The 70566-nt window shown below is 38.9% G+C and overlaps 11 protein-coding genes and 1 pseudogene across 11 annotated transcripts; all 12 read left to right on the top strand.

The window, feature by feature from the left end:
• The first annotated feature begins 3600 nt into the window (after positions 1-3600).
• On the top strand, positions 3601-4682 carry LOC131460521 (odorant receptor 131-2-like). The gene is made up of 2 exons (XM_058631111.1): positions 3601-4357; positions 4624-4682. Exons 1-2 carry the CDS (start codon positions 3610-3612, stop codon positions 4680-4682), a joined length of 807 nt encoding a protein of 268 aa, XP_058487094.1. The 5' UTR covers positions 3601-3609.
• An 81-nt stretch (positions 4683-4763) lies between these two features.
• On the top strand, positions 4764-6801 carry LOC131460520 (putative gustatory receptor clone PTE38; annotated as a pseudogene).
• A 6007-nt stretch (positions 6802-12808) lies between these two features.
• Positions 12809-13716, top strand: LOC131461222 (odorant receptor 131-2-like). The gene has a single exon (XM_058632302.1). It carries the CDS (start codon positions 12818-12820, stop codon positions 13619-13621), a length of 804 nt encoding a protein of 267 aa, XP_058488285.1. The 5' UTR covers positions 12809-12817; the 3' UTR covers positions 13622-13716.
• Positions 13717-18387: 4671 nt separating this feature from the next.
• On the top strand, positions 18388-20876 carry LOC131461201 (odorant receptor 131-2-like). Its single transcript, XM_058632269.1, has 2 exons — positions 18388-18578; positions 19979-20876. The coding sequence occupies exons 1-2, from the start codon at positions 18426-18428 to the stop codon at positions 20789-20791; spliced, it is 966 nt and encodes a 321-aa protein (XP_058488252.1). The 5' UTR covers positions 18388-18425; the 3' UTR covers positions 20792-20876.
• Positions 20877-26116: 5240 nt separating this feature from the next.
• LOC131460519 (odorant receptor 131-2-like) lies at positions 26117-28364 on the top strand. Its single transcript, XM_058631110.1, has 2 exons — positions 26117-26257; positions 27552-28364. The coding sequence occupies exons 1-2, from the start codon at positions 26117-26119 to the stop codon at positions 28362-28364; spliced, it is 954 nt and encodes a 317-aa protein (XP_058487093.1).
• Positions 28365-31705: 3341 nt separating this feature from the next.
• LOC131460518 (odorant receptor 131-2-like) lies at positions 31706-33243 on the top strand. The gene is made up of 2 exons (XM_058631109.1): positions 31706-31829; positions 32455-33243. The coding sequence occupies exon 2, from the start codon at positions 32464-32466 to the stop codon at positions 33241-33243; it is 780 nt and encodes a 259-aa protein (XP_058487092.1). The 5' UTR covers positions 31706-31829; positions 32455-32463.
• A 3791-nt stretch (positions 33244-37034) lies between these two features.
• Positions 37035-37892, top strand: LOC131461233 (odorant receptor 131-2-like). Its single transcript, XM_058632322.1, has one exon. It carries the CDS (start codon positions 37041-37043, stop codon positions 37818-37820), a length of 780 nt encoding a protein of 259 aa, XP_058488305.1. The 5' UTR covers positions 37035-37040; the 3' UTR covers positions 37821-37892.
• Positions 37893-41454: 3562 nt separating this feature from the next.
• On the top strand, positions 41455-43774 carry LOC131461181 (odorant receptor 131-2-like). The gene is made up of 2 exons (XM_058632238.1): positions 41455-41641; positions 42469-43774. The coding sequence occupies exons 1-2, from the start codon at positions 41489-41491 to the stop codon at positions 43255-43257; spliced, it is 942 nt and encodes a 313-aa protein (XP_058488221.1). The 5' UTR covers positions 41455-41488; the 3' UTR covers positions 43258-43774.
• A 2719-nt stretch (positions 43775-46493) lies between these two features.
• Positions 46494-49439, top strand: LOC131461226 (odorant receptor 131-2-like). Its single transcript, XM_058632311.1, has 2 exons — positions 46494-46651; positions 48389-49439. The coding sequence occupies exons 1-2, from the start codon at positions 46499-46501 to the stop codon at positions 49175-49177; spliced, it is 942 nt and encodes a 313-aa protein (XP_058488294.1). The 5' UTR covers positions 46494-46498; the 3' UTR covers positions 49178-49439.
• Positions 49440-53610: 4171 nt separating this feature from the next.
• On the top strand, positions 53611-55277 carry LOC131461185 (odorant receptor 131-2-like). Its single transcript, XM_058632247.1, has 2 exons — positions 53611-53728; positions 54392-55277. Exon 2 carries the CDS (start codon positions 54431-54433, stop codon positions 55205-55207), a length of 777 nt encoding a protein of 258 aa, XP_058488230.1. The 5' UTR covers positions 53611-53728; positions 54392-54430; the 3' UTR covers positions 55208-55277.
• A 3408-nt stretch (positions 55278-58685) lies between these two features.
• LOC131460517 (odorant receptor 131-2-like) lies at positions 58686-61300 on the top strand. The gene is made up of 3 exons (XM_058631108.1): positions 58686-58817; positions 59486-59911; positions 61001-61300. The coding sequence occupies exons 1-3, from the start codon at positions 58707-58709 to the stop codon at positions 61220-61222; spliced, it is 759 nt and encodes a 252-aa protein (XP_058487091.1). The 5' UTR covers positions 58686-58706; the 3' UTR covers positions 61223-61300.
• A 3785-nt stretch (positions 61301-65085) lies between these two features.
• LOC131460516 (odorant receptor 131-2-like) lies at positions 65086-69206 on the top strand. The gene is made up of 4 exons (XM_058631107.1): positions 65086-65290; positions 65723-65863; positions 67439-67703; positions 68684-69206. The coding sequence occupies exons 1-4, from the start codon at positions 65145-65147 to the stop codon at positions 69065-69067; spliced, it is 936 nt and encodes a 311-aa protein (XP_058487090.1). The 5' UTR covers positions 65086-65144; the 3' UTR covers positions 69068-69206.
• The last annotated feature ends 1360 nt before the right edge of the window (positions 69207-70566 follow it).

Genomic DNA, 70566 nt, shown 5'->3' with positions numbered 1-70566 from the left:
TTTTTAATGATTTATTTCATTGTAATTCACTTTAAATTGGACATTTTGTCATTTTATTAGTGTGGCCATGTTTTAAACGTCTAATAATGTTATTGACACAAGTAGTCTGGAAAATATTAAGCTCTGTAACATGAAAAGAAAAATATTGGCAAGAAAGTTTTGTAGTAGAAGAATATCTGACAAACAATGGTTTGCATTCAATCCAAACTGTTCCTGGTTTGTGTAAAATACAGAAGTTAACTCATTCATTCAGCTTCATCAAGTCAAGGAAGACTCAGACTTGAGTTAACATTTCGTATGTAACAGAATCTTTTGCTTGTGATGAATATAACTTTGTTTTGTCCTGTTTTTTTAAAAATTTCTTTTCATTTGTTACGTTACAAATTAAAAGATTTATAAGCCAGCAAAACAAAATGTTCTCACCCTATTTACAGATTATACATATTATGTTATATTATATTATATTATGTATGTATATATTTATATATATTATGTGTATATCAGAGGTTGCGCTAGACTTTTTCGTTGTCTGTCATTTTGACTGACAGGGTCATAAAAATCCCGTCATAATCAATTTTTACCGGTCACTTTAAATGATAATAATGACATATTCAATTGCATTGTTCATATTGCAGTGGAATATGAACAGTTAACCTGTGGCCTAAACGCACAGTCTCACACCTTCCTCCTGGTCCACATGGACTTAAATCGCGTGCCTGCTTGCGCGTAGTTGCGCGTGGTAGGAAATCCCGCAACATGCGCTCCTTCTGCACCAGTGGATCAGCTGCACCGGTCACAGACGCGCTCCAAAGCCTCCTGTCCATAGCTCTTTAACACGCTGTCAGCACTACACGGATAGCGAGATGCATTGAGTACGGTGTCCAGGTCAGAAATTATGCTCAGATTCTCCAATGGGAATCTTTATTTTGTCGCACAACATTTTTCTATCCGCCCTCCTCAGCCAGGAGAACTCCCGCTCCCACTGAACTAGCCTAACCTCCTTACTGCCGCTTCCTCGCTCCGCTGAGGCCAAGGGCTGAGTTTGTCCTTCATCTGCATCTATCCCTCTTTTTTCACCTCTTTTATCAACATAGTTTTTAGGGGTGTGAATTTTTTTTTAGGGGTGTAAGAATATTGCACAGTTTGGAAGAGTTACTTAGTATTAAGCACTCTTATTGCACTTGGATAAAAGGTGTTCGCAAACATAGAGGTACGGGCTTGGACGGACCTGTACCTCTTTCCTGAGGGCAACAGTGAGAACAGGCTGTGCCCAGGGTGTGAGCTGTCACAGTTGATGCTGGTGGCTCTGCGCAGACACCTGGTGTCGTAGATGTCTGACAGAGAGGACAGCTGCACTCCTATGGTTCCCTGTGCTGACTTTGGGAGCACCAGGCAGCGAGGTTCCGGACCTCCTCCCTGTAGGCTGTCTCGTCACCGTTTTCAATCAGCCCCACCACAGTAGTGTCATCCGCAAATTTCACGAGGACGTTGCTGCTGTGGATTGGTGCGCAGTCATGGGTGTACAGGGTGTACAGCATTGGACTGAGCACACAGCCCTGGGGAGCCCCGGTGCTCACAGACAGGATTGAGGACTGGTGGTCCCCCAGCCTGACTGACTGCAGGCGATCAGTGAGAAAGTCTCTGATCCATCTGCAGGTGTGCTCGCCGATTCCCAGACCGCGCAGTGAGTTGAAAGCAGAACTGAAGTCCACAAACAACATCCTCGCGTAACTGCCAGAGTGTTCAAGGTGTTTACACACTGTGTGGAGGGCTGTGTTGATGGCGCCCCCTGTGGACCTGTTGGCTCTGTACGCGAATTGGTGCTGATCGAGGCCGGGAGGCAACAGGGATTTTATGTGCCTCAGAACCAGTCTCTCAAGGCACTTCATCACAGTTGAAGTGAGAGCCACATATACATATACATATATATATATATATATATATATACATACATACATACATATATACATATACATACATATATATATACATTCAGTCCCTTTACCGAAGTAGTGGTCTGGTTCACGTAGTCGGCAGTAAGGGTTGGGTTCTGTCCATAACTTTTAAGGACAGAGGGTGTTGAGTTTGTTGGTGGCCCTAAATGAATAGAATTAGTAATTTTCAAAATCATTTCTTATGTTTCTGTAATGTTTTTTTGTTTTTTTGTTTTAGTGGTTGAATGTTATGTTTGAACAATTTCTCACAGAAGTCCAGAGAGTCGGCTCAACTGTAGGTGATTTTTTTAAAAATCCGAAGGTACATAATCTATATTTGCAACATTCCATGATGTAACTACAAAAATAAATCTTAATTGTATGCCTCTTTTTTGTATTATTAATTAATTATTATTTGCTTTATTTTGTCATAAAAACCAATTCATCAAATTTGAAATGAGTGAATTTTCAAACATGGATTTGCATTTGTCATAATATCAGTGATATTGCTAGGTTTTCAATGTAACTCGTGTTTGATCTTATATGGTTATGATATGGTTATATAAGTGTAGAAAATGCATCTGAAAGAAATAAACACAATTTCAAATCTGACAACTTTAATTAATAGGTGTTTAAATATAGGTAATGTGATCCCACGTAATCACAATATCAGACACAAGGCTAACAACATCGCTGTAATATATCCTGTCTTACTAATGATGTACACGGCATGTTCTTGTTTCTCCACAGACTGATGAACTTTTCAAACACGGGCAGAAATGTAACGACGCTCGTCGTCCGGGACACTTTACAGACGGCCATCATCAAGAACGTGATCACTGTGGTTTTCTGCATCTCCATCAACTACATCAACAGCACCCTGGTGCACACGTTCACGAAACACCAGGTCTGTCTCGTCTTTGTGTCCATGTCCACGCCAATGCAGTGCAACGTCAAATTCAATTTGTCCGACAGTACAGTTGTAGATGATAATTCATTCCTAAATCGTCATCACACATTTTAAAGTAATGTTGTCCAGCAGAGGGGTTATGAGCGCAGCTTGGCCTGTATCCATGCCCTCTTTGCTTATTCGAAGAAGACAGGGATGTTATGTTGTTTTGGGGAGAAAATAAACAAACGCAACTGTCCTCCAGAGTGATGAATAACATCAACCGACACCAAAAGCATCTGAAAGGTGATGCATAGAAGTGTTTCCGGTTGTACACCATAAACGGCAAAGTAATGAACAAATCTTTTGGTTTAATCGGAGCTACCAAGTCATGTTGACATGATACAGAGTCAAAATTTACACACCGGACACAGGAAATTAAATATATTAAAAGTCCAATCTAAGGATTGTATGAATTAATATGGAATTGTCCAAATAAAAATCGATATGAATTGGAAAATCGATATTATTTAATCAAGCCCTTGTCTGTACATTATCCAGAGAACGACTATACTGTCCTGTGTTTCTCCCGTTAGCCACTCCGTAGCATTCTCTGGAGATCCGCCTCACAAAAATTATAAAATTAACATCTTGATTCTTCAAATTTGACGCCTCAATCTTGTTAAAAGCCTGCAGAAACCCGTCTTGTGTTTTGCATTTCAAAGACTTTACACAGGGGTAATTGCCTGACCACTACGCTTCTGTCCTTCATTACAGGTTTTCAACATGAACCCTCGCTACATCCTGTACATCCATCTGGTGATCAATGACATCATCCTCCTGACCTTGTTCACCCTTGTTCAAGTCCTGAGTTACATCGTGTTCACTCTGAATGTCTCCCTATGTATAGTTCTGTTGCTCATGGCTATGTGTGCAAGCATCAACAATCCTCTGACGCTCGCCGTCATGGCCGTAGAGTGTTATGTCGCCATATGCTTCCCGCTCCGACACTCCCAGATCTGTACAGTCAAGAAAACATACGCTGTGATCGGAGTGATATGGATGCTGAGTTCACTCTCCGTCGTCCCAGATTTATTTGTCTCCTTGGCCACAGAATCTATGGAATTCTTTCATTCCAGAATTTTTTGCCTCCCAACTAACATTTTCAGACATCCTTATCTCAAAGAGAAAAGAGACATAGGCAACCAAGTATTTCTGGTCAGTGTTTGGATCATTCTATTCTACACATACTTCAGGATCCTCACCACTGCAAAAGCAGCCGCTACAGACGCCAAGAAGGCGAGGAACACTGTCCTCCTCCACGGCTTCCAGCTGCTGCTGTGTATGCTCACCTATGTTTATAATTTAATCTTGGACGGCCTGATATCGTTGTTCCCAAAAGGAGTTCTGGCCATTCGCTTTGCCGTCTCAATATTTATTCATGTTCTTCCACGACTCATCAGTCCAGTTGTATACGGGCTGCGAGACAAGACTTTTAGAAAGTACCTGAACAATTATCTGTTCTGTTCATCATGTGCTGACACTAAAAAACACAAAAGACAGAAAATAAATCCTTTGTGAAGTCATGTTTTAGTTGGTCCTGCTATACTAGCACATCTGTATTTTGAAAATGGAACATTGTGACAGTGATTGTAGTGCTTTTGTGTGTTTAGTTTACTGCTTTTTTGTCTTTGAACAAATTAAAGGAAGGAATCAATTTTACAGATTTGTATTCTTGCAAATGTCTCCTAAACCAAGAGCTTCGCCTTTCAGCTTATCTCCCTTTTCATACCGGTTGAGCGGCCCGATCCACCTGTCGATCTCCTTCTCCATCCTTCCCTCACATCGTGAACATATAAGATACTTAAACTCCTCTACTTGAGGCAGGACCTCTCCCCCTACCCGGAGTGGGCAATCCACCCTTTATCCGGCTGAGAACCATGGCCTCGGACTTGGAGGTGCTGATCCTCATCCCAACCGCTTCACACTCGGCTGCTAAACACCTCGGCAGCGGCAGAGCCCTGGAGGTGGACGAGATTCGCCCTGGGTATCATAAGGCTCTAGGCCGTGTACCAGCTCTTCACCCTTGCTAGGGTGCTAGAGGGAACAAGGGAGTTTGCCTAACATGTTTACATGTATTTTGTGGATCTGTAGAAGGCTTATGACCGTGTCCCCAGGGGCATCCTGTTGGGGGGTGCTCCAGGAGTATGGGGTGGATGTGTGATGAATGGATGTAGGCTGAATGGCCCTTGCCATTCAGTCACTTTACCGAAGGAGTGGTCTGGTTCACGTAGTCGGCAGTAAGTCGGATCTGTTCCCAGTGAGGGTTGGACTCCGTCAAAGCTGTCCTTTGTCACAGATTCTGTTCATAACATTTATGGACAGAGGGTGTTGAGTTTGTTGGTGGGATGATCTCTTCTCTGCTTATTGCAGATGATGTGGTCCTCTTAGTCAAACTAAGAGGAGCACCATAGATAAGAAAGTGAGGAACTAATGTGCTGACTCACAACTTAGCGTAGGCATTAGCTCGACCCAAGCAAAAGAGCAAAAATTGCATCAAAGAAAGTTAATAATGTCATGTTAAATATGGACAAAACAATGTTTGACTGTATTGACACTGGCTAGCAGAACAGTCCTGGAGTGGTTTAGGTCCTACTTGGAGGAGCAGAGTCATTTTATAGTGTATGCTAGGTCTGTGGGAGCACACTTAATTTTGTTGTACTTACACAGTACAATAACAATAAAGACTATTATATTCTATTCTATTTTGTGACCATTGGAAGTTATGACTGACTGTCTATGACATGTGGGATCCCTCATGGGTCGATTCTTGGACCCCTTCTTTTTAGCCTATATATGCTGCCTTTGGGTCAAATTCTGCAGAAAAATTAGATTTTATATAGATGTAATAATATATTGCCAAGCCATATATCCAACTAACTGTTTCCATGAAATATGGAGACATGACCCTAACCCTGTTCAAGTTAAAAATCCATCCATCCATCCATTTTCTACTGCTTTATCCTCCACAGGAGGGTCACTGTGGTTCTGCCCCAATCTCAGCTGACATGGGGCAATAGGCGGGGTACACCCTGGACAGTCCTGTACACCCTGGACAGTTCACCAGTCCTTTGCAGGGCCACACATAGAGACCAACAACCACTCACTCTCACATTCACACCTATGGTCAATTTAGAGTGACCAATTTATCTAATCCCCATATTGTATGTTTTTGGACTGTGGGAGGAAGCTGGAGAACCCGGAGAAAACCTATACACACACGGGGAGAACATACAAACTCCATGAAGCAAGAACCGTGTTCCAACTGGGGCTCAAACCCAGGTGTTCTTTCTAAAAGGCAAGAGTGCTAACCACTACACCAACCTTGTGGCCCAAGTTCATCCAATATCACCATCACACACTCTTCAAAGTTGTCCAGCAGAGGGTATTGTTAGCACAGCCTGACCACTACGCTGCTGTCCTTCATTACAGGTTTTCAACATGAACCCTCGCTACATCCTTTTCATCCATCTGGTGATCAACGATATCATCCTCCTGACCATGTTCACCCTCCTTCATGTCCTGAGTTACATCGTGTTCACTCTCAATGTCTCCTTCTGTAATGTTCTGCTGCTTATGGGTATGTGTGCAAGCATCAACAATCCTCTAACGCTCGCCGTCATGGCCTTTGAGTGTTACGTCGCCATATGCTTCCCGCTCTGACACTCTAGGATCTGTACAGTCAAGAAAACGTACGCTGTGATCGGAGTGATATGAGTGATAGTCTTCCCAGACTTATTTGTCACACTAGCCACAGAATCCTCGGAATTCTTTCATTCTAGAGTTTTCTGCTTTCTAACAAACATTTTCAGACATCCTTATCTCAGAGAGAAGAGAGACATAGTCAACCAAGTATTTCTGGTCAGTGTTTTGATCATTCTATTCTACATATACTTCAGGATCCTCAATTCAATTTAAATTTTTGGGCCCCATTCTGTTGAGCCTAAAATTCTGCTGAAAAATCTAATGTTAGGTTTAGATATTAAATAGATGTAATAATATATTGCCCAGCCATATATTCAACTAAATGTTTCATTGAAATGTTCTCAAGGACATACACACACAGATAAAAAAGAGAAAAGATTGTTATTCATAATCCCATGGTATTTACAATGACTACTATAAATCTTACCCACAGTCAAAGACGTCAGACTTAGATTATTTTTTCATACGTGGCGATCCACAAGGTAAGTATCAGCTCTTCCTCTGTCAACGAGGAGACAATCCTATGATTATTTGATTATAATTATAAATATATTATATTATGTGTGTGTGATTCTGTTTAGTTCATTCTACCATGTAGCAGATTGTGACTTTAGAATATGATAGCATTGTCATACTATTCCTCACTAACATGTTAGATTAATATTCTCATGTATGTTTGCTCACTGGGACATGTGAAGCAGCAGAGCCATCACAAATGTTTTTCTGCTGGGATATAAAAAAACAGCAATAAGTAATGACATTATTGTCTTTGTTTCCATCAATGAAGTGCAACAACAAATTCATTTTCTAGCATGTAGTGGTATAATTGAAGTTTGAATGTGTGTGGGTTTTCTCCGGGTTCTCCGGTTTCCTCCCACAGTCTAAAAACATGCAAATTTGGGGATTAGGCAAATTGGACATTATCGACTTGTCCAGGGTGTGCCGTGTCTTTCGCTCTATGTCAGCTGGGATTGGTACCAGTGCTGTGTAGGATCCTTGTGTGGAGGATAAAGTGGTCGAACATTTTTATTTTAATATTGAAACGCAAACATAATTTTATTTATCATTTTATACACAACTGCTGTTATTTATTCAGAAGATTGTGAATGCACTGTTGCACCACTGAAGGTTTTTATTCACTTGAAACTCGACATTTTACCATTTTATTAGCGTGGCCATGCTTTAATCATCACTCAATCTGATTTGACACAAGAAATATTGAGCTCTGTAACGTGAATACTTACAATTTAGTCATCCATGGGGTTTCTGTATAATTTTGTTCTCTGATATTTTATTACTGGACAGTTTTTTTTATCATATGTTTTAAATATCTTGAAAAATGTCTCATATGCTTCATTAAGTTCATTTTCCTCTTGCTTTAATAGTTCATTTTGAAAATGTTTAGCGTCTTCTCTGTTCTAATTCTTTGATACACAATGTTACTCTGATCTCTGTTGTCCTTATAATTACAATTATAAACTGATGGTAAAAAAAAAAGGTAAATGATCACTAATATCATTGATTAATAAGCCACTTTTTAGATTATTCTCTATCACATTTGTAAACATATTGTGTTTCAACCTCCTCTTCCCTTACCCTCTTATTGGGGTTCCTGCTCGAAAATGACCTTCGCAAACTAAATACAGTATATCTCTGCAATTACAAACTAATAGTTAATAGTAAAGGCAGATGGAACCCAGAAAAAAGGAAGCCTTTTTTCCCTTGCCTAAAAAATATTGCATTTCAAAGTAAATATCACGTTTAAAACTGTGCAGTAGGAGCTTAAAAACCCAAGTTAGTTATGTAACAGCATGTGGACATGAGCTGTGTAAAGTCTGATGCTGCTGAATGCTTTTGAAATAATATTTGCTTTATTGTCTTAAGAAGAACTCGTGTTCACGGTCTGAATTACATTTAAACATTATTTGCATCATTTTGTCATAAAGACCAACTCATCAAATTATAAAAGTATTTGTATGATTAATGATTGTCTTATTCATGATGAATGAGAAAAATTGTCATGCTGTTCTTGTTTACTCTTGTTCTTGTATTCTCTAAATGTTATCATCAGGGGCCTCTGGTGTGACAGTGTGAAGAAGCCACTCGACAGACTTATGAACTTTTCAAATGCGGGCAGAAATGCAACGACGCTCGTCGTCCGGGACCCTTTACAGGCGGCCATCATCAAGAACGTGATCACTGTGGTTCTCTTCATCTCCATCAACTACATCAACAGCACCCTGGTGCACACGTTCACAAAACACCAGGTCTGAGTCTGTCTTTGTTTTCATCAATGAAGTGCAACAACAAATTCATTTTCTAGCATGTAGTGGTATAATTGAAGTTTGAATGTGTGTGGGTTTTCTCCGGGTTGTCCGGTTTCCTCCCACAGTCTAAAAACATGCAAGTTTGGGGATTAGGCAAATTGGACATTATCGACTTGTCCAGGGTGTGCCGTGTCTTTCGCTCTATGTCAGCTGGGATTGGTACCAGTGCTGTGCAGGATCCTTGTGTGGAGGATAAAGTGGTCGAACATTTTTATTTTAATGTTTATTTCACCTTGATTTAACCAGGAAAAGACTCATTGTGATTAAAAAATCAAGAATGTCCTGGCCAAGACAGGCAGCAGCATAGTCGTACATACTCACTAACACAAGGTGGACACAAACATTAAAGGTGACATCGAATGCTGGTATCGCACATATATGTTAGTTATGGAGGTCTACTTACATATATTAACTTGTTTTCATGGTCACGTATATGTTAGTTATGGAGGTCTACTTACATATATTAACTTATTTTCATGGTCACGTATATGTGAGTTATGGAGGTCTACTTACATATATTAACTTGTTTTCATGGTCACATATATGTTAGTTATGGAGGTCTACTTACATATATTAACTTGTTTTCATGGTCACATATATGTGAGTTATGGAGGTCTACTTACATATATTAACTTGTTTTCATGGTCACATATATGTGAGTTATGGAGGTCTACTTACATATATTAACTTGTTTTCATGGTCACATATATGTTTGTTATGGAGGTCTACTTACATATATTAACTTGTTTTCATGGTCACATATATGTTAGTTATGGAGGTCTACTTACATATATTAACTTGTTTTCATGGTCACATATATGTTAGTTATGGAGGTCTACTTACATATATTAACTTGTTTTCATGGTCACATATATGTGAGTTATGGAGGTCTACTTACATATATTAACTTGTTTTCATGGTCACATATATGTGAGTTATGGAGGTCTACTTACATATATTAACTTGTTTTCATGGTCACATATATTCGAGTTATGGAGGTCTACTTACATATATTAACTTGTTTTCATGGTCACATATATGTTAGTTATGGAGGTCTACTTACATATATTAACTTGTTTTCATGGTCACATATATGTTAGTTATGGAGGTCTACTTACATATATTAACTTGTTTTCATGGTCACATATATGTGAGTTATGGAGGTCTACTTACATATATTAACTTGTTTTCATGGTCACGTATATGTTAGTTATGGAGGTCTACTTACATATATTAACTTGTTTTCATGGTCACATATATGTTAGTTATGGAGGTCTACTTACATATATTAACTTGTTTTCATGGTCACATATATGTTAGTTATGGAGGTCTACTTACATATATTAACTTGTTTTCATGGTCACGTATATGTGAGTTATGGAGGTCTACTTACATATATTAACTTGTTTTCATGGTCACGTATATGTTAGTTATGGAGGTCTACTTACATATATTAACTTGTTTTCATGGTCACGTATATGTTAGTTATGCAGGTCTACTTACATATATTAACTTGTTTTCATGGTCACATATATATGTTAGTTATGGAGGTCTACTTACATATATTAACTTGTCTTCATGGTCACGTATATGTTAGTTATGGAGGTCTACTTACATATATTAACTTGTTTTCACGGTCACGTATATGTTAGTTATGGAGGTCTACTTACATATATTAACTTGTTTTCATGGTCACACATATATGTTAGTTATGGAGGTCTACTTACATATATTAACTTGTTTTCATGGTCACGTATATGTTAGTTATGGAGGTCTACTTACATATATTAACTTGTTTTCATGGTCACGTATATGTTAGTTATGGAGGTCTACTTACATATATTAACTTGTTTTCATGGTCACATATATGTTAGTTATGGAGGTCTACTTACATATATTAACTTGTTTTCATGGTCACATATATGTTAGTTATGGAGGTCTACTTACATATATTAACTTGTTTTCATGGTCACATATATGTTAGTTATGGAGGTCTACTTACATATATTAACTTGTTTTCATGGTCACATATATGTTAGTTATGGAGGTCTACTTACATATATTAACTTGTTTTCATGGTCACATATATGTTAGTTATGGAGGTCTACTTACATATATTAACTTGTTTTCATGGTTAAAAACCTCCTAATCGCTGCAAACGAGCCGATCAAAATATCTCCTCACTGACGCTCTCGTCAGCCGCGCTGTTTCAGACCAAAATCACACCCCCAGAACGTGGACTGTGTTGTGATTGGCGAGCCAACGACAGCTTTCCCACTGTCCTGTGATTGGCCAGGTACCTGAAAGTGACTTAATTGGTAGGCCAGCTCTCAGATACACAGCTCCCCCTCTGGCACGGTGGATGCTCTGCATCTCAGCAGCTACAATGAGAGTAGTTCTTCTTCTTCTGCGGTTGAATGTACGCAACCGGATGTGCCCGGACTAGTGCTCGCACCAGGAGGCGCTACGGTGGTGAGAGGAGTGGTGAGGTTTACTGATGACATCATCAGCATAGGGAATAAAACCCTATTTTCTCAGCAGTGGCTGAACTGTTTGTTCTGAAACTTTAGGGTTTCATAAACGAGGTAATGACGCAGATACACACACAAATGCAGCATTAATTGGAGCTTCGAGTCTATGTCGCCTTTAAAATCACTTCCAAACCAGCATCCAAAACTGCAAACATTTCAAGGTCAGCTACAATAATAAAAGCCTCAAAAGATGCAAAACATCTACAGCCAGATGGTTCTGCCTCCAGGTCATCCAATTTCCCCGTCAAAGTGCTCAATGAGACCAACTATTTTGTTTCGAAGTTTTCTGTTCTTTTCTGAGGGAGCAGCAAACCTAAATGCAACTGAACTGGGACGGCAAGAAACAAATCAAGAGAACGAAGACTGTAAGTCCCAGTATTATTTTGGTTAATGTGGGACAAAAGATAAGAAGGAAGTAAACCTAAGATTGCCTTGTAAATGAGAATATGCAGGTGTCTGAGTCTACGTATTGATAAGACCATCCAACCCAATCATACAGTGTACAGTGATGAGTAAGCGCTTTAAAACCAGTGATGAACCTCAGAGCTACATTATACACAATGTCAAGAGCATGTAAGCTTTCAGACGTTGCATATATACAACATCACCGTAGTCCAGAACAGACATAAAAGTGGCAGCAACCAGTCTCTTTTTTGATTTAAAAGAAAGGCAGGATTTGATCCTTAAATTAAAACCCGGTTTCAGTTTCAATCTTTTTACCAGCTGCTGAATATGATTTGCAAAAGAGAGGGATTTATCAATTAATATAGTAAGATATCTGTATTGATGGATATTGGTAAAGGCCCCAGAGAGTCATTGGTTAATATGCACTGTTCTGATTCTTTTTGTCTTATTTCCTCAGGTAGAAAGAGTCCTGAAATCCATCCATCCATCCATTATCTACCGCTTCATACTCCACTGTCGCGGGGGGTGCTGTGCCAATCTCAGCTGACATAGGGCAATAGGCGGGGTACACCCTGGACAGTTCACCAGTCCATCGCAGGGCCACACATAGAGACGAACAACCATTCACTTTCACATTCACACCTATGGTCAACTTAGAGTGACCAATTTACATTATCCCCACATTGCATGTCTTTGGACTGTGGGAGGAAGCCCGGAGAACCCGAACAAAACCCACACAGACACAGGGAGAACATGCAAACTCCATGCAGAAAGGCCCTTGTTCCAACCGGGGCTCGAACCGGTCTTCTTGCTGCAAAGGCAAGAGTGCTAACCACTACACCAACCGTTTCGCCCAAGTTCAAAATATCCATCCAATATCACCATCACACACTCTTCAAAGTTGTCCAGCAGAGGGTATTGTGAGCACAGCCTGACCACTTCTGTCTTTCATTACAGGTTTTCAACATGAACCCTCGCTACATCCTGTACATCCATCTGGTGATCAACGATATCATCCTCCTGACCATGTTCACCCTCCTTCATGTGCTGAGTTACATCGTGTTCACTCTCAATGTCTCCTTCTGTACGGTTTTGGTGCTTGTAAGTGTTTTTGCAAGCATCAACAATCCTCTGACGCTCGCCGTCATGGCCATAGAGTGTTACGTCGCCATATGCTTCCCGCTCCGACACTCTAGGATCTGTACAGTCAAGAAAACGTACGCTGTGATCGGAGTGATATGGATGCTGAGTTCACTCGTAGTCTTGCCAGACTTATTTGTCACACTGGCCACAGAATCCACCGAATTCTTTCATTCTAGAGTTTTCTGCTTTCTAACAAACATTTTCAGACATCCTTATATTAGAGAGAAGAGAGACATTGTCAACCAAGTATTTCTGGTCAGTGTTTGGATCATTCTATTCTACACATACTTCAGGATCCTCACCACTGCAAAGGCAGCCGCTACAGACGCCAAGAAGGCGAGGAACACTGTCCTCCTCCACGGCTTCCAGCTGCTGCTGTGTATGCTCACCTATGTGCATTATTTAGCCATTGAAGGCCTGACATCCTTGTTCCCAAAAGCAGGTCTGGACGTTCGCTTTGCCATCTCAATATTTATTCACGTTCTTCCGCGACTCATCAGTCCGGCGGTTTACGGGCTGCGAGACAAGACTTTCAGAAAGTACCTGAAAAATGATCTGTTCTGTTCAACATGTGCTGACACTAGACAACACAAAAGACGGAAAATAAATCCTAAAAGGACTTTGTGAAGTTATGTTGAAGTTGCTCCTGCTATGCTAGCACATGTATTTTGAAAATAGAAAACAATATGATATAAATACAGGTGGAGACATTGTGACAGTGATTGTAGTGCTTTTGTCCCGATGTGTAGTTTTCAAGTACAACTGCTTTTTTGTCCTTAAATAAATAAGGAAGGAATAAAAGGAAGAAATCAATTTTACTGATTAGTATTCTTGCAAATGTCTCCGGTATGAGACTATAATTTCATCTTTATCTTTTCTTCTATTTCTCTTCTAAGTAGTTTAGTTTAAACACATACTGTATCTCTTTACACAACTCTGACACATGCATTTACTGGATTTTTTGGGACATTTAACATCAGACACTCTCACCCAGGTAACCCAACCAGGAGTTATCAGACCATGTTTCAAGCAAGCTTTCATTTTATATTCAACATTCTGATATCCGGTCAACCTTGGGGTAGAAGTTCAAACTCTTTACATTTAAAACTTGCTTGAATACAAATTGTACAGCCTCGAAGCTCCTCACACCGTCTGAAGTAATTACTACCTTGGCCAGCAGGAGGCGTAGTGAGAGCAACTTAACATTGGACACGCTTAAAATCCATCAACAAAAAGACAATGATCTTATGTTATACTTCAAGGTAGGGTGGGAGATCATTCTGGAGCATTTTTTACTGTTCTGTTCCATTCTGTTCCAGGCAGCAACAGGTGAGGCTACAAAGCTTCATATCATTGCCAAAATCCATCAGCACCAGCGCCCCCCAGGGGTGTGTTCTCTTCACCGCCGTCATTGGTCTGATACAGAACGATGACGAGTTCACATACAGGCAGGAGGTGGACCAGTTGGTCCACTGGTGCAGTCAGAACCACCTGGAGCTGAACCCGCTCAAGACGGTGGAGATGACAATGAATGGTCAATTTAGAGTGACCAATTTACCTAATCTCCCACGCGCACACACGGGGAGAACATGCAAACTCCATGTAGAAGACCCTTGCTCGAACCCGGGTCTTCTTAATGCAAAGGCAAGAGTCCTAACCACTACACCAACCACTTGGCCATGTATACTTTTAATATTTATATATTATTCTGCTCAAAAAAGAGTAAACAAACATTCTCTTCTTCTGTTTATATATTTATTTGTTTGTTGTATCCAAGAGGAAAGTGGAACTAAGTCAAACTCCTTGTTTGTGTGCATAAACTTGGCCAATAAAGTTGATTCTGATTTTAGAGATGTAATAATATATTGAGAAATGTTCTCAAGGGCGCACACACACACACACACACACACAGATAAAAAAGCAACAACAGATTATTGTTCATAATCCCATGACATTTACAGTGACTACTATATACCTCACAAACAGTCAAAGATGTCAGCCTTAGATTATTTTTTGATACGTGACGATCCACAAGGTAAGTATCCATTTGTCAGTCAACAAGGAGAAAATATTATGATTATATGATTATGACTATATTATCTATGTGTGATTATGTTCAGTTTATTCTCACGTGTAGCAAATTTAAGAATATGATGTAATGTTCTCATGTGTGTTTGCTCACGGGGACACGTGAAGCAGCAGAGCTATCGCAAATGTTTTTCTGCTGGAATATGAAAAAGCACAGTAATAAGTGACGACATTATTAAAGTTCCACATAAATAATTACAAACTGTAGCCCTTAAATTAAATTCAAACATAATTCTCATCATTTTATAAACAACTGCTCTTATTTATTTAGATGACTGTGAATGCACCCATTGTCGGGGAAAATATTGAGCTCTGTAACATGAACACTGTGTTCAAATAAAAAAGGAAAAGCTTGCTGCGACGATACAAATACAATACAATACAATAAAAATACACTGCAAAAATGTATTTTAAAGAAAATCAAATAAACCCAATATCTGGAAAATTATTCTTAATATTTGCCCTAAAAGAAAATAATATTGGTAGGTAAGCATGTTTTGCCCTCAAAGAATAATCTTATTTTAAGAATGATTTTCAAACTGTTCCTGGCTTGTGTGTTAAGTTTGTCAAATACAGAAATAAAATTCACCATCATGGATTGGTGTGTGCAAATGCAAGGAAATTATAAGTTATACATTCTTAAAGTCAGCTTAATCAAGTAGAGGGAGATTTTTCCCTCTTGTTTCTCTGAGAACAACGTCTTTATGTTATTTGAAAGTAAATTATTTCTTGCTTTGAATATTATTTGTGCTGTTTTGAACTGAATCCAATGCGGATATTTTAGCCCTTGTATTTTTAAGAGTTATGTTTGTCTCTATATGGCCCTTTTCTGCATTATATGTGTGTTATCTGAAAATAACACAAATGTTAATATATCTGATGCTCTACATATGTCATTAATATACAACATTTTTGGTCCTAAAACGGTTTTCAACAGTTACAAAAAATGTATTGAATCCACTGGCTACTTCATTCACTATTTTTCATTATCTATAAAATACTGTTACTATTTAAAACATTCAATGTATCCTTTGTGTTAATTCCATTGTACTCTAGTTTATTTCTTTCTTCTATTATATTAGTAAGCTTATTTTTTATATGTTTTATATTTGTGTTCTGCTTCAATTGTTCTTTTTTTTCTTTTCTTTTTTTAAATGAATTCTCTATATAGGGTATTCTTTATTTTTATTACATGTATTTTGGAGTCCAATAGTCATTTGTGGTCTTCCTGTGTAATTTTGTTTTCTGTGATATTTTATTACTGGAATTGGTATTCACACTAGTTTATTTCTTTCTTCTTTCTTATTCTATTAGTAAGCTTATTTTTTATATGTTTTATATTTGTGTTCTGCTTCAATTGTTCTTTTTTCTTTTCTTTTTTTAAATGAATTCTCTATATAGGGTATTCCTTATTTTTATTACATGTATTTTGGAGTCCAATAGTCATTTGTGGTCTTCCTGTGTAATTTTGTTTTCTGTGATATTTTATTACTGGAATTGGTATTCACACTAGTTTCTTTCTTTCTTCTTTCTTATTATATAAGTAAGCTTATTTTTTATATGTTTTATATTTGTGTTCTGCTTCAATTGTTCTTTTTTTTCTTTTCTTTTTTTAAATGAATTCTCTATATAGGGTATTCTTTATTTTTATTACATGTATTTTGGAGTCCAATAGTCATTTGTGGTCTTCCTGTGTAATTTTGTTTTCTGTGATATTTTATTACTGGAATTGGTATTCACACTAGTTTATTTCTTTCTTCTTTCTTATTATATTAGTAAGCTTATTTTTTATATGTTTTATATTTGTATTCTGCTTCAATTGTTCTTTTTCTTTCTTTTTTTTTTAAATGAATTCTCTATATAGGGTATTCTTTATTTTTATTATTACATGTATTTTGGAGTCCAATAGTCATTTGTGGTCTTCCTGTGTAATTTTGTTTTCTGTGATATTTTATTACTGGAATTGGTATTCACACTAGTTTATTTCTTTCTTCTTTCTTATTATATTAGTAAGCTTATTTTTTATATGTTTTATATTTGTGTTCTGCTTCAATTGTTCTTTTTCTTTCTTTTTTTTTAAATGAATTCTCTATAGTTGACTTCCTGTTTTGGGCATTTCACTGCCTTTAGGGTTGAACCCATTTTGGTTCAGTTCAGACCAGGATTTGCACCATGTGCATCTACCATGTGGTTTGAGTGTTTTTGAGTTGGATATAATCTCTGAAAAAGTTATTCACAAAACCGTAAAGAACCTTTTTTTTGTTTATTTTCTGTCACCACCAGGAGGCGATGTTTTCAAACTTGACAGTTTTTTCATACAAGTCTTCAGCAACAGTCCATCCTCGATCATTGCAAGTTTGGTTCAGATCAGACCTTCCATCACATAGAGTTTTGTTGTGTGTTGCCAACTTTGCAAACCCCCCCCCCCCCCCCCCCTCGTACGACATGTGACTTTTAAAAAAATTATTTGACCTCTTAAACTCCTCAACTTGTCCACAGTGACCTCACCAAGTTTGAAGATGATCACACGAAAGCTCGAGGACAAGTTCGTTCAAATACCATTGGTGCAAAATGCAATCCAAGATGGCGGCGTTCCTGTAGGATTCACAGAAAAGTTGCCATCGACTTTTTTGATCGTTACAACCTAACAAACATGTGTACCAAGTTTCGTTCACGTATGTTAAACCTGACATCAGATGACCTAATGGAAGTTTTTTTTTTCAGTTTCTAGCCCCGCCCACTTCCAATTTTTGATGCACATTCCTCAAACCACTTTCAGAACTAAATTTCTTATGAAATTTCTTTCAGTTTCCATAGGGTTCTACGCACCTTGTGCAAGAATAACAACAACAACAACAGGCACAATGTGAATCTTTTCTAGTCGGTCTTGTTATCAGGGAAAATAGACTTGTGCTGTACATGTTATCACTAAATTCATCTGTACTTTTATTGAGATTAGGATTTAGCAAGTATATGTTAAAGTCTTGACAAATAAAGAAAACGCTCCCTGTATGATGCCCTCTCTACAGCCTTCAACCATAAATACATGAACACATACTTTAAACTGAATTATATCTGTGCTTCAAAGCATTATTTTGAAAATCAGAAGAGGTAAACATCAGTACGTATTCTATTTATGCCGTGTCTGATGTTAAATATTTGCTTTATTGTCTTATAATTGCATAATTTTGTCGCAAATTATAAAATGTATTTGTATGATTAAAATGATCTGTCTTATTCATGATGCATAAGGAAATGCTGTTCTCATGCTGTTCTCGTTTGTCTTTAATGTAACCATTAGGGCCCCTGGTGTGACAGTGTGACGAAGCCGCTCGACAGACTCATGAACTTTTCAAATGCGGGCAGAAATGCAACGACGCTCGTCGTCCGGGACACTTTACAGGCGGCCATCATCAAGAACGTGATCACTGTGGTTCTCTGCATCTCCATCAACTACATCAATGGCACCCTGGTGCACACGTTCATAAAACACCAGGTCTGAGTCCATGTCCATATCAATGCAGTGCAACAACAAATTCATTTTGTAGTATGTAGAGAAAAAAGGGGAGTTTGAATGTGCATGGGTTTTCTCCGGGTTCTCCGGTTTCCTCCCACAGTAGAAAAAAATGCAGGTTTGGGGATTCGACAAATTGTACACTGTCGACTTGTCCAGGGTGTGCCCTGTCTTTCGCTCTATGTCAGCTGGGATTGGCACCAGTGCCCTGCATGACCCTCATGTGGAGGTTAAAGTGGTAGAACACTGATGGATATTGGTAAAAGCCCCAGAGAGTCATTGGTTAATTTTCACTGTTTTGATTCTTATTTCCTCATCACCTGAGGTTGCAATTTGTTTTGCAGAGGTAGAAACAGTCCTTAAATATTCTTGTCAAATAAAAGTACTGGTCTAAAAATGGTGAAATTAAAAATTTAGCTTTTTAAAAATGTACTCAGAGTGCCTTGTTTAACAAGGTTCTTTCTTTAGTGAAAAAAGGACAAGGAGACACAAATCTTACGTTAATTGTTTTCAAAGACAAACCTTTACAAATTAAGGTGCTGACAAAATAAAATACGTAAACACATAATTTATCAGTCAAAATGGGTCAAAGGTCACAAATGCTTTACATTTCTCACTCACTCAGGGACCTTAACACCAATTCACCTGTCCCCATCATTCAGCTTTCCCCACTTTTCCTAATCATTCACCTGCCCTCATCATTCACCTGTCCTCACGTGTCCTCATCATTCATCTGTCCTCATCATTCACCTGTCCTCACGTGTCCTGATCATTCATCTGTCCACAAAAACACAAAAACCTGATGAATTACAGTAACGCAAGAAAATGTAATTCATTCCTTTCCAACTCGTCGTTTAGAGATATTTCAGTTTCCAAACCACTTGTCTTTCGTTATGAAAGATATTTTCACAGAACCAATGCTGCAAATTTGTTTAAAATATTTCCAACCCAGGGCCTCATTACCATTTCATAAAAAAATATACGCCATGGAGTTCCATTATTGCACCTTTTATTTAGTATGACTCTGTTCAAGTTCAAAATCCATTCATCCATCCATCTTCTACCACTTTATCCTCCACATGGGCTGTCTTGGCTGCATAATCACCATATTGCATGTTTTTGGACTGTGGGAAGAAGCCGGAGAACCCGGAGAAAACCCATGCAGACACGGGGAGATCATGGAAAATCATTGCAGAAAGGCCCTTGTTCCAACAGCGGCTCGAACCGGTCTTCTTGCTGCAAAGGCAAGAGTGCTAACCACTACACCAACTGTGTAGCCTAAGTTCAAAATATCCATCCAATATCACCATCACACACTCTTCAAAGTTGTCCAGCAGAGGGTATTGTGAGCACAGCCTGACCACTTCTGTCTTTCATTACAGGTTTTCAACATGAACCCTCGCTACATCCTGTACATCCATATGGTGATCAACGATATCATCCTCCTGACCATGTTCACCCTCCTTCATGTGCTGAGTTACATCGTGTTTACTCTCAATGTCTCCTTCTGTACAGTTCTGTTGCTTATAAGTGTGTATACAACCACCAACAATCCTCTGACGCTCGCCGTCATGGCCGTAGAGTGTTACGTCGCCATATGCTTCCCGCTCCAACACTCTAGGATCTGTACAGTCAAGAAAACGTACGCTGTGATCGGAGTGATATGGATGCTGAGTTCATTTGTAATCTTGCCAGACTTATTTATCACACTGGCCACAGAAACCACGGAATACTTTCATTCTAGAATTTTCTGTTTTCTAACAAACCTTTTTAGGCATCCTTATATTAGAGGGAAGAGAGACATTGTCAACCAAGTATTTATGGTCAGTGTTTGGATCATTCTATTCTACACATACTTCAGGATCCTCACCACTGCAAAGGCAGCCGCTACAGACGCCAAGAAGGCGAGGAACACTGTCCTCCTCCACGGCTTCCAGCTGCTGCTTTGTATGCTCACCTATGTGCATTTTTTAACCATTGAAGGCCTGACATCCTTGTTCCCAGAAGCAGGTCTGGCCATTCGCTTTGCCGTCTCAATATTTATTCACGTTCTTCCACGACTCATCAGTCCGGTGGTTTACGGGCTGCGAGACAAGACTTTCAGAAAGTACCTGAAAAATGATCTGTTCTGTTCAACATGTGCTGACACTCAAAAACACAAAAGACAGAAAATAAATCCTAAAATGACTTTTTGATGTCATGTTGTAGTTGCTCCTGCTATGCTAGCAAATGTATTTTGAAAATAGAAAACAATATGATTAAATACAGGTGGAGACATTGTGACAGTGATTACAGAGCTTTTGTCCCGGTGTTTAGCTTCTAACTGCTTTTTTTTGTCTTTGAACAAATAAAAGGAAGGAATCAATTTTACTGATTAGTATTCTTGCAAATGTCTCCGGTATGAGACATTAAAATAATTTCATCTTCATCTTTTCTTCTATTTCTCGTCAAGTAGTTTAGTTTTAACACACATCTCTTAAAACAACTCTGACGCATGCATTCACTGGGTTTTTGGGACATTTATCATCAGGCACTCTCACCCTGGTAATCCATGTTTCAAGCAAGCTGTCATTTTTATCCGAAATTCTGATATCTGGCCAAACTTGGGGTGGAAGTTCAAACTCCAACCTTTAAAACTTGCTTGAGTACAAATTGTGCAGCCTCAAAGCTCTTCACATGGTCTGAAGTATTTACTGCCTGAACCAGCAGAGGGCGCAGTGAGAGCAGCCTGACATTGGACACGCTTAAATCCTAAGGTTTTTTGGTTCTTTTTTTAGATAATAGTGTTTTCCTTTACCTTGTTAACCTGTTTCGGCATGTACAGTATCTTCCGCCTTCCACAGAACTGCTTTAAATCCATCAGCAAAAAAGACAATGATCTTATGGTTAAAGATAGGGTGGGAGATAATTTTCTGGAGTATTTTTTACTCTGTTTCGTTTTGTTATCTTCAGCTTACCTGGGTCCGGTTCGTGGGGCAGCAGCCTTAGCAAGGAAGCCCAGAGAGCCCCCTCCCGTGCCGCTTGTACCAGCAGCTTCTCTGGGGGGATTCCAAGGCTTTTCCCAGGCCAGCTAAGAGATTCTGTTCTGGGTTGACCCCAGGGTCTCCTCCCAGAAGGACATGCCTGGAACACCTGCCCAGGCGTCCAGGAAGCATCCAAATCAGATGCCCAAAAACACCTCAGCTGGCTCCTCTCGACGTGGAGGAGCTGTGGTTCTACTCTGAGCCCCTCCCAGATGTTCCAAGCTCCTCACCCTATGTCTAAGGCTGAGCCCAGCTACCCTGTGTCGGAAGCTCATTTTGGCCGCCTGTATTCATGATGTTGTTCTTTTGAGGCAGGACGTCTCCCCTCTACCCAGAGTGGGCAATCCACCCTTTTCCAGCTGAAAACCATGACCTTGGACTTGGAGGTGATGATCCTCACTCCAATTGCTTCACACTCGGCTGAAAAACACCTCCTAGGCAGTGGAGCCCAGGGGGTGAACGAGATCCGCCCTGGGTATCTTCAGACTTTGGACGTTGTGGGACCGTCTTGGCTGACACGCCTCTGCAACATTGCGTGGTCAACGGGGCAATGGTTCCCATCTTTAAGAAAGGGGTTAGGGTTCTAACCGTCGAACCATGGACCAACTCTTTACCCTTGCTAGGGTGCTGGAGGACACAAGGGAGTTTGCCCAATCTGTTCACATGTGTTTTGTGGATCTGGAGAAGGTTTATGACCGCATCCTGTCAGGGGTGCTCTGGGAGAAAGGGGTGGATGACCCTTTGCTAAGGGCCATGCAGTCCCTGTACCGAATGATTGCAAGTCTGGTTTGCGTAGTAAGCAGTAAGTCAAACCTGTTTCCAGTGAGGGTTGGAATATGCCAGGGCTGCAATTTGTCACCGTTTCTGTTCATAACTTCTATGGACAGAATATCTAGGTGCAACCGTGGGGTGGAGGGTGTTGAGTTTGGTGGCGGGGGGATCTCGTCTCTGCTTTTTGCAGATGATATGGTCCTCTTAGCCTCATCAAACAACCACCGGCTCTTGCTGGGAAGGTTTGCATTTTTTTTACTGTATTGCTTAAAATCCAAAACTGAACTAATTAATGCATTGTCACAAAAATGAAAAATGTCACCTGTGGAACGGACAGGCCTGTTAAAACACCATCCAATCACATTTAATGGCCTGACCAAATTAATTGGATTGTGATGCTTCAATAAAACTGCCATCTCCACCCCCACATGTACCACTCTTCAAGCTTATCTTAGCTTGTTAAAAATGCAGCGATATACAAGACAGTTGCAGCAACGTTATGGCAGAAAAGGTGCCAACAACAGGTGTTGGTTGCAAACGAAAGATTTTTTTGGGGAAAGTTACTGCCAAGAAAAATGCTGATGCAGAGCGAACCAAGACCAGAGTGAACATCGATGCTGCGTTTGAATAATCGCGACAACTGAAAGGGCTGGAAAGTGATGCCATGGTGGCTCTGTTTAGTCTGGACAGGTAGGTTAACTTTACGTTTTTCGGTATCACGTTGTCATTTGAACAAGTATCCAACAAACATTAGCATTACAGAAACTACGCAGTGCTTGTGAAACCATGTTTGTTGCACGTCCCTGTGCTCTGGAGACGTAGCTTCAAAGGGAAGTCTGAAGAAAGGGGCTTGGACTTTTGAATTCAAAAAGTAGCATGCTTCAACAGATCTTCAACCCTACCTTTAAATCTGAAGTTAACTTCTCAACGTTGAAGTTTTGCTGCTCCTGAGCGGTCAATCTTAACAACAAAGCCTCCAAAATGTTTTGTGTGGAAGTATTTTGCGTTCTACACCATAGATGAGAAAGTGAGGTACACATTTGCTGATTCACCACTTAGCGTAGGTGTTAGCTCAACCCAAGCAAAACAGCAAACATTGCATCAAAGAAGGTTAATAGTAAATAATGTCATGTTAAATATGGACAAAACACTGTTTGACTGTACTGGGCCACTTGGGGAAAGGTTTGACAGTGGCTAACAGAACAGTTCTGGAATGGTTTAGGTCCTACTTGGAGCAGCAGAGTCATTTTATAGTGTACCTACACAGTACAATGACAATAAAGATTATTCTATTCTATTATATTCTATTTTGTGACCTGTGGAAGTTATGACTCTGACTAAGTGTCTATGACATGTGGAGTCCCTCAGGGGTCGATTCATGGACCCCATTCTGTTTAGCCTATATATGCTGCCTTTGGGTCAAAATTCTGCAGAAAAATCTAATGTTAGGTTTAGATATTATATACAGTGGTATGAAATAGTTTGGGCACCCCTCTAAAATTTCATGATAATTTGCTCTAACTTTATAAGAGAAGATCACAGCAACAAGATTTAATTTTCTATAGAGATGTAGACATTTGAGTGTTTGGCCCAAGGCACAGGCGAAGGATAGTTAGAATGGTCACAGACAAGCCACAGACCACCTCCAGAGAACTACAAAAACATCTGGCTACTGATGGTGTAGTTGTTCATCTTTCCACAATCCAGCATACTTTGCACCAGGAAAAACTCATTGGAAGGGTGATGCGCAAAAAGCCTTTCCTGAGTGTTAGTCACAAGGAGAGTCGCATGAGGTATGCAAAAGCACATCTGGACAAGCCAGAAGCATTTTGGATAAGAATACTGCTGTCAGATGAGACTAAGATAGAGTTATTTGGTCAGAACAAGAGTAGGTATGCATGGCGAAAAAAACACACTGAATTCCAAGAACTTATTGCCTACTGTGAAATTTGGTGGAGGGTCCATCATATTATGGGGCCGTGTGAATAGCACAGGGACTGGAAACCTTGTTAAGGCTGAGGGCCACATAAATTCCTCTCAGTATGAGCAGATTCTTGACAAGAATGTTCAAGAATCGGTCACAAAGTTGAAGCTACGCCGGGGTTGGATTTTTCAGCAGGACAATGATCCTAGGATTGATTTGAAGCAGGCTGTCTACACACGGAAGCCAAGAAACCTGACTGAACTGGAGGCGTTTTGTATGAAGGAATGGGCCAAAATACCACCTGCCAGACTTCAGGGACTTGTCTGTGGCTATAGGAGGTGTCTACAGGCTGTTCTTGCAGCAAAAGGAGGCTCTACTAAATATTAATGGAATTATTTATTTGGGGTGCCCAAACTTATGCACATGCCTATTTTTGTTTAAATGCACATAAAAATGTTTCTGTTGGACCAATAAAATTGATTTCACTACCGAGTTGTTTCTGTTTCCATAAGGTATAACATATGTTAAAATTAAGTTGCTGCTTCAAAAGGTCAGCAAGTGACAAACCGATGCAGGGATTTTCCTGCATACCACTGTAGATGTAATAATATATTGCCCAGCCATATGTTTAACTAAATGTTTCAATGAAATGTTCTCGTACATACAGGACAAACACACAAATATAAAAAAGAAAAGATTATTGTTCATAATCCCTTGGCAGAAACAGCCCACAAGGGCAGCAAACATGACCAGCCCTGAATCCGTCACACAGTAACTACTATAAATCTGATCCAGAGTCAAAGATGCCATTATTTTTTGATGCTTGGCGATCCACAAGGTAAGTATCAGCTCTTTCTCTGTCAACAATCTTATGATTATATGATTATTGTTTTAACTATATTATATTCTGTGTGTGTGTGTGTGATTCTATTCAGTTTATTCTCACACGTAGCAGATTGTGACTTAATATGATGATAATATGAATATGATAGCATTGTCATAATATTCCTCATTAACATGTTAGATTAATATTGTCATGTATGTTTGCTCACTGGGACATGTGACGCAGCAGAGCCATCACAAATGTTTTTTCTGTATTTCATTATAATTCACTTGAAATTGGACATTTTACCATTTTATTCGTGTGGCCACGTTTTAAACATTGAGTACTTTAAACAAGTGATACGGGAAACCTTGAGCTCTGTAACATGAACACTTTTTGCTTTAATAGTTCATTTTTGAAAATGTTGAGTGTCTTCATATTCTTTTATAAATAATGTTACTCTGATCTCTGTTGTCCTTATAATTACAATTATAAACTGCAAAAACTGGTAAATGATCACTAATATCACTGATTAATAAGACACTTTTTAGATTATTCTATACTGTAGATGCCAATGTGTCAGAGTAAAGGCAGATGATAAACAGGATAAGTTAAGGATTTTTTTTCCTTGCCTAAAAAATTATTGCATTTTAAAATAAATATCACCATTAAAAATAACATGTGGGCATGAGCTGTGCAAAGTCAGATGCTGCTGAAGTGAAGCAGAGTAAAATTACAGAGGTTTTAGTAAAGAGCTGCCTAGCTGTTCTCTAGTTTGGCACAGTTTGGCACCATCTATGCCATTTGAGATTTCTTAGGCATCAAATTGTTTAAATTACATTTAAACATAACTTGCATTATTTTGTTAAAAAGACCAACTCATCAAATTATTAAAAGTATTTGTATGATTTAAATTGTCTTTAATGTAACCATTAGGGGCCTCTGGTGTGATGGTGTGACGAAGCCGCTCGACAGACTCATGAACTTTTCAAATGTAACGACGCTCGTCGTCCGGGACACTTTACAGGCGGCCATCATCAAGAACGTGATCACTGTGGTTCTCTGCATCTCCATCAACTACATCAACGGCACCCTGGTGCACACGTTCACAAAACACCAGGTCTGAGTCTTGTCTTTGTGTCCATGTCCATGTCAATGCAGTACAACAACAAATTCATTTTTAAACATATAGTGGTAAAAGTGGAGTTTGAATGTGCATGGGTTTTCTCCGGGTTCTCCGGTTTCCTCCCACAGTACAACAAAATGCAGGTTTGGCAATTCGACAAATTGTACAAATTGTCGACTTGTCCAGGGTGTGCCCTGTCTTTCGCTCTATGTCAGCTGGGATTGGCACCAGTGCCCTGCATGATCCTCATGTGGAGGTTAAAGTGGTAGAACACTGATGGATATTGGTAAAAGCCCCAGAGAGTCATTGGTTAATTTTCACTGTTTTGATTCTTATTTCCTCATCACCTGAGGTTGCAATTTGTTTTGCAGAGGTAGAAACAGTCCTTAAATATTCTAGTCAAATAAAAGTACTGGCCTAAAAATGGTGAAATTAAAAATGTAGCTTTTTAAAAATGTACTCAGAGTGCCTTGTTTAACACGGTTCTTTCTTTAGTGCAAAAAGGACAAGGAGACACAAATCTTACGTTAATTGTTTTCAAAGACAAACCTTTACAAATTAAAGTGCTGACAAAATAAAATACGTAAACACATAATTTATCAGTCAAAATGGGTCAAAGGTCACAAATGCTTTACATTTCTGACTCACTCAGGGAGCTTAGTTAATGCCAATTCACCTGTCCTCATCATTCACCTGTCCTCACCTGCCCTCATCATTCACCGCAAAGTACAATACTTACAAAAAAAGACATACTGAAGCAAAAGTAAAATTATATTTTTCAAAAAATGAATTAATTAAATTAGTACACAAAAACCTGATCATTTATAGTCATGCGAGTAAATGTAATTTATTACTTTCCACCTCTGTCGTTTAGAGATATTTCCGTTTCCAAACCACTTTTCTTTCCTTATGAAATAGATTTTCTGCAAATTTGAATATTTCCAACCCAGGGCCTCATTACCATTTCATAAAAAAATTATCCCGTGAAGTTACATTATTGCACCTTTTATTTAGCATTTAATATTTAGTACCGTGTTCAAGCTTAAAATCCATCCATCCATCTTCTACCACTTTATCCTCCACATGGGAGTCTCATTGCAGAAAGGCCCTTGTTCCAACAGCGGCTCGAACCGGTCTTCTTGCTGCAAAGGCAAGAGTGCTAACCACTACACCAACTGTGTAGCCTAAGTTCAAAATATCCATCCAATTTCACCATCACACACTCTTCAAAGTTGTCCAGCAGAGGGTATTGTGAGCACAGCCTGACCACTTCTGTCCTTCATTACAGGTTTTCAACATGAACCCTCGCTACATCCTGTACATCCATCTGGTGATCAACGATATCATCCTCCTGACCATGTTCACCCTCCTTCATGTGCTGAGTTACATCGTGTTTACTCTCAATGTCTCCTTCTGTATAGTTCTGCTGCTTATGGGTATGTGTGCAAGCATCAACAATCCTCTGACGCTCGCCGTCATGGCCGTAGAGTGTTATGTCGCCATATGCTTCCCGCTCCGACACTCTAGGATCTGTACAGTCAAGAAAACGTACGCTGTGATCGGAGTGATATGGATGCTGAGTTCACTCGTGGTCTTCCCAGACTTATTTGTCACACTGGCCACAGAATCTATGGAATTCTTTCATTCTAGAGTTTTCTGTTTTCTAACAAACATTTTCAGACATCCTTATATTAGAGAGAAGAGAGACATTGTCAACCAAGTATTTATGGTCAGTGTTTGGATCATTCTATTCTACACATACTTCAGGATCCTCACCACTGCAAAGGCAGCCGCTACAGACGCCAAGAAGGCGAGGAACACTGTCCTCCTCCACGGCTTCCAGCTGCTGCTGTGTATGCTCACCTATGTGCATTATTTAGCCATTGAAGGCCTGACATCCTTGTTCCCAAAAGCAGGTCTGGACGTTCGCTTTGCCGTCTCAATATTTATTCACGTTCTTCCGCGACTCATCAGTCCAGCGGTTTATGGGCTGCGAGACAAGACTTTCAGAAAGTACCTGAAAAATGATCTGTTCTGTTCAACATGTGCTGACACTAAACAACACAAAAGACGGAAAATAAATCCTAAAAGGACTTTGTGAAGTTATGTTGTAGTTGCTCCTGCTATGCTAGCACATGTATTTTGAAAATAGAAAAACAATACGATATAATAAACAATTCAATTGTTTTGTTTGGTGTGTTTAGTTTACAATTTAACGAAAGTATCGCTGGAAGCAGTTCTCATCCATACGGAGCTCAGGAAGTTTATGGTGAAACTCACATGACGGTGGATTCTTCTATGCAGACGTTTCCACAACAGATGAAAAAAAAATGTTTATTACTTTTGTCTTTAGGCCAAAACACGCCGACCGCCGCAATGGGCATTGTTGGTCATGCACAAAAATGCACTAAAGTAATTTGCATCCTGTATGAACGCAGCATTAGAGCTCTCGCTTTAGCCAATGCCATGTTGCTGTTTGTTCTTTTCCAGCAACAGAATGTTGTCTCCTTCTACTTTACTCTGACTTTTATTGTGCATGTAATCGGTCTTTAAAAACCTGCGCTGAAATGGCCTGGTTAAATTAAACATTTGTGCCCAGCGATGGAAAAACCTGCAACAAGTAGGCCGAGGGACATTTTGAGTTATTTACTTACTGACTGTGCATAATAACAATGTAGCCACATAACGTTCTGAAACACAGAGTGGATTATTACAAGACAGTGTCCAGCATGAAAAAACATGGCCTGCATGGGACTTTCAATGAACACTATGTGACGTATATTAACGACATTAATGAAAAGTCACGCCGTAAGAAGACAGGAGGTTAATAAGACTTTTCACCGCTGGCGTCATGTCGTCATCTCAGAAGTAACTACTGTGTCTGCTCGGCTCAAGGAGTCCAGTTATTCTCATGTCCTGCTTTCTTTTGGCTGCTAAATAATCCAATAAACTCTGGAGAAATGTTGTGACGATGATGTCCGCTAGCTTAATTGCCAGCGCATTAGCCGTAAAGTCCACTAGCTTAAATGCTAACATGTTAGCGATACATTCCGCTAGCATAGCAGAAGTGAGATTGGCGTCTTTCTTTCGGCCTCTGTCTTTGTTAAGTACAGCCAAAGATTTGCGCTTTAAAAGCCATGATTTAGTTCTTCTGTAATGTGTTTTTATTCAACAGTAAAAACACAGCAGTTACAGGGAGGAGCCTCCAGCAGCGGCTGCATATTAAGTAGCCATGTGTTTCTTGTGATGAGCAGCCAATTGGCCGAAAGAACAATTGGGGTGGGGGTGGAGTGGCTCAGTGGTTAAGACCGGTACCCTGTGTGCGAAAGACATCATGGTCGCAATGGTCGCAAGTTCGACTCCACCCCTGGCTGATTGTACTCAATTCCATTGTAAATCGCTTTGGATAAAAGCGTCTGCTAAATGACATGTAATCTAATGTAACAACAAAAGCACTGGAATGTGACATCACCACACCCTGACGAGGAATCGTTTCAGAGTGATTACACAACCCTAATTCAAATCCAAAGTTTATGGTTTTAAGACCTTCTTTGAAACTTCAACTTGTATAAATTTAAAAAAAAAAGGAAAATCCCTCATTTTGTAAAAAAAAATCTATTTTCATTGTTTACTCGGTTTGTGCTGGGCCGACTTGTATCTGGTTTAGTTAAAAAGAAGTCAAGCTGAGCTTGAATCAATGTTAAAAACTGGTTAAAGTCCCTCTTGTGGTCATTGTGATGAAGTTTTGTCGCTTGTTTCATCGCTCCGGTTACTTGTTTCTCTCGCAAGATCTGGCAACATTGTTCACCGTGTGTCCACACACGCACACACACACACACACCGCAACAACTATAAATGTCATGCCAACGTCATCATCTCACTCAGTGTTTGTTTGATTGATGACTTTCTACAACGTAAGTACCCGTTATTTTCCGTTATTCTGTAAACAAGGAAAAAATGTCTTGATTCTGATGATTATTTTCAGTCTGGTTTTTTTTTTTCTATACAAACTCATTTAAAGATATTAATAATATAATATGGAACATTTATATGTATAATGTATTTCTATATTTGCTCCCTTCTCATTAATATCAGGAGCTGCAGGAGCATGAACATCACTGAATGCTTTTAAATTCAATCTTTCACACTTCTTTTTTTTACATGAAAAATAACAACATTCGTCATTAATATGGTTTGATTCCTGTTCGATTAACATTCTGAGACTTTCCTCCACTGAACTGGCTGCTGCTCTGTTGTATGTTTGCTCACTGAGACACTTAGGACAACACAGATGTTTCTTTTTTCTGCTCTAACAGTTTGTAAATACCCAGGAATCAATGATAAAATTCTTTTAAAATAATTAATCGTATTTCTTTGTGTTTGTGTCTGTGTAGATTCTCATTTACCGGGTCAGAGTTGAGGTTTCTTCGATTATATTCCTTCCTTGAATTTCTTATTTTATTTTAGAATTTTGTACCTTGAATGGCTAACGTGGATTTACACTGCTGAACTGTTGCTAATTTGTCTTTTGGGGGTTTTATTTCCTCATTATTTACCTACATTTTATCCTCTGATTAGAGCAAACATCTTCCTGCTTCACTTCTTGTAGTCAACGCGAGTGGAATGAAAAGCACATCAGCAGAGTTTGAGTTTATGCCCCACATGAGTCATTTTTATCGATTATTTAAATTTCTAAAGTGTGTAAAGCGACCTCTGGAATGAAATTCAACAATTAATAGTGTTGTTTTATTTACTGAACTAATATTTATTCAGGAGAGTGTTCTGATGAACAGTTGTACATTTGGCCTTTTTAGTGTTTGATTTAATCACAATTTATTCAAGGTGATCATGTTGTAAAAAGCCAATATTCTCATTATAGTTAATGAAAAATCACTGTGTATTTTTAACAGATCCTCCTGTGCAAGTGTCATTGATTGAATCTGTAAAGGTATATTTGATGTTTATTAATGTATTTATAATTTTTAGTCCATTTTGAGCACTAGATGTAATCACTATGATCGTAAATCTTACGTTTAATTTAATTTAATTTAATGTATAATAATAATCTTTTCTTTACTGATGAATACGTGCAGATAGAGCTCTGGGCTTCATGTGACTCAGGTTGTTTACACCACCATGTTGGCAGGAAAAAGGTTCCGCTGTCGGCTTCAAGCCGTCAGAGTTTACTGTGAACTTTAAAGCCACAGCGATCAAAGCTGAACCAGTTGCCTGTAGATGTTCTCCACATTTACCAGGTGTTGGTAAATGTTTCCTGGTATATACATGTATGGATTCCTGCCAAAATGGTGGAGTGTTGTGTGGCATCAGCTACCAGAGCTCTATTGTCTTGTACTTTCATGTAACCTCCAGTGGTCTCTGGTCAAACAGGTGTGAAGAGCTGCTCAGCAGATTCATGAACCTTTCAACCGCAGGCAGGAACTTCACGACGTCTGTCGCCCGGGACACTTTACAGACGGCCATCATCAAGAATGTGATCACTGTGGTTCTCTGCATCTCCATCAACTATGTCAACAGCACCCTGGTGCACACGTTCACAAAACACCAGGTCTGACGCCAATCATTTTTAATAATTTTCTACGGCATTGCAATGATGAGTATGTTCTTTTCACCCCATTTCCTTATCACTTCTAATCTGAGGTTATAAATCTTGCAGAGTTTCTGCAGAATCTTCATAAAAAAATAAACATTTTTAGACCTAAAAACTCACTCACTCATCTTCTACCGCTTTATCCTCCACATGAGGGCACTGGCACCAATCTCAGGTGACATATGGTCAATCAATCCTCATACTGCATTTTATTTTTTGGCTTCATAAACTATAAACTATTAACTATTAATAGATATTTACTGTCTCCACGTGGAGTTTAAGAGGTGACGAGGTGTTTCTTCTCTCAAGGGCCACTTGAAGCCAAAAAATAAAATGCAGTATGAGGATTAGGTAAATTGGACACCATAAATTGACCATATGTCACCTGAGATTGGTGCCAGTGCCCTCATGTGGAGGATAAAGCGGTAGAAGATGAGTGAGTGAGTTTTTAGGCCTAAAATTTTTTATTTTTTATTTCTATTTGGGTACAAAGATATTTCTTCTGAATAAATTGAAAATCCAGAATCATGTTCATTGAGTGGTTTATTCATAATTTTCTGTCCAATTGTGTCTTTGATGACAGGTTTTTAACATGAACTCTCGCTACATCCTCTACATCCATCTGGTGATCAACGACATCATCCTCCTGACCATGTTCACCCTCCTCCAAGTCCTCAGTTACATCGTGTTCACGCTCAATGTCTCCTTCTGTATATTTATCCTGATCGTTGCCGTTTATGCGACCATCAACAATCCTCTAACGCTCGCCGTCATGGCCGTTGAGTGCTACGTCGCCATTTGCTTCCCTTTCCGACACACGCAGATCTGCACGGTGAAGAAAACGTACGCAGTGATCGGAGTGATTTGGATGCTGAGTTCATTTTATGTCCTGCCAGATTTATTTATCGCCTTGGCCACAGAGTCTGTGGAATTCTTCCATTCCAGACTTTTCTGCCTCACAGATAACGTTTTTAAACATCCCGGTCGCAAAGAGAGGAGGCAAATATTCAACCTAGTGCTGATGGTCGGTGTTTGGCTCACTCTGATCTACACATACTTCAGGATCCTCGTCACCGCACAAGCAGCTGCTACAGACGCCAAGAAGGCGAGAAACACCGTGCTCCTACACTGCTTCCAGCTGCTGCTGTGTATGCTCACCTATGTTCATTATTCCATCATTGAAGGCCTGTTATTCTTGTTCCCAAACGGGATTCTGGCCATTCGATTCACCGTCTCCATATTCATCCACGTTCTCCCACGACTCATCAGTCCGGTGGTTTACGGGCTGCGAGACAAGACTTTCAGGAAGTACTTGAAAAACGATCTGTTCTGTACGACGAGTTCTGACATTCAACCACAAAAGAAATCTTAAGGGGCCTTTATCATGTCCTGCATGTCTGCATTCCAAAACAGAGAAATCAAATAAATACATGCTGAGGCCAAACTGTTTGTTATGTGTACTTTGTAGTATAACTTGTTATTGAAGTCAAACTTGTTTTTTTTTTTTATCTCTGATTAAACAAAGGAAGATGTTAATTTCGGTCATTATTATTATCATCATCATCATCATCATCATCATCATTATTATTATTATTATTATTATTATCATTATTATTATTGTTGCAATTTTTCCCGTCATGGGATTAAAAAATATTTTATTTCCTTTCAAAAAGTTTGCTTTTCATCACAAATCACTGGATGTTTTGGGACTTTTAACATCAGACTTTTTCGCCCGGGCAACAACATGAGTGACCCACACATGATGTAACAAATGAGGCCCAGGAACATTAAATCATACCTGGGCCAACTTTAGCAAAACATCCGGCATGTTAGGCACTGGTGAGCCACGTGTGGCCCACGTACACATTAACCAGTGTTTAATGTGCCATAGCTTTGCCAAAATAGGCTTTCCAGATTAACCAATTATAAAAATGTGGCACAGCAGAAATATGGCACAATAGTGGTTTCTGTGGATGTACCACATGTAATGCACCAAATGTGGCCTGGCTATCTTTAAACATATCTCAGACAGTTCTGTTCTTCTGTTGCGATGCAGTGGCCAATAACAAAGACAAATATTTTGCTATCTGGGTTAAACTTGCATATTCTTGCAATGAATAAATACATTTGACAATCCAAAAAAAAATAAAAAATTATTGCTGTTATGGTAAATTAAAAGGTCTGACATTTACTATACTACCCATATGTATGTTTGCATACGTGCTTGTGTCTTTAAATTTTAAATTAATGTCACTGCGCGCACACACACACACACGCACACACGCACACGCACAACAACTGCTATATATGTAGTATCAACATACACATCACACTCAGTGTTTGTATGACCATCAACAAGGTAAGTACCAGTTCTTTGTGTTTTTCTGTAAACTAGGAGAACAAACTTTCTTGATTCTCATTATTATTACTTTGTTGTTTTTTAATTAAACTAAATAAAAAAACAACAACTGTGTGAGTAAAGAAAACAGAGCATTGAGGAAAAACTTTGTTTGGTTTATTTTGTGTTCTTGGTCCATATTTTTTTTCACCTGTAAATGGATTTATTTGGGATTTTTTTTATTTATTTCATTAGTGTGTAAGGAAAAATTAAAGCCTTAAATGGCTCATATTGATGGCAATGCTGAACAGGTTTAACAATTTGTTGTTGTTTTTTTTATTATTCAAATTACATGTATATGGGCTACACAGTGGGGTAGTGGTTAGCACTCTCGCCTTGCAGCGAGAAGACCTGGGTTCGAGCCCCGGTTGGAACAAGGGCCTTTCTGCATGAAGTTTGCATGTTCTCCCCGTGTGTGCGTGGGTTCTCTCCGGGTTCTCCGGCTTCCTCCCACAGTCCAAAAACATGCAATGTGGGGATTAGGTAAATTGAACACTCTAAATTGACCATAGGAGTGAGTGTGAGAGTGAATGGTTGTTTGTCTCTATCTGTGTGTGGCCCTGCGATGGACTGGCCAACTGTCCAGGGTGTACCCCGCCTATCGCCTGATGTAGCTGAGATTGGCACAGCACCCCCCGCGACCCTCTGGTGGAGGATAAAGCGGTAGATGATGATGACATGACTGACTGACATCTGTATATTTTGATGTCATTTTGACCCATAAATCAATGTTATGTTTATTTCTTAGATCATAACGATATGATAACAATCATTCATGTTATTGCTTCATTTGCTCGAGTGCTGTTACTTATTCAGAAGATTTTGAGTGTGTTGTTAAACACAGTAGCTTTTTTGTGTTTTATATTTAAACAAAATTGACCTAAATCTTAACATTTTATCAAAGCATAAGTGGTAATGGTTTTAAAACTTGAATTGTTTTATTTGTTGTTTTGTTGCTGATGAGTAATTTTGACGATGACGCGTTTTTATGATCATTAAAGTTGAAATTTTATAAATTTAACTTAACACTGAATGTCATCACTTTAATAATCTGACCTGTTGATGGGATTACGTGGCATCATCCTCCAGAGCTCTTCTCTATCGTCTTCTACGATATTGGACTTTTTGCCGATATACAATATGTGGATATATCAGGAGTGTTTGGGCCGATAACTGATGCCAATATATACAAGTTTTCCCCGTGCACAACTGCACAGGTTATTAATCCTTTAACAACCAACGTATTGCAGACGACAAGTTTGCATCACCGTAGTTGGTTTGTGCTGTTGGAAAAATTCCAACGGTTTCTGAAAGCTGAGAAGTTGCACGTCAAATTCAACATGTGGTTATTACGGTAATTTAACTCGCGCTGTCACAGGAAGCCACCAAATCAGCGTCTTTGTCACCAGAGTTGAGGATAGAGCTGGAAAAACGCCTGTACATAAGTTTCCAATTTTTGGCCTGTTTTTGGACACTGAGACAAAGACTGAAACAAATGTTATTTTAAAAATGTTTTATACTGTTCAGATCCTTTGTTTTTCTTCATTTTAAATTGTTAATACCCTATTTTTACATGCTGTAAGTTGTGAATAACTGCCAGATATTGATGTATTCTGCCAGATATCGATATATTCTGGAAAATGGGCAAAAAGCCCTTACTCACATGACATTTTCTAGTCCTTTTCATGGTTAAAATAAACAAAAAAACGTCCATGGTTAAGTCCTTTCTGTCGCGAAATGAACACAACATTTTACATACTCATGTCATAGCAGATATACATTTTCTTCATGAAGCAAAATAAATAAGCGTAAACAAATAATAGTTGTGGAGGAGCAGCAAACCCAATGTTCTAGTCATTCGTCATATCAGCAGATCCTGGTTTGCCGATATCCGAGAATACATTTTAAAGCCAATAATATTTTGCAGCACTAACTGTGATGTAACCTTCAGTAACCTTCTCTGGTCAAACAGGTGTGAAGAGCAGCTCGACAGACTCATGAACCTTTCAAACGCCGGCAGAAACTTCACGACGGCCGTCATTCGTGATACTTTAGAAACCGCCATCATCAAGAATGTGATTACCGTGGTTCTCTGCATGTCCATCAGCTACATCAACAGCACCCTGGTCCACACCTTCAAAAAACACCAGGTCTCCCTTTCAACTTTCTCTGATTATGTTTATTGTTGTTAGTGGTGAGCTATGTCAATGTGTCCTCATCACTTCTGATCAGAGAAGTGATCACTCCTTTGTGATTGGTGTAAATATCCCATGGAAGTTGAGGCAAACGCTCGCAGTCTACTCTTAAACAAAGCTTGACTGTCTTGTCTTGTCTCGTCTTGTCTTGTCAAGAAAAACTCCATCGTCTGTTGTGTCACGTTCGTTGCCGTGGCAGCAGTACCACATCACGCTATATATGCCTGTCTAGGGTAAAGCGTATAAATAAAACATACATATAAACTTAAAGGAACATTTATTTTTAGTGTTAGAGTTAGAGAACCCCAACCTGCTGCTGATTGGTCCGATTGGGCCATATAATGATGCCATTTTGGATGCCCGCAGAAGTTACCATTTATAGTCACTTGCCGGATAAGGGGATAAAAGTAATTCAGATGTTCCTTCATATTTGTCCTGCTTCACCAACTAAATTTCATTTATTATGGTTTTGTCTTTTGCTCTTTTAAATCATGTTTATTTCCCTCTGAGAGACGACACGTTGTCTCACAGCAATAATTTTCTGTCCATTTGTGTCTTTCACGACAGGTTTTCAACATGAACCCTCGCTACATCCTGTACATCCATCTGGTGATCAACGACATCATCCTCCTGACCATGTTCACCCTCGTTCAAGTCCTGAGTTACATCGTGTTCACCCTCAACGTCTCCTTCTGCATTGTCATGTTGCTTATTGCCGTTTCTGCGAGCATCAGTAATCCTCTGACGCTCGCCGTCATGGCATTAGAGTGTTACATCGCCATATGCTTCCCGCTCCGACACACCCAGATCTGTACGGTCAAGAAAACGTACGCTGTGATCGGAGTGATCTGGATGCTGAGTTCACTCTCCGTCCTCCCAGATTTATTTGTCACACTGGCCACAGAATCCATGGAATTCTTTCACTCCAGAGTTTTCTGCCTTCAAAGGAACACTTTCAGACATCCTTATCTCAAAGAAATGAGGGACATCGTCAACCAGGTGTATTTGGTCATTGTTTGGCTCACTCTGATCTACACATACTTCAGGATCCTCGTCACGGCAAAAGCAGCCGCTACAGACGCCAAGAAGGCGAGGAACACCGTCCTCCTCCACGGCTTCCAGCTGCTGCTGTGTATGCTCACCTATGTTTACAGTATAATCCTGGAAGGTCTGACGTCCTTGTTCCCAAGTGGGTTTCTGGCGATTCGTTTTGCCGTCTCGATATTTGTCCATGTTCTGCCGCGACTCATCAGTCCAGTGGTGTACGGGCTGCGAGACAAGACTTTCAGAAAGTACCTGAAGAATTATCTGTTCTGTAAAACGAGTTCTGATACTCACCCAAAAAATAAATCTTAAAGAGTTATGAAGTCGTGTTTTAGCTGCTCCTGCTAGCTGCATTTTTAAAGTAGAGGAAAGTAGATGTACTGTAATGTGGAGACATTATGACAGCGACTGTAGTGCTTTTGTCTGCATTTTGCTTTTTGGTGTAACACCTGTTGTTTTGCTCTCTGAACAAATAAAAAAGAAGGAATTAATTTCACTTATTATTATTATTATTATTATTATTATTAATAAATAATAATAATAATAATAATAATAATAATAATAATAATATTCTTGCAATGTTTTCTGTCATAAGAACAGGGTTGCAAAATTCCAGGAATTTTAAGAGTTTAAAAATGTTACATGGGAATTAATTATTATTATTATTATTATTGTTATTATTATTATTATTATTATTATTATTAATAATAATAATAATAATAATAATAATAATAATAATATTCTTGCAATGTTTTCTGTCATGAGACCAGGGTTGCAAAATTCCAGGAATTTTAAAAGTTTATTGATGAAAATTAATGGGAATAAACTGGAAACTTTAATATCACAATCTTTGGCCAAAACAATCAGATTTGATGCAAATACAGTTAAATATCAATGTTATTCCTCAATCACAGGCTATTGAAACCACGCCCCCTACATGCATTGTGCATTTAATCCATCACATGACATGGATGTATTACAAGAACTGGATAAAGCACCTCCCCCTCTGGCTTGCACCTCAATTTCCCAGTGGCCACTTGTGGTACTGCAGCAAAAAATACTTGTGGCCCAAAAAGCAATTTTCCCATAGACCACAATAGTAAAAGAGACGCCTGTAAAAAAGTGTTCACAGGACACCTCAGGGTATAGACATATTTATAGATCTTTATCATGTATGTTTATAATTCACAGAGTTTCATTTTTGCAGAACCTTCCAAAAGGCCATAAAAAGGCCAGAGATGTTTAAATTATCCAAAATTTCCAATTAATTCTCATTTATTCCCAAGATTCTTATGGAAAGTTTCTAGAACAAAAGTTACCATGGAAACAAATAAATGGATATAATCGTGTCTTCTTTGTATCTTCAAGCAATTGATACAACCTGGACTCATCACCAGTGACGTAACCTGGGTTTTGGGTATTTTAACGTCAGATATTTTACCCAGCCAGGAGCTAGTGTTTAAAGCTACATTTCCAGCACATAGTATTTGCTCTTGTGAAAAGTTCACACTCAAAACCTTAAAATCTTAAGTTTGAGTTCAAAATATACAGCCTGGAAGCCCTTCAGACCTTCTGAAGTAATTACTATGTGGGTCAGCAGAGGGCGCAGTGAGAGAAACTTGATCTTTGATACGAGGGGTGTCATGATCTCGATTGTTAATCGAATATTGATCGTAACAACACCACGATTTAAACCTTTCAAATCAAAGGTGGAATCGAGGATCTAACCACGCCCCCAGTGTGATGGGGAAAAACCTCAGTGTTATCATTGTAGCCATTGTAGCACAACGACACGTTAGCTCCTCCCGCTAACCTAAAGCTGCTGACAACTAATAGTAACCATGGCAACTGCTGATTTGGGGCGACACTGGCACTGACTGAACTCTGAACGCCCACCCGCTTTTCTGAAATCACCGGTGTGGAAATATTTTGCATTTCCCAACAACGACACCCACGGTGTGCAAACTGTGTCATGAGCGTTTAGTAAAACACAGGACGTCTCCACATGCAACTTTTCTGTCTACAAACACACTGGATCCTCTCGTCAGCCGATGGACTCAGTCTGTTGATGTCACATTTTAGTATCGGCTCAGCTCGCTTGGAACCTCGTCAGAGCATTGCAGCAAATGTGGCCTAGCCACCTAGACCTTTGGTGTATCAATTTTGGTAAATCTATGGTTTATGAAGATGTGAACCTTAAGTGACCCCCATATAATGCAACAAATTTGGCCTGGTCAAATTTAAACATATCTGGGCCAAGTTTTTCTGGCTGACTTTTGACTGACCTGTCAAATATGAGTGGACCACCATCATTTTACACAGGATGTGAGTCAGATGAATTGTCAGGTCTGGGCCACAAATGTGGGCTAAAAATAAATAATCTTCCATTTTCAGGACACAAATGTGGGGGAAAAATTGACAATAGTTTGTAACAATGACGAGAGTTCATGGCTTGAATTTGAGTTACTCCACATACGTATGGTTGTATGTTGAGTAAAGTTTTGTTGGCATAACGACCGTTGTCGCGTGTGAACAGATTCACTGTGTACACACACACACACAAACGACTATAAATGTCGTGTCAACATCATCGCCAGACTCAGTGTTTGTTTGACACGACGAGGTAAGTACCCGTTTTTTTCTGTTATTCTGTAATCAAAGAGAAAATATTCCAATTCTGATTATTATTTTGAGTTTTTATTTTTTATTTTAAACTATTTTCATAATATGGTACATTTATATGCATGTCATTCTGAATTCCCTTCTCTTTGATATAACTACATCTGAAATTCATGTTCAAAGTGTCCAGACACAAATTGGAAAGGGCCTTTGTGTTTTTTTTTACTGAGACTTGTTTCAGAAGAACTAATCTCACAGATAAATGTTGATTTCCATGAGTTCTTTTATCTTCTTCTATTGTGACTTTGTATTTTGTCTGCGCAGCTCTTGGCCAGGTCTTCCTTACAAGAAAAATAGTCTTAATCAACAGTGGCAACAAATGGTTAAATAAAACTTAGGTTAAAATAGTAATAACATTCTTCATTAATATGACTTGATCCCTGTTAATAATATTCCTAGATGTTGCTGCTCTGTTGTATGTTTGTTCACTTATAAACTCAGAGCAGAAAAATCCATAAAAATGTGGCAGCGTTTTCTGCATTAAAGTAGAGGAATAACTAATGATGATGAATGATTAAAAATCACAGTTAATAATGAAACAATTCATCATTAATGGTTTACTACAAGTAGTCTGTGAAACATTAAGCTCAAACACGGTACTTGTGTGCGTATAGAAATGATGAATTACAGAGGAAAAAAAAACGAACTGCAACAAAACTGCAGGCGTTTTATTTTTTATTCAAACTGCATTGGTATAGTTTGTGATTCCTTCTTTTGACACGTACATTTATAATACGATTTTTTCTTCTTCTCCCTTCATTACTTTATATTTTATCCTTTAATTAGAGCAAATGTGGTCATGTTTTATTAATTCAGTTATGATGAATGAAGTAATTGAACAGAAACTCCATTGGTGTCATTTATTGAAACTGCATGAGCAAATATATTGTCTTCAGCATTTCTTCTATCATCTCTCATCACTTATTGCTTTTTTTTTTTCCTTTACATTTCTAAGTGTATAAAGTGACGTTTGGAACCTTGAAATGCAGTACGTATATGTGCGATGGTCTCTGTAAACACTGATGCAGCAAAATTCAATTATTTTATTTGCTCAATGGCTGTTATTGAATAAGATTACCTGTATTTTCTGGTTGAGATTTAATGATGTGTGGTCCTCATATTATTGCCTTTTATACAGTACTGTTGCTTGGTTCATATGTTGGTGTGTGTATATTAACATGTATGGATTTGAACAGCGCACAGTGTTGCATGATGGTATTGTGGGACGTCAGCGAACACAGATCCACTGTCTTGTACTTCCAGGTTAAAACAGGTGTGAAGAGCAGCTCAACCACACACTCATGAACCTTTCAAACATCAGCAGGAACTTCACAGCGCCTGTCATCAGGGAGACTTTACAAGGAGTCATCATCAAGAATGTGATCACTGTGGTTCTCTGCATCTCCATCAACTATGTCAACAGCACCCTGGTGCACACATTCATAAAACACCAGGTATCTTCTCATCGTATTTCCTTTTCACTTCTAATCTGAGGTTGAAACTATCGTAGGAGTTTCTGCAGGACCTTCAGAAACCTAAACGTTAGTAATCTGGATTTAGGCCAAATAATAACAAAGCAACAACTGTGTTTGGCTTTGTTAAAGATTATGAAACCTGCCAGGTCTCAGAGGTTAAGAGGTGATGGGGGCGTTTCTCGGGTTCTTCTCTAAAGGGCTACTCCATTCATCTGGAAGTGTACCCATATAAACGTGATTCCTTGACAAATATGTACATATAATGTATAAAAATATAAAAAAAGAAAAATTATGAACACGTAGTACAGCCTGAGGCCACTAGGGCTGTGCAATTAGTCAACACTTGTGTTTCAGTGACAATTACAAAAACAAAGTAATCGAAACAGAGCGATTATTACAAAACGTGAGGTTTTTATTAGGGAAAATAAGGCATTTAATGTTTTAACAGCGTCTGAATTCCTGTCCCGCTCGTCATCGGGCAAAAACAGAACACGACATTCATTGTATTCATTGTCTTTATTTTATTTACATTGTATTTGTTTTGTAATTGTATGTATAGGTTTGTATTTTAATTTCATGGTGGGTTTTTTTTGGGATGTGTACGGAAGAGGATTAGGGCCACATATGACACACATCAAAGGTCCACACCACCACAAGGAGGTAGCAGCTAATTCAGCCGACTGTTTAATCATATCAGGGAATCTAGGCCAATATGTCAATACCGACATGGTGCATCGTAGTTTATTCCCCTGCCAAATTGAGATGACACGTAAAGGCGTTTATCCTGTTTTGGTCTTTGATTGCAGGTTTTTAACATGAATCCTCGCTACATCCTCTACATCCATCTGGTGATCAACGACATCATCCTCCTGACGCTGTTCACCCTCATTCAAGTCGTGAGTTATATCGTGTGGACTCTCAACGTCTCCCTCTGTATGACTTTGGTGCTCGCCGCCGTCTTCGCAACTATCAACAATCCTCTAACGCTGGCCTTCATGGCCGTAGAGTGCTACGTCGCCATTTGCTTCCCGCTCCGACACACGCAGATCTGCACGGTGAAGAAAACGTACGCGGTGATCGGAGTGATTTGGATGCTGAGTTCATTTTATGTCCTGCCAGATTTATTTATCGCGTTGGCCACAGAGTCTGTGGAATTCTTTCATTCCAGACTTGTTTGCCGCACAGATTACGTTTTCAGAAATCCCGGTCGCAACGAGAGGAGAAAAATATTCAACATAGTGTTTTTGATCGGTGTTTGGCTCACTCTGTTCTACACATACTTCAGGATCCTCGTCACGGCACAAGCAGCCGCTACAGACGCCAAGAAGGCGAGGAACACCGTGCTCCTCCACGGCTTCCAGCTGCTGCTGTGTATGCTCACCTATGCTTACTACTTGATGATTGAAGGCCTGTTATTCTTGTTCCCAAATGGGATCATGGTCATTCGCTTTGCCGTCTCCATATTTATCCATATTCTCCCACGACTCATCAGTCCGGTGGTTTACGGGCTGCGAGACAAGACTTTCAGAAAGTACTTGAAAAATTATCTGTTCTGTATGACGAGTTCTGACACTCATCCACAAAAGAAATCTTAAGAGGCCTTTCCATCAAGTGGAACAGTTCAGTTTGGTACAGTATGATATGTATTTTTTTGGGTTTCCATTAGACGAGACGAGTACCAAAATAACCAGGACCTACCATTCCATTTTTCGCACCCTTCCTTTGGGGTACCAGAGTAAGATGGTACTGTCAGAGTGGCGGTAAACTGTCTCCACAAACGTCTCTGACTTGGGATCTATTCTCATACAAAGCTTTGACGTCTTGTTGAAACTGAGCAGAAAAAAAGCTGCTGGATGTCCTCCATTGTTGTCTTTTGCATCATGTTTTATGTTGTCGTTTGATGTCGTCACAACAGTACGTCATGCTACGTCGGCCCACACCCCACCTACCAAGTATAGGTACTGTTCTCTTTCGAAACACAAGCCTCGCCATTCTAAACTGTACAAAACTACCAAACCAAACTGTATCACGATGGAAGCACAACATATGAAGTTCTGTTTTTGTTTCTCCTGCTATACTAGACTAAAGTATGACAGTTTCTTTGGTATAATACCTGTTTTGGGGTCTATGAACAAATAAAGGAAGGAAACCATTTTGGTTTGTTATTGTTCTACAAATATGATCTAATCCTGCCAGCATCGAAGCGTGGAAATAACAAAGTCACGCGCAGTATCATCATGGAAGGCCTGATATCCTTGTTCCCTTAAATGCTTCTATTCATTCACTTTGCCGTCTCAATATTCGTCCACGTTCTCCCGTGACTGATCAGTCCGGTGGTTTACGGGCTGCGAGACAAGACTTTCAGAAAGTACCTGAAAAATTATCTGTTCTGTACGTCGAGTTCTGACGCTCAACCACAAAAGAACTCTTAAGAGACGGTAATGATGCTGTTTCAGCGGCTCCTGCTATTCTAACATTAAAGCTTCAATGTGTGAGTAAAATCCTATAAATCCTGTCCTCCAATGTCATGTGAAGAAACCCCTCAACACAGATTACCAGCTAACTTGATTAAAAGACTTAAAAGATTTTGTTGGATTGATATTGGTACAAACTCACTCTCACTGTATATAACTCGTCCCTACCTGTGGATGATGCCATCTTCCCTGGAAGGCCACCGTAGTTCCCTGACGACCTCGGGGGAACTGTGAGTGTGTGTGAGTGGTCTTCCTCTGTTTTGTTTGCAGTCTCACCATTAGATTCTTACACACCGGACCTTTAAAAGTAAAGAAAAAACCTGTTTTTTACTGACATTCAACGAGAGATTAAAAACATACGCCGGTGGTTTACAATGCGGTTTGCTGCCAATTGAGCAGATTTTCTGATATTCTTAAAATACTACTGACTTAAATAAGTAGAAGTGTCAAAAAGAAAGAAATTCATAACTTATAATAACTTAAATTCATAACTTATACCAATAAATGCATTTTTTTCAGGCCACATGGTTGGTGTAGTGGTTCACACTCCTGCCTTTGCAACAGGAAGACCCGGTTGGAACAAGGCTGTGTGTTTTCCCCAGTTTCTTCCCACAATCCAACAACATGCAGATTTGGGGATTTGGTAAATTGGTTGGGCACTCTAAATCAGGGGTCTCCAATGAGTAGCTTGCAAGCTACCAGTAGCTGCCAGTCCCGTTTCAAGTAGCTCCCCAAAGGTTTCAATAATGAAACATGTTTGCCTATCTCCCAATATAACAGTTCTAACCCTAACCCTAGTGGGATTTTATTATATTAACATATTATCTTAAAATAAATCTCACACACACACACACACAGGTTCTATTCATTTGGACATCCTTAACAAAGTGTTAACCAGTTAATGTCTAACCTTAACTACAATTCAAATTTTAGTCCTACACTTAATCAGTTACTCAGAAATTAGGTTCTGCGTCATTACGACCAGATTTTAGTCTCCATAAGGACTCCTGGTCATGACAAGGTTAATGTTTATGACACACACACACACACACACACACACACACACTTCTATTAACTACTATAAATTTAGTATCAACATCATCGTCTCACTCAGTGTTTGTTTGATTCACGACAATCAACAAAAAGTAAGTTCTTTCTGTTATTCTGTAAACAAAGAGAAAATATCTTTTTATTCTCATTATTATTTTCTCTTTCTTTTACTTAATTTTAAACCAATTTAATATACTTTCATAATATGGTTCATTTATATGTATAATGTCAATTCTAAATTCGCTCCCTCCTCATTTGTATTATTATTGCGTCACAACTGTCAATGTTTTGAACACAGGTTTTTCTGGAGCAAAAAAAATGTATATCTTAATTTATATTGGTTGTATTCTTATTATTTTTAACCTATATTCTCTTACTGATAAAATGACCATGAACTAATGTTGAACAGTTTATTTCCTTGAATTTTATCGTCACAGTTTAGAAGCAACTAATTCAATGACATTTAAATGATTCATTTCAATTTAAACACACAAGTAGTTCGGAAATGATTAAGCTCTTAGAAGAAACCAGATTTAGACCCACAAAATAATCATCTTTGTTTTTTTTTCCTTCTATTCTATATCCCCTACTTTCACAGTGTGTTGTTTATACGAATTTGCACCTTGAACGGCTCATTTTGACTAAACTGCAATCTACTTAAATCTTTTCCCTTTCATGGATAAATGTGCACATCTCCTGTATTTTCTGGTTCTATTCTAGAATCAAGATTGAGAATTAATACATGTACTGTAGTAGTGATTAGATAGAACATTGAGATATGGTCTCAGATTTTGGATATATCATTCATCATATTATATTGAAAACATTTGTGAAATACACCAAATAATAAATAGATGTAGATTAAAAAATAACTTAATAACTCACACCTGTTGTATTTTAAGCCTAATTATTTTTGTTATAGCAGAATTTGACCATATTTATAGACAATTTCATTGTCTGTATCACGTAAATATCTTTCATTTGAAGAAATAAAGCAGGTATTATCTGAAATGAAAGGTAATAATATTGATTTGATTTATTATATTGAGATATATATCGATATCATATGATATACAAGAGTATATTGTGATTTGTATCCCAGATAGATAGATAGATAGATAGATAGATAGATAGATAGATAGATTCATCTCACAGAAAAATTCACACCCAGCCCTCACTTTTACATAGTACTCTATATCTGTGCTTGGGATGTGAACGGCGCAGAGCATTGCATGATGGAATTGTGTGACGTCTGCTACCATTGCTCTATTGGCTTGTACTTTCAGGTGAAGAGCAGTTCTACAACACACTCATGAACCTTTCAAACGTCAGCCGAAACTTCACAACGCCTGTCGTCAGGGACACTTTACAAGTGGCGATCATCAAGAATGTGATCACTGTGGTTCTCTGCATCTCCATCAACTATGTCAACAGCACCCTGGTGCACACATTCACAAAACACCAGGTATCTTCTCAACGTAGTCCCTTCTCACTTCTAATCTGAGGTTGTAACTATTGCAGAAGCTTCTGCAGGATCTTCAAAAATCTAAGGCACTTTCATCCAAAGTGACTTACAAGAGAATTGAGTACAACCTGCCAGGGGTGAAGTTGGATTTGTGACCATGATATCTCTGCACATGGGGTACCAGACTTAACCACTCTGTTATACCACCACATAATCAGGATTATAGGCCTAAATAAACAACCACTGTGCTTGGCTGTCTTTTAAGATTATGAAACTTTAAGATTAAGAGGTGATGTGGTGTTTCACTGTCTACGTAATCTAACGTAATCACTTCTCATTTTAGTAAATGCACTGTTTTTGTTATTACGTCTAATTAGGGATGGTTACCGGTATCGGTCCAATACTGGTCGATATCACTGGATCAGATCATGGATGGATAAAAATGTAAAATCTGATACAATCCAAAAATCCTATGTACTGAAAAAAAAAAAAATAAAAAAAAAAAAGGTAAATGCAAATCAGCATAAGCATTTTAGCTGAGTCATACTTGAGCTGTTTATTTCAATATTTGTTACACAGTTAGAGAATTATGTCTTTGAAATGACTCAGCATTAATGTGTTTGTTATCAGTCTTATACGTTCACAAATGGTCTAAAACTAAATTACACCTCAACCCCCTGTTGAGGTCATACAATACGAAATTCAGAACAAACCAATCTTATACGTTAAATAAAGAAACAAATCAGAGAGCAAATTTGAAATTGGATGAATAAAATAAATTGATTTACCGGTGGAAACGCCTCTGAAAGGCTAAATATCAACATGGGGCGTAGAACAGAGGGAAATACTGGTGACATTTATGAATAATTTTCCTCTGCTGTATTTCAGTACAGAACGGTAGTCTTGTGTACAGCTCTTTGTTTATATATTTAACGGACGAGGTAACTTGATATCTCGCGGTTTTTCAGGGTTATATCGGTATCTTTGGAGTTTGTAATATCGTCATCTGACACAAAAAGTGGTATCGTCCTGTCCCTACCTCTAATCCTAAGAGGTTGTAACTCTTGCAGGGTTCACTTTTAAATCAGCAAACATATTGGTATCGGCTGATATTTGCTTTCAAATAATAATATCAGAAGTTTTTGGACATTGCTCTCTCTCTCTCTTTGATTAACCCTTAGTGCTCACGTGGCAAGGATCTGTGCCGCAGGTGCATCCATAGTAATTTGCTGTGGAAATAATACACATTTCCTTATATGGACGTCCTGGGGGCGTGTGTGTGTTTTCGGTCACATATTCAGGCTTTGGTTTTTTTCGTCTTCTTATGTGTTGTTGAGTCAAAGTTATGATTCATTTTATATCACACTTTTAGTAGAAGATATAAAATAGCAATAATTGTTCTTCTTTTGTTGTTGTCATTTCAGATTGCCTGGGTTGTGCAGAAAAAAAGCATATAAGATATATATACACACTCTATATTGCACATTCTTATAACCTCTGCATATAATGTAATGTAATGTTACATTACATATGTATAAGTTGAGGGTTTACATTATCACACTAGATTAAAACAGCGATTAAAGTAAAAATTCTGCATTTTTTCCACATAATTCCAGAAGAGTTCTGAGACAAATGTCACATTTGGCTCTAATCCTCTTCGGGAAATCATGTTTAGTTTCCACCAAAAATACAATACATCAATCATTTTCTGTCCTAATTTGTCCTTCGTCACAACAGGTTTTCAACATGAACCCTCGCTACATCCTCTACATCCATCTGGTGATCAACGACATCATCCTCCTGACCATGTTCACCCTCCTCCAAGTCCTCAGTTACATCGTGTTCACGCTCAACGTCTCCCTCTGCATGGTCCTGCTGATTATTGCTGTCTCTGCGAGCATCAACAATCCTCTAACACTCGCCGTCATGGCCGTAGAGTGCTACGTCGCCATTTGCTTCCCGCTGCGTCACACGCAGATCTGCACGGTGAGGAAAACGTACATGGTGATCGGAGTGATATGGATGCTAAGTTTATTTTATGTCCTGCTCGATGTATTTATCGCGTTGGCCACAGAGTCCGTGGAATTCTTTAATTCCAGACTTTTCTGCCTCACAGATAACGTTTTCAGACTTCCTTATCGCAAAGAGAAGAGAGAAATATTCAACATAGTGTTGTTAGTCAGTGTTTGGTTCTCTCTTTTCTATTCATACCTCAGGATTCTTATCACGGCACAAGCAGCCGCCTCAGATGCCAAGAAGGCGAGGAACACCGTGCTAATCCACGGCTTCCAGCTGCTGCTGTGTATGCTCACCTATGTTTATAATTTCATCATGCAAGGCCTGATATCCTTGTTCCCTAAAGCGCTTCTAGTCATTCACTTTGCCGTCTCCATATTCGTCCACGTTCTCCCGCGACTCATCAGTCCGGCGGTTTACGGGCTGCGAGACAAGACTTTCAGAAAGTATCTGAAAAATTATCTGTTCTGTACGACGAGTTCTGACGCTCAACCACAAAAGAAATCTTAAGAGACGGTAATGATGCTGTTTTAGCGGCTCCTGCTATTCTGATAAAGCTCCACATTAAAGCTTCAATGTGGGAGTAAAATCCTATAAATCCTGTGTCATGTGACAAAACCCTCAACACAGATTATCAGCTAACTTGATTAAAAGATTTAAAAGATTTAGTTGGATTGATATCGATATTGGTACAAATTCACTCTGTATATAACTTGTCCCTACCTGTGGATGACGCCATCTTCCCTGGAAGGCCACCGTAGTTCCCTGACGACCTCGGGAGAACTGTGAGCGTGTGTTTGTTGCAATCTGCAGTCTCACCATTAGATGTCACTAATTCTTACACACTGGACCGGTTTTTTTGCACCTTGAACAAATAAAGGAATTTAATTGTACGTGTTACATGTTTTATTTCTATTTAACAAACTTAGTTCTATTGCATTTAACAAGCTGGTTTCCATAGAAGAGGAAATTTTACCGACATTAAACAAGAGATTAAAAACATACGCCAATGGTTAACGATGGGGATTGCTGCCAATTGAGCAGATTTTCTGATATTCTTAAAATACTACTGACTTAAATAAGAAGAAGTCTCAAGAAGACACATGGTTGGTTTAGTGGTTAACACTCCTGCCTTTGCAGCAAGAAGACCAGGGTTCACAACCTTGTTGGAACAAGAGTGTGTTTTCACCAGTTTCCTCCAAAATTCCAAAAACATGCAGATATGAGAATCAGATAAATTGGACATTCTAAACCAGGGGTCTCCAACGAGTAGCTTGTGAGCTACCATTCAGCTCGCCGAAGGTTTCAATAATGAAACAAACCTCACTTTTATTAACAGTTGCGCTGCTGTTAGCTCGTTGAGTGTGTGTGTGTGTGTGTGTGTGTGTGTGTGTCAAATCAAAGTTCTGAGATCGTTGACTCCATGCGGTGCCAGTCATCTCACTAAACGAAATACCCAGTATACATCATACATACAGCTGTACATGTGGATATTGCATTGTTCTGTTTTGACAGAATCAATATTTGAATTCAAGAGTGTGTGAGATAAACTAGAAAGAAATGCATAGTGAAATACAAAAATCATGAGATCGTGAAAGATTCACAGCTCTGTAAGCAGTGAAAGTGAGAATCCCATTCCCCAGGGCGTTCCAAAAGTCAGCAATGATTTTACACCACTAACAACCACATTTAACAAACCTGAATTAGCCAAGGAAAGAAGTCCAACTTACCTCCAAACAAACACACATAGTCAGAAGTGGTAGATTGTTCTATATAAAGACTAATCAGGAGAGAATAATCTGCTTCTCTCTCTTCAGATTCTTCTTTTAAAGACAAATTCCCTTCTTCTTTTGACCACACATCTGCAGGACTGAGACTGGAGCAGAATATGTTGTGTGCTAACGGACTCCTCTGCTGCGGTGTCACAAAACACCACAACAGAAGGGTTGAAACCTGTTCTGCTCGGTAGAGCTCACAGAGCGCTCACAGAGACCCTTCCATTTGATTCATACTTTATTGGAGCGGTAATTCACACGTTTGCCACAATAAATCCAAAGCTTGCACAGAATTCAAGCTAATCAAGGCTAAACTCCGCCCACAGTGTCTCTTACACCTGTCTGGAGGAGGAACAGGTAAAGAGGGTCGTTTTCTGGTTTGCAGGGTGAACCAGTAACAATTTATGGAACAGCCACCTGGGGGCAGTAAAGCTGGTTGCAAACCAAACTCCCATTTAATGGAAATTAGCTTCTACTTCTCACTTGATTTATAATGTCAGCATGTAAATCAATTTGTGGAGATTTTATTTCGAAATAATTCGATTTTATTTAATACTCATCTGAATCAAACCAGCAAACACTTTAGGTCACTTAAAAGTATATTTTATTGATTGTGTTCGACTTATGCTACAAAAAGCTTAGGCTGACCTTGACCACTGCATTGTACCTTGTTTCCTACTGCTTTTATAACGTCTTTAACATTAAAAAGTAACTAAACCTCTAAATCACTTTTTCAGCTTCCAAATAGAAAACCCAGCGTTTTTTTTCTGGTGGTGACGTCACTTCCTGTTCCACTTCCACTTCCAACGTCTCCTGTAAATGTATGAATGTATGTAAACGTTGTTAAGACTTTTACACGCTCATGGTGAGAACTGTTTGCCAATAGGGAAATGGGGGTAAAGCTAAATGTAAATGTTGTAGCTTCTTCTTTGCTCCTCTGTGAAAAGAAACTCAGAGGACGTTGGTGTTGTTTTGAGGTTTTGGGAAAGAAACAGGGTTTTCAACAGTTTTAGGACACTTTATGGACCAAACAGCTGATGGAGAAACTGAGGAAATTATAAGCAGAAGTTTAGTGCAGTGCTGAGAAAGTGTAAACACACCTGTCATCTTCATCATCATCATCATCATCATCATCATCACAACCACCGTTGTCTGTCACCGTGTCTTTCTTCTCTCTGACAAACACCGAGGAAGATGATTGGAAGGAAATCACTTTGGTCCAAATGCAGAGCGTTTATAAAGTGTCCTCCGTGACTTTGACTGTCTTCAGTGTCACACCTGGACTCAGGTAAGTGCAGAAGGACACACACACACACACCACATCTCTCTTTACTCATTAATACTGAGTTTTGTTCAAATGTCGGCTGTTTCCTCGGCCCAAATATACACATTTAAAATCAAAGAAAAGAGGCTCTAAATATTTTGAGTAACATTTTTATTTTCACACCGTCTGACCTGATGTTTCATGTCCCGAGTTTTGTACAGAGAAAAAAAAAAACCATCTTCATGCACCAACTTGTGTTTATTTTAATGAAATGTTCCACAGAAATAAATCTTTTAATTTCACAATAAAAGCTCTCTGACAGTCAGCGAGGGAAGATAAACGCGTTGATTTATGGCAGAAGACTGAGGGTCATCGTTTTTAAACCAAGCAGGTTTAATTTTGTGGTTTACAAGCAAAACTCTGGGAAATATTGTGTTCTATTTTGTTGTAAAAACATTACTAAACATTTCAGCTGCAGGTGAACAACAGTGAGGCAGTAGAAGTATTATGTCCTTTTACTACAGGATTTGAATGGAAACTCTTGAATAGAGCTGCAAAAGTAAATTGATTGATGACTAAATGAATCACTATAAATGATAAATCAGTGTGAAATCAGCTATTTAAATGTGAATATGTTCTTTGCTCTTTTATGACACCAAAATAAATGTCAAATTTTATGTCCTAATGACTTAAGTGCTAATAAAAAAAAATAAAATAAATGATGAAAAGAAATTGTAGCTCTTGACTTTTTAAATATGTGGTTTAATTTTTTTTTAAGTTTTATATGTTATAAGTTTGTGTTTTTTGTGTGTTTTTCTCTCAGTCATTCTGTTTGGTTTGGTTTTCTCCTCAGGTCTCGGTTAAACATGAGCTCCTCAGAGGCTCCAGGAGGAAACATGAGTTTTCCTCATCAGGTTTGGTGAAGCAGCTGTTTTCCCTTTTGTTTACATACATATATGTTTTATTTGCACTGTTGTATGGAATAACTTAATCAGAACTTATTAAAAATGTACTTTAGTTTAAGTCAGTCATTCACCGCATTGATTTTCCTCATTGTCCTCATTTAGAATGAACATTTTATTTTATGTATTTTATATTTTTTTGGACTTAAAAAAACGTCTTAAAAGAGATAAAGAAATGTTCTGTTCTTTGACGTCATCTTATCAACACAGATTATAGTGAAGGTTATTTTAAGTCAATGGTGTCCGAGCAGAGTTTGAGTGTAAACGCAACCCTGATTAGATTCATAATTCAAGATTCTTTACTGTCATAAATAATGCAACACTGTCACCAGTAATGAAAATCTTTGTGCTCGGTGTTGACACCGCTCTACAGACGCAGCATGAATGAGGTGAAAAATATAGTTAATAAAGTTATACAAAGTAAAATATATAAAAATAGAATAAGATGTACAAGAATTTGGTAGTTACAAAAAGCAATAACATGTAAAATAATAACTTTAAACATAGGATAAATTAAAACTGCAAAATAAAGTAGAATCCAACTAAAAATAACTGATGGGAAAATCTAATAAGCGTAAGTTTAATATTTTTATAGTATTATAGTATTCCTGTACGTCTCTGTTTCATTGTTTATATTGATTTTTTTATTGTGCATTTGTATAGTTTATATCATATTATTTAGTCTGCTCCTGATTTCCCCCAGTGTGGGATCAATAAAGTCAAATTTAATTTAATTTAATTTAATTTAATTTAATTTAATTTAATTTAAAATATTAACTGTGAAGAACACAAGACAAGACAAGACAGAGAAAATAAAAAAATAAAAGAGAATTAATTTGTTTTGGTCCCTCACATTTCTTTGCTGCACCCCTGCTGTGACATGAAAAATATAGTTTTCCTTGTGTTTCCTTCTCTCTGGCTCCCTCTGTTGGTGACTCAGCTCACGTTCATCAGAGACACGTTCGCCACAGCGTTTGTGAAGAACCTGATCGTGGTTCTGGTCTGGCTCGTCCTCAGTTACATCAACGGCACTTTGGTTACTACGTTTTTCAGACATCAGGTAAAACAAACAAACAAACAAACACAGAAATACGTCAAACATATTTAATATTTGCTGATTTGTTGTTTTACTATTAATATTTGTGTTTTTTCCTGGGTTTGATTGTCTTATAAACAACAGAGCAACAGAACTTTCACCCATTACAGCTTTGTTCCAGTGAGAGGATTTGTCTGTTGTTGTTTTATATGTTTATACAATATCTTTGGGCTGTCTGATTAATTCATTAGTTGTTTGGTCCAAACAATTGTGCAAAAAATATTGATTAGTGTTTTCTAAACCTCTAAAATAATGACATCCTCAAACAAACCAAAAATGTTCACTTGTTCATCACAGAGAAGCAAAAGAACAAAAACATCTCACACATTTAAGCTTATAAACACCCATAAAAAATGAATAATGATTTAATGAATAATGAATAATGAATTGATGTCAGAACTCTGTGAGGGCCAGTCAAGTTCTTCCACACCAAACTCAAACCACTCAAAAAGGACCTTCCTCAAACTGTTAGCATAGCATTGTCCAAAATGTCTTGGTATGCTGAAGCGTTAAGATTGTCCTTCATGGGAGATAAGTGGCCTACAGCCCAAAGCGTGATGAACCACCTGAATTCAATAATGTCCATACAGTGCAACTGTCTCACCCTCTGCCCTCGTCTTCCTCTAGACCTTCTACGAAGACCCTCGTTACATCCTCTTCATCCACATGGTGATAAACGACGCCATCCAGCTGACCGTCACCATCACACTCTTCATCCTCAGCTACATCTTCTACAAGATCAATGTCTCCTTCTGCTGCTTCTTCATCCTCGTGGCCGTCTTCACCACCAGAAACACGCCGGTCAACTTAGCCAGCATGGCCATCGAGCGCTACATCGCTGTCTGCGAGCCATTACGCCACGCGCAGATCTGCACCGTAAGGAGAACACACATGGTCATCGGGCTGATCTGGTTCATATGTGTGGCTCCGGACATCACGGACCTTTTCGTGACCCTCGCCACCGAGTCCCTCAGCTTCTTTCACGAGTCGGTGTTCTGCTTGCGCCAGAATGTGTTCAAAGACCCGATCCTTGCAACCAAGAGACAGGCCTTTGACATCATCTACTTCTCCTGCGTGTTCTTGACCCTGGTCTTCACCTACTTCAGAATCGTGTTTGCAGCCAGAGCCCTCTCCACAGAGAAGACGTCAGCCCAGAGGGCCAGGAACACCATCCTGATCCACGGCGCCCAGCTGGCCATGTGCCTGCTCTCCTACATCTCCCCCAGTGTGGAGTTGGTGCTGCATCTCCTCTTCACAGGACGCATTCTGGAAATCAGATTTGCAAACTACCTGGTTGTCTACATCCTGCCACGCTTTCTGAGCCCGATCATCTACGGCGTCAGAGACAAGAAGTTCAGGAAGTACCTTAAAATGCATCTGCTGAGCAAAGGCTTCAGAGACAAACTGCAGCGAGTGGCACCGCAGCACAAAGACGCTCAGTGACCGAGGACGGAGAAACACGGGTGTGTCCAAACACAAACACGTGTTGTGGTCAATTCTCTTTTTGTTTTTGTAAAATTTTATGTTTTGGTCAATGTTGAGTTTCGGAAAATGATGTAATGTAGTGTGTTGGGCCATTAAATGAAGTGGCCCGACCTGTATTGTATTTTATTTTATTCTCTCTTTTTTTACTGTATTTTACACACTTCACATACTGTAAATACAAAAAATCATATCCTAATAAAAAATGACATGTAGTTGTGTTGTGGTTTATATGAAAAGCAGAATAACATACAGCAGGAAATAAAAATAATAAACACTTACAAATCAACGAAACATTTTCAAATGTGGAGTAAAGATTACATAAAAAATGTAACAATGAAAAAAGCTGAATTAAATGTAGTAATTTAAATATAAGACCATTTTTGTCAGAAAACCAACTATTTAGTTTTAATATACAAATAAATTAGTTTTACCTAATTTACACAATTAGTTTAACAGATTTACAAAAGTTAAAACTACTTTAGAGTCTAGAAAACAAATGTACAAAAGTTTAAACTTCCACCGTTTCAAATGTGTTTTCTCAAATGTAAATTAGTTTTAAGGTTTGCACATTAGTTGAACACATTTTGTAAATTACAACAAATTTATTTGTAAATTAGTTTCATGACATACATTCACATTCCAAAATTACACGTGTCTTTAAACGTCACTACATGTGACCTTTACCCTGTCACTATGACAACCTGATCGATACTCACACACACACACACACACACACACACACACAGAGCATAGCTTATATACTGGAGCTCAGGCTGCAGTGGTTATCACTTCATCAACAACTCATTATTATGTTTCACTTTGTTGTCAATGTAAAGAAACAGTGTGTGTTTCATCTTTCATAATGTTATATATATATATATATATATATATATATATATGTTCAGTTGTCTATATGCTGTGTTGTTTTCTTGTCTAATGCATTTAATATTTTATTCACAGACAAACAGTACATTTACTGTATATGTAAATGTCATATATAACATAATATTCCGTAAGGTCAGAATTGCAGAAAAAATATATTTCATATATGGAATTTAAAATTTGCGTTCCATATTGTCACTATTGTGAAGTGTTTTAAATATTTATATTTGTATTATTTGACAGTTATTATCATATATTTTGGTTGTACATTAATTTATAAACAATAAATTAATATTATTAATAATAATATAATATTAATCTTAATAAATTGTGTTAATATTTGAAATATTTGACAGTTATCATGTTAAGTTATTGTTTATATTTGAAATATTTGACAGTTATTATATTAAGTTATTGTTTATATTTGAAATATTTGACAGTTATCATGTTAAGTTATTGTTTAGATTTGAAATATTTGACTGTTATTATCATATATTCTGGTTATATTAATTCTGCAGTGACTTAAACACATATTTCTCTCAGGTTTGCTGTGCAAAGTAAACTTATTTTTGTAGCACAATTTTGCAGCAAGTTCATTAAAAGATTTCATTTGGTTAATTTAAGAAAAAATCAAAGGGACTGCAAAAGTGACATTCGACGAAAAGAGGCATTTGAAAAAAGTTGAAAAAATTACTTAATCTAAGAAATAAATGTACAGGAAGTTAAAAAAGTACAGAAACATGTAATTCAAAAAGTAATTATCAAATTTAAAGTGGTCAGAAATTTATATCATCACAGAATCAGCGTATCTGCTTTAATTATGCTTTTAAAATTGTTAACACTATTTTCCTCTGATCTTTCTGCAGGTTTCAAAGTAACACCTTCATATTTGAAGCTACATGAATTCCTGATGACATGTGAAGACAGAGTATATATGTTTCTACAGTAGGTTTGTACAGCATGTCATCTTTGTCATGTACATGTATGTATATTTTGTCATGTCATTCTTTCTGTGTTTTGGTGTGACTGATTTTTAAAGTTCTAAAACTCAAATGACAAATTTTAACTGTCGACTGCTGTGTGGTTGAGAGGCTCTTGAGCTGCTATACTACTATATATTACTATATATATATATATATATATATATATATTACTATATATTAAAATAGTAATAGAAGTACAAATAAAACATGATTAAAAAACATCCATCACGACCACAACAAAGATGACAGAGCACAGCTTTGTGTGGACCATGAATATCACGTGTCATTGTAATCTGTGATGATTTCTATGAAACAACAGTATGAAGATTTTTATGTATGCATTTAATGTTTTTATCGTAACTGCAAATTAAAACATGTACACTGTAAAAACTTTGTTTCAACTGACAAAGTTAATTTCTTGTTCAGTTGAAATATTGATAAATTATTTTTTTAAAGTATTTGCATGTTATTATAAAAAAAAATCTCATAATCTCGTTTAGTCAATTTGCTATCATCTGTGCTAAATTCAGTCAATTTTGGTTGATATATATTGTATTAAATATAAATGCATATGAGCAGAAACTGTAATGAGGTGTAAAATGTTGCTTCAGGTGTCAGTGATGCTGAACTTCACCTCATCCGCCTCTGACGTGGACCTGCTGATGATGACCAGTAACAGCAGCATTGTAGCGGCAGGGGGCGCTGTGTTCGTGTCCAAAGACAGCTTCTCCAGTGCGCTGACCAAGAACATCATGGCCATGTTGGTGTGGCTGACCCTCAGTGTTATCAACAGCAGCATGGTGCGCACCTTCCTGAGGCACAGGTACACACACACACACACACACACACAAACAAACCTGTTTTTATATCTTTGTGAGGACACAATACATTTCCTAGCCCTTTACTCTAACCTTGACCCTAACCCTAACCTCATCCTAACCATACAACATTTTTGTTGGGACTTGACTTTTGTCCCCATGAGAAAGAAAGGTCCTCATAATGTGAGTGTGTAAACACATGTCCCCACAACATGAGAAATACCTGAAAACACACACACACACACACACATACAGTTACACTCACAGTCCTGTACTTTCTAAATGAGGACACTTAAAATAAAATATTGAAATTAAACATTTAAAAATGTGATGATAAAAAAATGTGTGTATCTACTGCCCTCTCTGGTCAAACACCAGCTACTGCATTACATTTTTTGCCATTGCCTTTCTTAGTCCCCTCTCGCTTCACTCATACTCTCTTTCTTTACCCTGTTGTCCAAACAGCGTGAGGCTAGTTGTCCCGTCAAAATTCAAGCGGCGGTGTTCTGGACTAACTGGAGTTGTTGGACAGATGACTGAGTAATCCCAGAATACCGAGGTGTTATAAAAGCATGGATCAGAGTCTAAAACTTTGAGGGGGAGACAGGCCTGAGTCATCAGTGCCTCAGAAATAAGGTTCTGCCTCATGAGGACCAGGTTTTGGTCTCCATGAGGACTACTGGTCCTGACATTTGTTTTAAAACAAAGAAATACATCATTATCACTGTGTGTGTGTGTGTGTGCAGCCTCTTCTATGAAAACCCTCGTTACATCATGTTCATCTGTATGGTCGTGAACGACGCGCTGCAGCTCACCCTGGTCACCGCCCTCTACGTAGTCAGTTACATCTTCAGGAAGATTCACGCCTCCGTCTGCTGCTTCCTGGTGAGTCGTGACGTCATCCTCATCATCATCAGCCCAGTCATGTGACACTGTCATTCTCTCACGTTCCAGCACAGAAATGTACTGTAACTAATGTAGAGACAAACAAACACAAGCTGCAAACATTTCAAATGTTAAAGTCAGAAGTCACTGTCATGACTGTTGTGTTCTGTTTCCATGTGGATAGAGCCTTAAATACACACCATTTTCCATTGTTGCCTTTATGTTGATATTTCTTGTGGCAAATATAGCCAAATATAGCCAAGTGGAAAGGGAACTTGACTTGTAACCAGAGGGTCGCAGGTTCAAATCCCCACCCGGCCAAAAAGGGCTGGGGTACCCTTGAGCAAGGTACCCAGCTCCCTGGGCGCTACTCAGTGTGGCAGCCCACTGCTCCTAATTCTAGGATGGGTCAAATGCAGAGGAATACTTTCCCTAAGGGGATTAAATTCTTGCATTTCCTGACCAAACAATGTGGACACTGCACACACTGGCGTCCTTCGTAGCTTACCTGCCAAGTTTCAAGCCTGTCAAGCGAACGGTTGGACAGTTACGTGATCAAAAGTCTGACAGACTAGACAGAATCGAGTGTTCGTGTTCTTGGTGTTTAATGTCAATTAGCACCTAAAATCTTGCATTACAACCTTCTTCACCTCCACTGCCTCCCTCAGATCATGACTGCAGTCCTGACCACGCGCTCCACACCACTCATCCTGGCCGGCATGGCCCTGGAGCGCTACATCGCCATCTCCTTTCCCCTGCACTACAGCCAGATGTGCACGGTCCCGCGCACCCTCCTGCTCATCTGCATCATCTTCCTCCTCACCGCGGCCCCGCCTGTTACTGACCTCCTCATCACTGTCGTCAAGGAGCCCCCGAGGTTTTTCCACACCTCCATTTTCTGCGACCACTCGCTCCTCTTCCGCGACCGCTCCATCTATTACAAGAACTGCGTGTTTGATGGGATGTACCTGTCCTGTGTGGCACTGACGCTGATCTACACCTACTGCAAGATCATGATGACGGCACGGGCTGCGTCAGCGGGCCTCGCCTCAGTGAAGAGAGCCAGGAACACGGTGCTACTTCATGGCGTGCAGGTGGGTGCAGCAGGGGCAACAGGGATGGGCAAATGCCCAGAACCCCAATCTAAAGGCCCTGGTATACTTCCACACACAGCACTTTGGGTGTGCATGGACAGCGCATGTGAAAACTGAATTTCCGCCCCACCAGTGGTATAAGCTCCACTCACCAAGCAAAAAAGACATTTCAACAACAGAAGATGTAGTCGCCAAGGATAGTCATCCAACCCCAATCCAGCTGACACTCTGACTCCCCTGACCTTTCAGCCATGAGCCGCTCAAACCAGACAAGAGAGAACTGTAGCATTCTTCTCTTCTTCTTTTGTAGGATTGTGTCCTATTCCCTGCATCCAGGCTTGTACCGCCACCGGATGGTGAAGTGGTATACTACAGGACCCTGCTGCGCGAGTATACCAGGGTCCGTGCAATGTGCGTAATGTGCGTGGAAGTATACCACGGGCTTAAGACGGGGGGCATTCATCATTTGCCAGGAAGAGCCGAGTATCGTAGGCCTGCAGGGTCAAGAGTCATGGGCCACACGGTAGTGTAGCAGTTAGTGCGCCCTGTGCTAATCGCCCTGTGTCAGCTGGGATTGGCTCAAGTGATCCGCAACTGTCGTGTGGTATTAACATGGCATTTTGCACGGGATCTACAGTGTGTTGAGCTTAAAAGTTCAGCTTCGAGATGCTTTCAAGAAACCTTGTAAATGTTTCATCACATCTGTAAAACACACATTGATTCACATTGACGGATTGAATTTTTGTAATCAAATGAATCATTTGAGTATTCTTGCTCATCCCTAATGTCCACGGATAAGTACCTGGTACCAAGGTTATAATAGTTAAGGAGGTACTGTGAAGTCATGGAAAACCACATGACTGATGCCAAACCGAGTAGAGCGTAGTCAAGTCGTGCTAGAACTGTATAATGTTGTACACCATGTGTGTACAACTGACTAAATGTGAAACCAATGAGACAGAAGTGCTATTAACAGTAAAAGTAGGTTTTAGTTGAAAATCCGACTTGAGGACTTGAGGAAATTCTGACCGCAGAGTCAGTTGTGAGAGTTTACCATTTATCATAAACGTTGACGTTGTTTTCTTTCAGCTGCTGCTGTGCATGCTCGCCTTTGTGGTTCCCTCCCTGCAGGCGGCGCTCATCTCCCTCTTCCCGCACCTCAGTCTGGAGATCCGCTACATCTTCTTCCTGCTCGTCTACATCATCCCTCGCTTCCTCAGCCCCATCATCTATGGTTTTCGTGACGAGTTGTTCAGAAAGTACTGGACCCGGGACCTGGTGTGCCGGAGCCACAGTATCAGGCCCATGTAAGTCAAAGTGAACGTGAAGGTGACATGAGCGCATGTCCAGATATCTGACTCTCAATAAAAATATACAAAGATCAGTCAAAGCTGTGGGTGATAAAAACTCTTGTGAGAGTTTGAACATCATGTATATCTTTTTTTATTGTTTATCTCATATATGATACTTATGAAACAGCTAAAATGTAAGATTCAGTTTTTTATTTTCTTACTAATGTAACATTGTCAGAGACTTTTATCTTAACATTCACATCTGTCTTTTTGTGTAATAAAATAAGTATATCTACATTCACAACAGCTCCTTAAAGTCATTGTCTTTGGTCTATATAGTATATGTATATTATATAGTAAAATGCTCCCGGTGCAGGCAGGCAGGCTCTGAGTGAAAACATGCTTTATCTCACTTTTAAACAACCTTTTCTGCCTGGAAACTGAGCTAAAACTGAAGTTTTAAACCACTCACTCTCCCACACCAAACCCCATTGAGAAAATCTGTGATTTTACATCACAGCACACAGGAGCTGTTGATCCACTGCTGACCCCACCAGTAACTTCAAACCAGTGATTCTGTGAATTCTGGGTTTGAAATCCTTCATTCAGATTGACGTCAGGGACACAATCTGACCACACGAGGCAGCAGTAGACCAGCAGCTCCTATTTTCCCCGTGAGCTAAAATCAGAGATTTTCTCTATGGACTTTGGTGTGGGAGAGTGAGTGGTTTAACAAACTCCATCTTTCTGTGTGAAAAGGTTGTCTAAAACAAAGAGGTGAAGCAGTGAACATGTTCTTAAGGTATTATAATACATTTTTGAGTGAGTGTCATTCTCTCAGGGGACTATGTGTCAATTCCACATAAAAACACACACACACAAAAAGCCTAAACTTGACTTTAAAAGTCTGAGTAAAAACCACACCAATTCTTATTCAGGTTGTAGCAATAAAATGTGTGTCCAAACAAATAAAGTGTTCATTTTACTATGATTAAACCTGATTTAAATTCACACGTGAGCGTCTATAGAACTGCTCCCCTTCCTGTTTCTCTCACTTCAGAACGTCATAAAGACGCTCAATCGACTTCAAACCTCTGAGCAGTCGACCAGACCAGAACAAAGCAGAAAACTTCATCATTTAAATCCATTTCACAGAAACCTAGTGACACTGCTGAAGAAACAGAGGAATTCTTTCATCAACAGGAACTGAAAAGTGATATTTGTTGAACATCTCTAATGCAAAATATGCAAATATATTCTGTTGATTTGTTGATTTTCACACGCAAATATAAAAAACACACCAAGAAAATGGAGAAAAAGAAGAATGAGCGAGGCAGCGGTAAAATAATTATTTTTTTAAATAGTTTTATATTCATGTTTTTTTGCTTAGTCTAGACATTAAGGCAAAGGTAATAGTAATAATAATAATACTAATGTGGTTTATTTTTTAAGTATTTTTAAAATCTGTTTTTATACTGTTGCTTATTTTATTTCTATTTTTCATTTGTATTTCTATACTTTGTGGTGATTTAATCACATTGCTCATTTCTTATTTACACATTTAATCATTTATTTGTCAGTTGTTGACCTTTGACCGTGTCGCTGCTGTAACGAGTGAATTTCTCCAGCGTTACATCAATAAATCTAACCTAATAAGAATTATGTTACTGTTACATAAGGTATATCATATTAAAGAAAATAAATATATTCAATATTTAATATTACATCAACTTTTTCATTTCTATTTGTTTATTTTATTTTGTAAATCAACTTTAAATTGACATCATTTTAAACATTTGATTATATATACATGTATATGTACAGTATATGTGTGTATGTATATATACACACACATATACATACATTTGTGCATATACACTACCAGTGAAAAGTTTGGACACATCTTCTCATTTAATGTTTTTTCTTTATTTTCATGACTGTTTACATTGTAGATTCTCACTGAAGGCATCAAAACTATGAATGAACACATATGGAATTATGTAGTAAACAAAAAAGTGTGAAATAACTCAAAACATGTTTTATATTTTAGATTCCTCAAAGTCGCCACCCTTTGCTTTGTTGACGGCACTGCAAATCCTTGGCCTTCCCTCAATGAGCTTCATGATGTATTCACCTGAAATGGTTTTCCCTTCACAGGTGTGCCTTATCAGGGTTCATTTGTGGAATTTCTTGCCTTCTTATTGGGGTTGGGACCATTAAGAAGATGTTAGAATTCACATTATGGCAAGAACCAATCAGCTAAGTAAAGAAAAATGACAGTCCATCATTACTTGAAGAAATGAAGGTCAGTCAGTCCAGAAAATTGCAAAAACCTTGAATGTGTCCCCAAGTGCAGTCGCAAAAACCATCAGGCGCTACGATGAAACTGGCTCACATGAGGACCGCCCCAGGAAAGGAAGACCAAGAGTCACCTCTGCTGCTGAGGAGAAGTTCATCCGTGTCACACGTAAACATCACCTCAGATTAGAGCCCAGATGAATACCACACAAAAGAGCGTTGCCCGGGTGTAAACAGAGCCAGATCAGGTAGACGGCGGCCCACAATCCCCTGTGCAGTTCTCACCACCCGGGCTAAGTCCACACCGTCACACTGAGACACAGGATGCTCTCTATCGTGGCTCTGTAAAAGTTTGTGAGCAGCTGAGGAGAGAGTCCAGTCCGCTTCAGCTTCCTGAGGAAAAAGAGCCTTTATTGGGCCTTCTTCACCAGGTGCGAAGTGTTCACAGTCCATGAGAGGTCAGAGGAAATGTGGATGCCCAGGAACTTGATGTTGTCTACACGCTCCACTCCCTCTCCGTGTATGCAGAGCGGAGCGTGGTCAGTCTTCCTGGACCTCCTGTAGTCTACTATGACCTCCTTTGTTTTGGTGGTGTTCAGGATGAGGTTGTTCATGAAGCACCATGGTGTGATGTGCTGGACCTCTTCTCTGTAGTGGGTCTTATCATTGTTGGATATGAGACCCACCACTGCGGTGTCGTCCGTGAACTTTACAACCATGTTTGTGGGATGGATGGCAGAGCATTCCTGTGTGAAGAGAGTGAAGAGGGCTGGGCTAAGCACACAACCCTGCGGCACTCCGGTGTTGAGGATCAGGGGTGCAGAAGTGGACCCCCGTATCCTCACCACCTGGGGCCTGTTGGTGAGGAAGTCGCTGATCCAGGGGCAGAGCGATGGTGCCAAACCCAGATTGTGAAGTTTCAGCGCCAACACGTCCGGGAGAACAGTGTTAAACGCTGAACTAAAGTCCACAAACAGCATCCTGACGTAGGTGTTTGGATGCTGCAGGTGAGTCAGGGTCATGTGACTAATGAGACAGCATCCTCCGTAGAGCGGTTCTCCCTGTAGGTCAACTGCAGGCTGTCCAGGCCCGCAGGGATGGTGTCTTTGATGTACTTCAGGAGGATCCGCTCAAAGCACTTCATTATGACTGGGGTCAGGGCGACAGGACGGAAGTCACTGAGACAGGTGACAGTGGATTTTTTCTGTATATGCATAGCCATAATGTATGTCGTGATATATTATTATCATATATACAGACATTTACAACATGTTTGTTGAAATGTGTATATACTCTGGCACTTATATTGACGTCATTTATACATAATTACTTTTCTAATTTCTATTTGTTTCCCTTCGTGATTACATTTACAACATATAGTGTATGAAATACACATATTTAAATGTGTATATGCTCACAGATTATAATACATAATGTGCCGTGTGCCTATGCCTATATCAATGTTTTTTAACTTGATTCTATATTCCACAAATTGGAAATTCAGAAGATGTGAATATTATTACACTTTTCGGTGAACTGAGAAGAAGAAGAAGAACTGTGTGTATTTTAATTTATTGATGTAAATGAAACGTGCAGAGAAGATGACACACTGTGGATTTTTCCTCCCCTAAACATGCAGCGTCATGAACTCCAGCAAGCGCACAGACAGTGTGAACGAGGCCGTGATGAAGAACTTCATCGTCTTCATCTTCAGTGTCGGCATCAACTGCATCAACGGAGCCTTTGTTTACATCTATTTCAAGAGTGAGGTCTTCAGGCGAGAGCCCAGGTGATGGAAGAGACACATATTTCTGTTCATATTTCTGGTTTATTAAAGAGCAAGGTTATCATAGTTTGGGATTTTTCATTAGTTTTACTTTTTTATTCAGTTTTGACTTTTTGCTTTCATATAACAAAGAAATTGATTAAAAAATGTTTTTAAACGTTAGTTAATTTAATTATTAACTTTGATTTAAAGCCAGATTTAAGAACTAATGGATTTATCAAGAAAATAATCAGAAAATTAATTGAAGATGAAAATAATCCTCAATTGCAGCTCAAAGTACAAGTCCCTCCTTAAAAAGTGTATCATTTTAGCGCACTGCCAGAGAAGATGGAGGAATGTCATTTTTAGATTTTGACATTTGCGACAGTGGTGATTTGATTTAAATCCCCCTTCATTTACATAAATAAGATGAGGTGTCTGTCTCTGCTCCTGCAGGTACGTGCTCTTCGTCCACCTGGTGATCAATGACATGATCCTGCTGACGCTGTCTGTGATGCTGCAGATTCTGACCTACACCACCACCATCTCTGTAGCTCCCTGCTGCCTCATACTGGTCATCTTGATCACCACCGCCAAGTGAGTGTGTGTGTGTGTGCTTCGGAGAGTGATTTGGTTTGTTGTGGAGGAAAACACTGACAACATAGAGTGACATGAAGGTGAACAGCGGGAGACGATTAGGGCCAAACTAAATCTAAAATTTAAAAAGCCAGAATTCAGAGAGAATTTGGAGGAAAAGTAAGAATTCTGAATTGAATTCCAGAATTTTGAGAAAATAATCAGAATAAAAAGAATTCAGAATTCAGATCTTTTTAAAATTCTGCCTTTAATCACATATTTCTGTCTCAGAATACAGATTCTTTTTAATTATGAATGACCATTTTTTGTCAAAAGTATGACTTGTTTTTGGTCAGAATCTCAGAATTGACTCACACAACAGAACTTTAAAAAAAAAAACACAAACTATCCCTTTAACTTCACCTGGCAGTTTCTTTAAAGGTGACATAGAATGCTTGTATCACACATATATGTTAGTTATGGAGGTCTACTTACATATATCAACTTGTTTTCATGGTCACATATATGTTAGTTATGGAGGTCTACTTACATATATTAAAGCCCACATAGACTGGAAGCTCCAATTAACGCTGCGTTTGTGTGTGTGTGTATCTGCGTCATTACCTCATTTATGAAACCCTAAAGTTTCAGAACAACAGTTCAGCCACTGCTGAGAAAATAGTGTTGTATTGTTTTCCTGGGCTCTGCGAAGCGGATCGGCACTTCCGTAGTTTGATGACGTCATCAGAAATCCTCACCACTCCTCTCACCACCGTAGCGCCTCCCGGTGCGGGCACTAGTCCGGGCACATCCGGTTGCGTACATTCAGCCGTAGAAGAAGAAGAACTACTCTTGTTGTAGCTGCTGAGATGCAGAGCATCCACCGTGCCAGAGGGGGAGCTGTGTATCTGAGAGCTGGCCTATCTATTACGTCACTTCCAGGTACCTGGCCAATCACAGGACAGTAGGAAAGCTCTCGTTGGCTGGCCAATCACAACACAGTCCACGTTCCGGGGGTGTGGTTTTGGTCTGAAACAGCGCGGCTGACGAGAGCGTCAGTGAGGAGATATTTTGATTGGCTCGTTTGCAGCGATTAGGAGGATTTTAACCATGAAAACAAGTGGGAGGATTTCTGATGACGACATCAAATTACGGAAGTGCCGATCCGCTTCGCAGAGCCCAGGAAAACACTGAACTGTTGTTCTGAAACTTTAGGGTTTCATAAATGAGGTCATGACGCAGATACACACACACAAACGCAGTGTTAATTGGAGCTTCCGGTCTATGTCGCCTTTAAAAATGTCTCATAGATAAGTTACTTCATTGTTACTGTGTCTTTTAATTTCGTATAAATCAAAAACTCTGTTATATATTTGTTGTATGTAGAGCAAAAACTTTTTAAGTTAGAAAATAGATATTTATTTATATTAATAAATAGAATCAATAGCATGGGGACCAGAATTGATCAATGGGGAAACAGAATCTAACACCAAACGGAATCTTAATCTCAAATCTAATTAGATTTGAAAAAATTAAAATGAATAACAATCATAAATATTCATAGACATAGTCCATGTTTTTTTTGTCTTCCTGTAGGAACAGCCCTCTGAACCTGGCCGGCATGGCAGTTGAGCGTTACATTGCCATTTGCCGACCTCTTCACCACGTTCAGATTTGCACGGTGCGGCGAGCCTACACTCTGATCGCACTGATCTGGGGCGGGTCCCTCATGTTGGCCCTCGCAGACCTCGTCATCCTCTTTGCAACGCAGCCTCTCTTTCTCTTCTCAAGAAAACTCCTCTGTCATAAAATGTCAATCTTCAACACTCCGTACCACAAGACTCTCTCTGAGGTTGTTCAGGTGAAATACCTGTCTTCAGGATTTCTGCAATTGATTGTTGAGTCTAATCTTCAGCCAACTTTGCTGTGATTGGTCAAAGACTTGTGTCACTGGTCAGATTTGCCTGAGGCTGGAAACAGAATCACCAAAGGATCACTAACTTAAGTTAGAAAATAAACATGCATGAAGACCAGTATTGATCCTTGGGGGGCACTATTGACTGGAATTCTGCAGCAAAAGTTTGAATTATTTAAAACCTTTTTAATTTTTAGAAGAACATTTTAAGTTAGAAAATAGATATTTCTTTATATTAATAAATAGAATCAATAGCATGGGGACCAGAATTGATCAATGGGGAAACCGAATCTAACACCAAACGGCATCTTAATCTCATTTGAGAGATTGAGTATTAGTCTGGAAGGGGTGTAGTCACCTCCCACTTCCAAGAGACATGATGCCTCTGTACGCAATTGACTCTATAACCAATCAGATTGTTGATCTCGTTGATGTAAGCAGAGTGAGGGAAAACATGTCAACAAGTGTGCTTTTTGTTTTAGTGACATACAAATGGTGTCAACATGAAAACATGACTCATTTAAATTTGAAAAGAAATATGAATGGGGACCAGTATTGATCCTTGGGGGACACCGCTATTGGCTGGAATTCTGCAGCAAAAGTTAGAATTGTTTATAACCACATAAAACACTTTTTTGGTTGCCATTTTTAATCGGTTACATTTCTAGAATTGTATTTCTATGATTCAGTCACACTATTGAATCAGAATTACACCACACCGTGATTGGGACATGAATCTTCTCTCATCAGAATCAGATGACTGACAGTGTCTCGAGACAGAAATCATATCACAAGAGCTGGACGATTACTTAGATTTTCTTTTTGGTCAGAGGAGGATAACATGACACCCACATTTTTAAAGAAGCTTTTACTTTAGAACTGTGGAATAATGTGGCCCTGTCTTTTGTCCCCACGTGTCCCTGCAGGTCCTTCTATTTTCCTTTGTCTCCCTGACTTTGATTGTCACATACCTGAAAGTCTTCCTTGTGTCCCGCGCCGCTTCCAGAGCCGCCAAGGCCTCGGCCAGAAATGCCTGCAACACCATCCTGCTGCACGGCATTCAGCTCTTCATCTGCATGTTTTCATACCTCTCTCCGTACATCATCCTGGCTCTAATCACCGCTTGCCCTCGCAACCGAACCACCATCCTCACCGTCACCTTTCTGTTCTTCAATGTGCTTCCACGTCTGCTCAGTCCGCTCATCTATGGCATCAGAGACAAGAAGTTCAGCAGCCAAATCAGGCAGCACTTATTCCAATGCTGCAACGTCGTAGAGATGAAGAAATGCTCCAGTAACACTGTGTCGTGAGTTCTGCAGGTTTTAGTCCATGATCTACAAACTGACAACAGAAATGACCAGACAACAGTCTTCAACAATGAAAAATGTGTAGTATTTAAGATATTTTTTTTGTCCAACCTGCTTTGTTGACAGACTGAGAAAGAAAAGAAAGGGCAAATAATCGAAGGAATCCGTATGAAGAACTCAGTGGCATCTAGTGGTGAGGTTTCAGATTGCAACAAGCTGAATTCCCCTCCCAACAACACAAAGGTTGTCTCTCTTTAGAAAACACTTTTAAATGGTTTTGCTGAATTAAGGGCCCGAGCACAAATGCTAGGGGGCGAAACGGAAACAAACTGAAATGAAAAAACTAGTCTGAGCGTGTTTATCGTACCAACATTAAAAAACACAACAATTTGTACTGGACACATCAAAGGCAAAACATTATCGGCTTTGCAGATTCTTTTGGCGGATTCAAAAGGGCGTGTCCATGGCAACTATCAGAAGCTTGGTGAATTTCGACCACGAAACAGGAAGTTCCCAATAACGTTGCCATGCATTGACTGATCGCCTCAAAACTTCATATGTGACACAAGAGACTGACCCTAAACATGACCCAACAAGATGTCGGCCATTTGTAATTAAATATTACTGTATTTTCTTTCAAAAAATAAAAATATTGTTGTTTTTTTATTCTTCCTTAAATCTTAGGATACAATTCCTCACAAAAACATCAACATGATAAATAAATAAAATAAAGTTCAAGTGCAAGCTGAAAAAAAAGTTCATAAATATTATGAACAAGCTATTGTAAATATGAGGTCAACTGTGCAGTTAAAATACCAAATACACTGCAAAAATGTAAGTAAAAAAAACAACAACAAATTACTGGAATATTGTTCCTATTTTTTTGCCTAAAAGGAAGGATATCATTTTAAGGGGAAACAAGGAACAAGATTTTATTTTCTTGTTTTAACCATTTGCCTATAAAGTGTGGTTTGTAATTCTATACTGTATTTGACAGATGTTGTAATTTTTAAACCCAGTATACAACCCAAACTTAGATTGTTTCACTGTGGAATGTACGAGTTGCATTAATAGTTTATGGCCACCAGATGGCCCTATTACCACAGGCAATTCTATGACACAGCATTAACAGTGTGAAATAGGAATATGAAACATTTATTTTACTATTATTTTTCTTATATCTTACAAAACTTACAAAATATACAAAATATAACATAAATATGTATATATATATTGTTTAAATAAAATTGTGTTTGGTTCTAGATGAATATTCTTTTTCTTTTTCTTAAGTCCAATTTGTCATTAGTTTTGCCATTCTACAAATATTCACACAGCAAAAATTCTAAAATATTCAAACAGTGCTTCACTTAATCAAATATATTTAAATATATATAATATATGATATATATATATATATATATATATGTGTGTGTGTGAACATATATATATATACACAGTATATACATTTTTTAAACAGCTAATCTTACTGTAACTTCACAGTA

The sequence above is a fragment of the Solea solea genome, chromosome 6, assembly GCF_958295425.1.
Source record: "Solea solea chromosome 6, fSolSol10.1, whole genome shotgun sequence".
Classification (NCBI taxonomy): Eukaryota; Metazoa; Chordata; class Actinopteri; order Pleuronectiformes; family Soleidae; genus Solea; species Solea solea.
The sequence above is the reverse complement of the archived record's forward strand: the minus strand, read 5'-3'. Positions and strand labels throughout refer to the sequence as shown.

Coding starts and splice junctions, on each gene's coding strand:
- LOC131460521 (XM_058631111.1), top strand. CDS start 3,610: ATGAACCCTCGCTACATCCTGTACATCCATCTGGTGATCAATGACATC. Junction 4,358..4,623: donor TTATCTGTTCTGTTCATCAT/GTGCTGACACTA, acceptor ATACCGGTTGAG/CGGCCCGATCCACCTGTCGA.
- LOC131461222 (XM_058632302.1), top strand. CDS start 12,818: ATGAACCCTCGCTACATCCTGTACATCCATCTGGTGATCAACGATATC.
- LOC131461201 (XM_058632269.1), top strand. CDS start 18,426: ATGAACTTTTCAAATGCGGGCAGAAATGCAACGACGCTCGTCGTCCGG. Junction 18,579..19,978: donor ACACGTTCATAAAACACCAG/GTCTGAGTCCAT, acceptor CTTTCATTACAG/GTTTTCAACATGAACCCTCG.
- LOC131460519 (XM_058631110.1), top strand. CDS start 26,117: ATGAACTTTTCAAATGTAACGACGCTCGTCGTCCGGGACACTTTACAG. Junction 26,258..27,551: donor ACACGTTCACAAAACACCAG/GTCTGAGTCTTG, acceptor CCTTCATTACAG/GTTTTCAACATGAACCCTCG.
- LOC131460518 (XM_058631109.1), top strand. CDS start 32,464: ATGAACTCTCGCTACATCCTCTACATCCATCTGGTGATCAACGACATC.
- LOC131461233 (XM_058632322.1), top strand. CDS start 37,041: ATGAACCCTCGCTACATCCTGTACATCCATCTGGTGATCAACGACATC.
- LOC131461181 (XM_058632238.1), top strand. CDS start 41,489: ATGAACCTTTCAAACATCAGCAGGAACTTCACAGCGCCTGTCATCAGG. Junction 41,642..42,468: donor ACACATTCATAAAACACCAG/GTATCTTCTCAT, acceptor CTTTGATTGCAG/GTTTTTAACATGAATCCTCG.
- LOC131461226 (XM_058632311.1), top strand. CDS start 46,499: ATGAACCTTTCAAACGTCAGCCGAAACTTCACAACGCCTGTCGTCAGG. Junction 46,652..48,388: donor ACACATTCACAAAACACCAG/GTATCTTCTCAA, acceptor TCGTCACAACAG/GTTTTCAACATGAACCCTCG.
- LOC131461185 (XM_058632247.1), top strand. CDS start 54,431: ATGGTGATAAACGACGCCATCCAGCTGACCGTCACCATCACACTCTTC.
- LOC131460517 (XM_058631108.1), top strand. CDS start 58,707: ATGTTCATCTGTATGGTCGTGAACGACGCGCTGCAGCTCACCCTGGTC. Junction 58,818..59,485: donor CCTCCGTCTGCTGCTTCCTG/GTGAGTCGTGAC, acceptor TGCCTCCCTCAG/ATCATGACTGCAGTCCTGAC. Junction 59,912..61,000: donor TGCTACTTCATGGCGTGCAG/GTGGGTGCAGCA, acceptor GTTTTCTTTCAG/CTGCTGCTGTGCATGCTCGC.
- LOC131460516 (XM_058631107.1), top strand. CDS start 65,145: ATGAACTCCAGCAAGCGCACAGACAGTGTGAACGAGGCCGTGATGAAG. Junction 65,291..65,722: donor GTCTTCAGGCGAGAGCCCAG/GTGATGGAAGAG, acceptor CTGCTCCTGCAG/GTACGTGCTCTTCGTCCACC. Junction 67,704..68,683: donor CTCTCTCTGAGGTTGTTCAG/GTGAAATACCTG, acceptor GTGTCCCTGCAG/GTCCTTCTATTTTCCTTTGT.